General features: G+C 34.8%; 5 protein-coding genes and 1 non-coding gene across 6 annotated transcripts in view; 4 read left to right on the top strand and 2 right to left on the bottom strand.

Moving 5' to 3' along the window:
• Nucleotides 1-27693: 27693 nt before the first annotated feature.
• LOC141717633 (cytochrome P450 71AP13-like) lies at nucleotides 27694-29982 on the top strand. Its single transcript, XM_074519785.1, has 2 exons — nucleotides 27694-28777; nucleotides 29083-29982. The coding sequence occupies exons 1-2, from the start codon at nucleotides 27866-27868 to the stop codon at nucleotides 29692-29694; spliced, it is 1524 nt and encodes a 507-aa protein (XP_074375886.1). The 5' UTR covers nucleotides 27694-27865; the 3' UTR covers nucleotides 29695-29982.
• Nucleotides 29983-31345: 1363 nt separating this feature from the next.
• TRNAM-CAU (transfer RNA methionine (anticodon CAU)) lies at nucleotides 31346-31432 on the top strand. The gene is given in 2 exon segments: nucleotides 31346-31383; nucleotides 31397-31432. It is a non-coding gene; the product is annotated as a tRNA-Met (tRNA).
• A 4210-nt stretch (nucleotides 31433-35642) lies between these two features.
• LOC141717632 (uncharacterized) lies at nucleotides 35643-41020 on the top strand. The gene is made up of 5 exons (XM_074519784.1): nucleotides 35643-36140; nucleotides 37282-37318; nucleotides 37421-37657; nucleotides 37740-37787; nucleotides 40185-41020. Exons 1-5 carry the CDS (start codon nucleotides 35839-35841, stop codon nucleotides 40677-40679), a joined length of 1119 nt encoding a protein of 372 aa, XP_074375885.1. The 5' UTR covers nucleotides 35643-35838; the 3' UTR covers nucleotides 40680-41020.
• Nucleotides 41021-41296: 276 nt separating this feature from the next.
• LOC141717630 (vignain-like) lies at nucleotides 41297-43432 on the top strand. Its single transcript, XM_074519782.1, has 4 exons — nucleotides 41297-42180; nucleotides 42388-42623; nucleotides 42698-42838; nucleotides 42949-43432. The coding sequence occupies exons 1-4, from the start codon at nucleotides 41742-41744 to the stop codon at nucleotides 43210-43212; spliced, it is 1080 nt and encodes a 359-aa protein (XP_074375883.1). The 5' UTR covers nucleotides 41297-41741; the 3' UTR covers nucleotides 43213-43432.
• A 5477-nt stretch (nucleotides 43433-48909) lies between these two features.
• Nucleotides 48910-51341, bottom strand: LOC141717631 (BTB/POZ and TAZ domain-containing protein 1-like). The gene is made up of 5 exons (XM_074519783.1): nucleotides 51074-51341; nucleotides 50743-50876; nucleotides 50035-50338; nucleotides 49568-49884; nucleotides 48910-49415 (listed from the first exon to the last, which is right to left on the bottom strand). The coding sequence occupies exons 1-5, from the start codon at nucleotides 51221-51223 to the stop codon at nucleotides 49247-49249; spliced, it is 1074 nt and encodes a 357-aa protein (XP_074375884.1). The 5' UTR covers nucleotides 51224-51341; the 3' UTR covers nucleotides 48910-49246.
• A 20277-nt stretch (nucleotides 51342-71618) lies between these two features.
• LOC141717629 (putative pectate lyase 18) overlaps nucleotides 71619-72089 on the bottom strand; it is a 2376-nt gene continuing 1905 nt past the window's right edge. Inside the window, exon 4 of the mRNA XM_074519781.1 lies at nucleotides 71619-72089. This exon is cut by the window's right edge and continues 56 nt beyond it. Coding sequence (XP_074375882.1) covers nucleotides 71924-72089 — 166 coding nt within the window. The 3' untranslated portion in view covers nucleotides 71619-71923.

Below are 72089 nucleotides of genomic sequence, written 5' to 3'. Positions count from 1 at the left end.
TAGAATCTACGATTCAATCAATCACAAATAACCTAGAGTTTATTGATTCATTTTGTAATCTTTTTCCGTTGTAATCGTTTCCATTTCTGCAATAAGCCAATCACAATAAAGTAGAGTCTATTATTATTTTATCTTATTTGTTATTTTCAATCAATTAACACTTTTATTATGTTGATTACCACTTTTGTTGATTAATGCTTTTGTTGGTTACTACTTTTGTATGCAGTCATGTCGACTTCACAGTCGGCTCTTAATTCTCGGTCTGCTCATGACGAACAATCTGAACCATCATCAACACCGGAGCTACAATTAGCCCCCATCGGAAATATCAGCACTTTCAGTCAAGAACCTTATGTGGTAACTATTACCAATGATGAACAGGTGGATAAGGAAGTTAGAAAGGGCAAAAGCGATGCTTGTAATCACTTCGATAAAGTGGGAACTGACGGTCTTGTGAAGGTTGTTTGTAAATATTGTCGTGCCAAGCTTAGAGGCGATTCGGCAGCTGGAACATCTCATTTAAATACTCATTCCAAGGCAAAACATCATAACAAGGGTCAAAGTAGTACAAGGCAAAAACGCATAGCGAGCAATTTTAGCAAAGACCATCTGGAATTAGCATATTATAGTTTCAGCCACGATGGAGCAAAGAAAGAGCTTGATGTTAGGCACAAAGCATGCGCTAAATAATTCACGCAAGTATACGTGTTCGCAAGTAATATAGAATGATTTCTAGTTTGTTCCCACAGAGACTCTGATTAATTATATTTAATTAACACTTACTCACCAATGTATGATTATTATTCAATGTCAAGACAATAACAATTAAGATTGGTTAACTAATATTAACTACGGGAATTAAACACTTTAATTAACAATATTAAACACACATGAGATCATAACTTCATAACTACTTCATTCAATAGTCATTGTTATTACCCTTAGCATGTAATGGTGATGAAATTAATCGAACAACACGAAACTGATAAACGCCAACTTTCGTTGTAAGAATATCATTCTACCAAGCATCCATAATTAAGATAGAAGTTGAATAGACATCAATTATGTTGAGACCCTATATGTCTACAGAATTTGACAACATAACGATTTAAGCGCAAGTTATTCATTATGATTACACAGGGCAAGTAAAACGGTTAGAGTTACCCACTAATCATGCATACAATACACGAACCTATGCTAGCATGGCAAGTTCTAAATCTCAAGATTCACTGTCGCTTCACAAGAGATTAACAGGCTATCTTACATATTTGCGACGCACATAAGAAAAATAAGCACAACTTATGCTAGATATCATACAATCACCACATACCAAGGTATTAAACAATTAACTAAAGAAATCCATAGTAAATCCACTAGGATCCCATGATCACGATTAGCCCATAATATAACTCATCGTCACCATGGGTTCATATGAAAGCATGATAATAACATAACGATATAAAATAATAAAAATACTTAATAAATAATGAAGTATGTCACAAGAGTATTAAGGTTCAAAGCATAAAGAAAACTAGCATCCACTGTTACAACGACTTAAAAGAATCACAAGATAAACATATGTTTCCTCTTCTTCGTTGTTGCGTGCTAAAACGGTCTTCTCGATCTTCTTGCATTCGCTCTCGATAAAGAAAACGTCTTCACATAAGGTTTATATAATAACCTAAAAGAACCAGCATCAACAGAAGCCCAATCGTACTCGAATTATAAAATCCAGATTCTAATTTTCCGCACACAGGCAGCGGCCTGCAACCTTCACGCGGGCGCCTGCTAGCAGGCGGTCGCCTGCTCCCATCAGGCGGGCGCCTGTAACCTTTCTGGAAAAATCCTTGGTTTACTTCTGTTTTTGCTGATTTCTTCATTCATCATCCCTAGACTGATCCCAAGCACTTCCTTAAGCTTATATTGATGAAATCCACCTATCTAAGCAAGTTATATCCTGAAATGTAAAAACACTCGAAAACGCGTCAAATACACAAAATACTCGAGTTCAAGACATTAATTCAAGTCGTTATGAGACGCTCTGAGTGGTATAAAATGCCACTTATCACTTGCTAAGATGATAATTATGCACGAATATCCTCTTTCTATTGTGGATCATATTGGATTCGAGAGGTATTCGTCATATCTTCAACCATTGTTCAAAGTTCCATGCAAAAACACCATAAAGAATGAGATATTTCATATTTATGAATTTGAGAAGGCCAAAACTTTGAGTTTGTTGCAGAGTAATTCGAGTCGAGTAGCCATTACCACCGATATGTGGGCTGTTAGCAACCAAAAGAAGGGTTACATGGCTGTCACATCGCATTATATTGATGCTTCTTGGATTTTGCAAAGTCGCATTATGAGGTATATTTTTAATTGATGCTTCTAGTTGATTTCTATTCCTTTATGTTAGCTGCTTGCATTATAATATGTCTATTTAACTTTTAGGTTCATTTATGTTCCTTGTCCACACACAAAAGAAGTCCTATGTGATCATTTGTTTGAATGTTTGATGGATTGGAATTTGGATAGAAAGATATCATGTCTCACTGTTGATAATTGCACAACTAATGATGCCATGGTTCAGAGTTTATTAGAAAAGTTATATACTTCTTCACTTGTTGTTGGTGGCACTTTATTTCATATGAGGTTTTCTGCACATATATTGAATTTAACTATGAAAGATGGATTAGAAGAGATAAGAGTCGGAGTTGAAAAAATTCGTAGTTCTGTTTTTTATTGGACAGCAACACCTAAAAGGGAAGAAAAATTCGAAGAAACAGCTCAACAGTTGCGAATCCAAATACTACAAAACTGGGACTTGATTGTACAACTAGGTGGAATTCCACTAATTTGATGCTTGAAACGGTTTTGTTATACAAAGATGTTTTCAATCGATTCGAACAAAGAGAAACTCAATATAATTGTCTTCCTTTGAAAGAGGAGTGGGATTTTGCTCAAAAAGTGTGTTGTAGTTTGAAATTTTTTTACAAGGCGATTAAAATCTTTTCTAGGACGAAATACCATACTGTTAATCAGTGCTTTACGAATATATGTGAGATTCGGCTAGCAATTACAGAATGGCGTGAAACTTCAGATTTTATGATTCAAAAGATGGCTGAGAAAATGTTGATTAAATTTGAAAAGTATTGGGAAGTAATGCATGGTATTGTTTGGGTTGCTGCAGTGTTAGATCCTAGGTACAAGATGGAGGTACCGGAGTTCTACTTCGAGAAGATTTTTGGGGAGTATTCATCGTTTCAAGTTAATAGTGTTCGAGATCTTTGTTATTCTTTCCTGAGAGAGTACCATGATAAGCTTGTTAAGAGTGATGAGGGCATTGGGGATTCATCATTTATACGCTCTTCTTCTAATTCTGAAAATGTTTCACAATATGACCTGTTCATAAGTACTAAAAAGAGAAAAAGGGTTGACTCTTTAAAGTCAGAGTTGGAGCATTATCTGGACGAGGATGTTGTGCGAGAAGCTGATGGATTTGATATATTAAATTGGTGGAAGGTCAATGAACTTAAATATCCTAATTTATAACTCATGGCTCGAGATTTCCTAGCAATTTCGGCATCAACAGTTGCGTTTGAATCTACATTTAGTTTCAGCGGCAAGTTGATAAGTCCACATCATAATAGGCTTCATCCAAAAACGATAGAAACTTTAATGTACGCACAAAGTTGGTTATGGGCTGCTGAAATGAAAGGTAACTGAATGAGAATTCGAATATTAAGCAATTGTAATTGATGTGCTGGTTATAATTACTTTAACTTTCAGGTGAGGCAACCACGGGATATGCAACTATATATAACGAATTCGAAGAAGAAGATTCATGTATCACCCGCGAAGTTTAAAGTTTGTTTCAAGTCGTCTCTTCTGGGATTCACCAAATGTTTCATGGTTTGTCTACTGTTTTTTCAGTGTAAACTTTCATATTTCTTGGATTGATTTTTCTTTTTTGAATTTCAGTTTAACTTTCTTGATTATATGTGTTAGTGAGAAGTGAGTGCACGTATTAATTTGTTTTAAGCAGCTGAGTTATCACATTCAGATTATATGATGTATTAATCTGAATTGACAAGAAATTTCACTTCTTCGATGCTATTTCTATTATTGGAGTCTGGGGACTCTTGGCTGATCTATTGCTTGCTTATTATGCTTATAATATTAATATGTGCAAAGGTGCATTGTTATTAACTCTAATTATTATTCTCATTTGCTTATTTGATTAGTTAAACTCGAATGTTGTTGCTGCCTTGAGCTAAGTGAGTTGTGATGGTTTGTTTTGGTTATTGTTAATGCTCTGCAGCCTTGTTGTTTTTATTGGATTAATTTTGGTGATTAAGTATTGTGCTTACTAGTCTTGTGGTATTAGAACTCTTGGTTGTTGATAGCTTAGATTGGTTTTGGATCTTTAACTGTAAGTCTCTGTACATTAGCATTAGTCTGGTAGATACCATTGATTGTTGTAAAGACCCTTAAAATATCTAAGATCCCCTGTGTTATTTTGTTAGTTGTCTTCTTGGTCTATATGTATTCTTGGTTGAGTCTAGTAGAGTTTTAGAACTCTGTCAATTCTTGCAGGCCCTATATAAGAGTTTAGTTTTCGAATCAAAGTTGTGGACTTATGCGTTATTTGATATGGCTCGTCTTGAATCATGTCTTTTTCCGTTGTTTGTATTTAAGAGTTTATAAACTCTTTTGGTTTCTTATAATCCATCTATAAGAAATATTAAATTTAGTTAGTATTTGAGTCATGAAAATGTGCATTATTGTGCATGTATTAATCTTTAGATTTGTAAGGTTTGTCTCTATCCTAGTACTTTCTGACTCTAGCATAATCTGTCTATCAATAATCATAGGAAGTAGATTATGCATTTATATAATCCTTACATATTCCTATTATTATTTTCAGGATTGACTATAAAGAGACGAATGGTTGTGTGATGTGATTTTGTAAGGCTGAAGATTCGCTTAATCCGTTTTGCTGTTGAACGATTTTGTGGACTATTTATAAGATTTTAGATTCGTGTTTATTTGGTCTTTTGAATTGTAAAGCCTGTAAACTGCTTTTGCTTCTTTATTTGTAAACCAGCCTGTTCTGTAAACCATCATGTTCTGTTTGATTATGAGATATATGTGTGGCGCCCTCCAAACCCGGGTCAGAAGTTTGGGGTCCACACACACACCTTATTTATAACCTGCTTATAACAATAATAAAGATAATAATAATATATGCAGTGACCCTACTTACCAACTACCACAGACCGCAACAGGTTAAAGTATGCACACAAGCCAAACACACTAATATATTACAAACCGTTCAAATCCCAATCATTCAAACTCAAACTGAGTATTAAACTTTATTACAACTTTTACAAACTTAAATTATCCCAAAAGAAGTCTACTAGCTTAGCTCGAATAACCTGAACCCCTAGCTCTTGCGCTGGACTGGGGATCCGCGGTACCAACTGGTTCCTTCTTAACTGGAAAAGAACAGAAACAATATCGCACAAATGAGCTAACTAGCTCAGCAAGTCACAATGACAAAACTGAGAATAATGATCATCAGGTGAACATGATTATGATATCAAGTGAACAATGAATTATGATTTAGAATTGGATACTATACTTTTAATTTAAAAACCAAGGTTAGGCTGCTGATCAGTCACGCACTAACCCCGAGCAAGGCACACAACATTGCTCTAACTACTGGATCCAAGACATACATTGGCCTAACTTGACCATTATATGGTCTGACCACGAATCAGGGTCCACAATTTTATAAAAACAATCCAATTCTAACATAATAACAAAATAAGAAATAATAAACAATAAACAATAACCAGAATCATTAACAACAATAAGTGTTTAATAATGAAAGGGTTTCAATCCTTTTAAGGATCAATAAGATAATTTCAAAGCTTGGATGCTGGGTAATGAAAGAATTGGATAACAAAGGAATCAACGTTTCAGGGTTTCAAAGATTTGGGCTTTCAAAGCATAAAATACAATGGTTTGAAGGTATAAGCAATCTGGTTCCGTGTTTAATATTTAATGTGTATGTATTTGTGGAGTAGTATTGTATATTTGAGGTTCGTGTTTGGGTATACAACAATCAATGGTATAGAAAGAATAAGGTTCATAGCTCTGTTGGGAACCACGGACTTAGGGTGTTACTACGTTTTACGATAAAGATTACGAAAAGAGGATTACCTTGTTAATGGTTGATTCCACGCTCTTCTATTGTATTCCCAAATTCCCTTGAGCGAAGTGTGGCCTCCGTCTTCTCAAGTTATCCTCTCTTCTTGCTCCTTGGTGGCTACAATATGTTTTCACACAATCCCAAGCAAGAAGAGAATAAGAATATATATAGGCTACAATAGAGACCATGGATAATTAGGTTGGGCCTTCTAATTACATCTTGAGCCTAGCCCAATGTAATTAAATATTAATTCAATCCACTAAAGAATTAATATTTGCACTACCTTTCCTAATACCGTAATTTAATTAATTCGGTTCCAATATTATTTTCTTATTAAATTCCCCATGTTTAAAATATCATATGTCCATTAATTAAATAAATTACTGATAATTTATTTAATTAATATCTTTTATCCTTGATCATCCACTCAACCTTTATTTAATTATGCCAGAATAAATTCCACCTGCAGGGTTTCACATAATTAAATCTTTTTGAGCTTTCAAGGGGACATCATTAACCTGAATATTATCAGGACATGGATTCCTTCAATAAATAATATCCACCATGTATATAATTCCATCACCCAAAATATAATGATATAATTCAAAAGAATTATTTCATATATAAATCAAAGCATGTAAATAATATACACGTGTCAATTACTATTTCCGGATTAAGAACCTAAGCATTAATAATAACATAGAATCTTAGTTCTCCTTCTTAATCAGTATTAAGGGAACAATTCTAAATTTAATCATGTTCAATATACACAAAGTATACTAGTATTATTTATTAGTCAATATAAACTAATCTAAATAATACTACAGCCATACCAGTGGATTGTCCAACACCACCTGTGCTGTGAACCTTATTATATTATATAACCGTATTTAACAATCTAATATTTTGTATCCCATTTGATACTAGATTGTTCATAATATATAATATTAGACAACATGTAAACATTCAAATGATTCTCAAATAAACTGACCAGAAATAAATGTACATACTTCAAATAAATATTTCCAGTATACACTAACAATCTCCCACTTATACTCAAAATATTCTATGTGTACATCAGTGTTTATTTAATCCACTATTACATAAAAATTTATGTGTCCATCCATCTGACTCCTATCGCTTCCACATGCTTGTCAAAAACCTTGGTTGGCAAGCTCTTTGTGAAAGGATCTGCTCGGTTGTCTTCTGATGATATGTGAGCCACAACTATATCCCCTCGCTTTACGATTCCTCGTATGAGATGATACTTACGTTCAATATGTTTAGCTGCTTTGTGGTCTCGCGGTTCCTTTGAATTTGCCACAGCACCAGTGTTATCACAATACACCGTCAAGCTCCTGGGCAAATTAGGTACCACATCTAAATCCAAAAGGAAGTTCCTGAACCATACAGCCTCCTTGGCAGCCTCAGAGGCCGCCACGTACTCGGCCTTCATGGTGGAGTCTGTAATGCATTTCTGCTTTACACTCCTCCATATAACGGCTCCACCTCCCAAAGTAAAAACATATCCCGAGGTTGATTTCCTCTTATCCCTATCTGATTGGAAATCTGAATCAGTATATCCCAAAGGAAATAGATTTGAGGCCTTATAAATTAACATATACTCCTTAGTCCTTCTCAGGTACTTGAGTATAGTTTTTACTGCACTCCAATGTTCCTGACCTGGGTTCGACTGATATCTACTAACCATGCCTACAGCAAAGCAGATGTCAGGCCTCGTACATAACATAGCATACATTAAGCTTCCACATGCTGAAGCATAAGAAACTGCTTTCATGCTCTCTATATCCTTAGGTGTCGAAGGACACTGCTTCTTAGAAAGAGCAACTCCATGCTTAAAAGGTGAAAAACCTTTCTTGGAGTTCTGCATGTTAAAACGAGCTAATACTTCATCAATGTAGGGCTCTTGAGATAAAGCCAACATCCTTTTCTTGCGATCCCTTATAACTTTGATCCCAAGGATGTATGCCGCTTCACCTAAGTCCTTCATGTCAAATTGTTTGAACAACCATGCCTTTACTGATGACAACATTTCAACATTGTTTCCAATGAGTAAAATATCATCTACACATAGTACTAGAAAAACCACTGCATTACCTTCACTTCTCTTATACACGCACGATTCGCTTGGACTTTGATCAAATCCATATGACTGGACTGCCTGATCAAAATGAATATTCCAGTCTCTAGAAGCTTGTTTAAGTCCATAAATAGACCTCTTAAGCTTACATACCAGATGCTCTTGGCCTTCCTTAATGAATCCTTTTGGTTGTTGCATATAGATGATTTCATCAAGACTTCCATTAAGAAAAGCTGTCTTGACATCCATTTGCCAAATCTCATAATCGAGATGAGCTGCTATAGATAAAAGAATACGGATTGACTTAAGCATGACTACCGGTGAAAAGGTTTCCTCATAATCGATACCTTCTTTCTGAGTATACCCTTTCGCAACAAGTCTTGCTTTCCAGGCTTTCACCTTTTTATCTAATCCCCTCTTTTTCTTGTAGATCCCCTTACATCCAATAGGTTTTATACCTTTGGGTGGTTCCACGAGCTCCCAGACCTGATTAGAATACATTGATTCTATCTCAGATTCCATCGCCTTTTGCCAAAGATCTGCATCTTTGTCTTGTACTGCCTCTTCGTATGTACGGGGATCATCATCATGTTCACCAGGGACCAAGTCTGAAGACTCTCCCAAAAATATGAATCTATCAGGCTGTTGAACAACCCTCCCACTACGACGAGGCACTGGTGCGGTATTAGTGACAGGTTGTACATTATGTTGTGGTTGTTCTACTTGTACTACAGCTTCATGGGTATTATTTGTCCCTCCCACTAGTTCCTCTAAAACGACACTACTCATGGGTTTGTGATTCATTATATAGTCCTCCTCCAAGAATCTTGCATTGGTGCTAACAATGACATCCCGATTCTTCGGACTATAAAATAAATTTCCTTTCATTCCTATGGGGTAGCCTACAAACAACTTTACTTCTGTACGAGATTCTAACTTAGTCGCGTTCTTGTTCAGCACATGTGCTGGACAACCCCATATTTGAATATGTCTTAGACTCGGTTTATCCCCGGTCCACAATTCTAAGGGGGTTTTAGGAACCGACTTAGAAGGTACTAAGTTCAGAAGATAATCTGTTGTCTCTAAGGCATATCCCCAAAATGACTTGGGTAAATCCGAATAAGTCATCATCGATCTAACACTCTCTAAAAGAGTCTGGTTCCTTCTCTCTGCTACACCATTCTGCTGGGGTGTGCCTGGTGCAGTTAACTGGGATTCTATCCCATTTTCTGATAAATATTCCCTAAATTCTCCAAGCAAGTATTCGCCACCACGATCTGATTGTAGTGACTTGATACTTTTATTAAGTCGCTTCTCCGTTTTAGCTTTGTACTCTTTGAACTTATCAAAGCACTCAGACTTAGGGCACAACAAATAAACGTACCCATATCTAGAATAATCATCAATGAAAGTGATGAAATATTTATAACCACCTCTTGCTTGGATATTCATGGGTCCACATAAATCAGAGTGAAACAATTCTAATACTTGTTTGGCTCTATTCACCTTTGCCTTGAAAGGCCTATTAGTCGTTTTACCTTCCAAGCAGGATTCACAAACTGGAAATGGCTCCACTGCCAATGAGCTTAAAGGCCCGTCTACTACAAGTCTTTGAATCCTCCTCAAGTTAATATGACCTAATCTCAAGTGCCAAAGATATGTTTGGTTCAAACTAGAAGGTTCCTTTCTTTTAGTAGAGTTAGAAGATGTGTTGTTCAATTCCCTAAATTGCAGTTGCAGTGCAGGTTGACTAGGATTAATTATATACAAATTATCTTGCAATGTACCAGAACATATAATTCGTTTATTCATCATAATAGAAATATTACGATCCAAACAAACATTATAACCATCCAAAGCAAGTTTAGAAACCAAAATTAAATTCCTTCTAAAAGAAGGTACATAAAGACAATTGTTCAAAACCAAAATCCTATCGAAACCAAAAGATAAATGAATAACTCCTACTGCAACTACTGCTACTTTCGTAGCATCTCCCATGAACACATATATCTCACCATCTCTAAGCATTCTGGATAGTTGGAACCCCTGCATAGAATTACAAACATGATCAGTGGCTCCTGTATCTACACACCAAGTGCTCGTAGATATAGCCGCTATAAATGTTTCTGTAACTAGAGAAAGAGACATACCAGTATTGTTTGTCTTCTTAGGAAGAGGACAATCCTGTTTCCAGTGACCTGACTGTTTGCATCTGAAGCACTTTCCCTTAGGCTTTTTCACACCACCCTGAACTCCCACTGCCTTCACAGCTTTCTGTGTCTGAGCCTTTTTCTTATTTTTAATACCTTTCGGCTTAGAGGAAGAACCTTTCTCAGCCACATTCACTTGAACACTCTGCCGAAATAATCCTTTAGCTGCCTGAAGTTCTGTCAGCAGTTCCGCGAGACTATACTGCCTCTTGTTCATGTTGTAATTCAAGCAGAACTGCTCAAAACTCTTGGACAAGCTCATAAGGATAATGTCAATCTGGGTTTCCCCGTCAAGTTCAGCACCAAGGATCTCTATCTCATTCAGATGCGACATCATCTTGAGAACATGATCCCTTACAGGTGTGCCTTCAGCCATCTGAGTGTTCATTAAAGCCTTCATGGCTACTTGCCTAGCAGCCCTATTCTGATCTCCAAAAAGTTCCTTGAGATTAAAGAGCATATCCGAAGCAGTGGCCATAGACTGATGCTGATGCTGCAAAACACCCGACATTGCTGCCAGAATGTAACATCACGATATCTCATCAGCCTTAATCCACCGTTTATAATACTCTTTCTCATCTTCAGGAGCATCAACAGCAGGCTGTTCAGGCTTGGGTTCATAAGTGCAAAACTTGTACTCCTCAGCAGTCAACACAATGTCCAAATTTCGTTTCCATTCAATATAGTTAGGTTCGGTAAGTTTGTTATCCTTAAGTATGGTGAATAGTGGATTAAAGCCCATTTTATCCTGAGAATCATGCATAAGAACATCACATAAATAAGGGTGCATTAATTATTAAGATCTATTGATTCCTCTAACAATTATTAAAATTTAATGCACTAACATCTAAACACCATAAGCTTCTGGTACGCCACGATGTGTGACATGTATACCACCTAATTTTGTTTAAATGTTACTTCGGTCCTATTACTAAATAATATGCCACGTTGGGGTGGACTATATTATTTTTCATAGCTAAGTGTATACCATCATCAAATCTTAAATTATTCGAAATCTATGGAACTTGGTACGCCACGATGGGTGGCGTGTATACCTTCCAATATTCGTAATTTTGCCTTGAATAGAATACTTTAATTCAATATTCATCAATGGTTTGATTTCCAGGTAGTGGAGGAGTCACATCGGTCTCGCTTAAAACCCACAGCCTTACAAGTTCGATGAACCCGTTTTTGACAAAATCGCCCCAAATCAGAAATAAAGAAAATCCGTATTTATTCCTTTCAAAATTTATTAATTTAAGAAGTTTGTTCTAGTAATTTCTATAACATTCTAGACACCATAAATTACATGCCACGATGGGTGACGTATATATAATTTATATTCGTCTTTGTGTTAAATTACCTACAACCAATAATGGAGACCATGGGATTTAATTTCATATTAATTCCCTCTCCCACTTAGATTTTTTTTTATTAAAATTGAGGAATTTTAAAATTAAATGGGGCCCTATGTTGTTATAATTATGTCTAATCATGCATTCAAAATACACACATAATTTTAGCAACATATAACATTTAATTAAAGCAATTAATAAATTTTATGTCCATGTCGTCCTAATTAAGTTAAACATGCAATTTTAAAAGAATTACACACATAATTAACGACACACATAATCAATAAATTAAAGCAATAATTAAAATTTAATGGAAAAAATTAAAATAAATTTTCCACTATTATGGCCCTTGAAAAAAAATCCAGCTCTCAAAAAAAATTTGCCCCAAGCGCGCCCCGACGCCCCCAGCAGCCCCAGCAGTCCCAGCTGCCGCAGCGGCCCCAGCAGCCGCAGCACGCGTGCGCCTGTTGCTTTTCTGTGAGTTTTGTTTTGATTTTGTTCGATCCAAACATCAACAGCAGCCCCTTGTAATCGCACAGCGGAACAAAAAACTACCGGAATTGATTTCCGATCGCACATAACTTGTTACAAAATACCCGGAACAATTGCAAAAAAAATAGATCTAATACAAAACTAATTTTGTAAAATCTATTCTAACACGATCAACCCTCATGTAAATTACAACCACGATTAAACCACGTGGAAACCAAAACAAAAATTAACCACGATTAAATCACGTGGGATCCAAACACATAATTAAAATATACATGACCATAATAGTGGATTAACAACCTGCATCAAAAATAATACAAGCAAAACACTATATACACGCATATATAATTACGACATGGACATTATATCATAAAAGTAGAACCCATTACCAGGCTCTTGATACCAATTGTTGGGAACCACGGACTTAGGGTGTTACTACGTTTTACGATAAAGATTACGAAAAGAGGATTACCTTGTTAATGGTTGATTCCACGCTCTTCTATTGTATTCCCAAATTCCCTTGAGCGAAGTGTGGCCTCCGTCTTCTCAAGTTATCCTCTCTTCTTGCTCCTTGGTGGCTATAATATGTTTTCACACAATCCCAAGCAAGAAGAGAATAAGAATATATATAGGCTACAATAGGGACCATGGATACTTAGGTTGGGCCTTCTAATTACATCTTGAGCCTAGCCCAATGTAATTAAATATTAATTCAATCCACTAAAAAATTAATATTTGCACTACCTTTCCTAATACCGTAATTTAATTAATTCGGTTCCAATATTATTTACTTATTAAATTCCCCATGTTTAAAATATCATATGTCCATTAATTAAATAAATTACTGATAATTTATTTAATTAATATCTTTTATCCTTGATCATCCACTCAACCTTTATTTAATTATGCCGGAATAAATTCCACCTGCAGGGTTTCACATAATTAAATCTTTTTGAGCTTTCAAGGGGACATCATTAACCCGAATATTATCAGGACATGGATTCCTTCAATAAATAATATCCACCATGTATATAATTTCATCACCCAAAATATAATGATATAATTCAAAAGAATTATTTCATATATAAATCAAAGCATGTAAATAATATACACGTGTCAATTACTATTTCCGGATTAAGAACCTAAGCATTAATAATAACATAGAATCTTAGTTCTCCTTCTTAATCAGTATTAAGGGAACAATTCTAAATTTGATCCTGTTCAATATACACAAAGTATACTAGTATTATTTATTAGTCAATATAAACTAATCTAAATAATACTACAGCCATACCAGTGGATTATCCAACACCATATGTGCTGTGAACCTTATTATATTATATAACCGTATTTAACAATCTAATATTTTGTATCCCATTTGATACTAGATTGTTCACAATATATAATATTAGACAACATGTAAACATTCAAATGATTCTCAAATAAACTGGCCAGAAATAAATGTACATACTTCAAATAAATATTTTGAGTATACACTAACAAGCTCAAGAACAATAACTGGAATTAGAGTTTGGGTTTCAGTGCTTCAAAGCATTTGCAATATCAACAAGACTATCAAGTACTACAATATCTCGAGAAAATTCAGAACACTTGCCTGGTATTAGCTTACTACACTGCACTCGTTTCCAATCACAACCGTTTTACTCCTCAACTACCTGTTTTTCTTTCCTACGCCTTACCTCTTCTGCTCACATATCATAAGCATCTATCAATAATCGACTCATAGACTTCTATTCAACACATACTTCTATCTACCCTTCGTTTTACCCAAATCCGATTAACGGATTAAAAGTTATGCAATAATCAAGTAAACACCGAATATATAGACCGATAGTCAATCAATAAGTCACGTATAGCACATAATACATCACGTAATCAATGATATATCGTTTATAAAGAAGTCTCGGGTCATAAATAGGCTTTCGGGTATTTAAAATGATTTTTAAAACATTTTTCATAATTAAAACGGGTCGTTTAATCAATTTCGGAATAATAAACAGTGTTCGGTTGGCCAGTTCTGGCTCCGAAACAATTTTATAATAATTATCGAGCCTTGGAAATAATTTAGAATAATATTTTAAAGCTCGAACCTATTTTTCGGAATTTTTTTAAATCATTTTTAAATAATTAAATCTAATTAAATAATTAATTAAAATCAATTAATAATTAATTAAATCAATTAATCAATTAATTTTCGAATTAATTGACCAATTAATCAATTAGAAATTAACTGAAAAAGAATAGTTTTGCAAAATAGAACTATCTCTTTTTGTATCATCTTGGTTGTTATTGTTGTTGGTTTCTTCATTCTGGGTGTTGGTGCAGGTATTTCTTCCGGGAGACATTTTCTGTAAAGAATCAATCAACTTATTTAGCTTTTGAATCAATCTTTTGCATAAAAGAATAGTTTTGCAAAATAGAACTATCTCTTTTTGAAAACAGTTGTAACTAAGTAAATTGCATGCTTCTTTACAGAATATAAACAGTTATGGAAAACAGGGTACATGGTATCACAGGGTATAACTGGTGCAATAAAGTAAATGACAGTAATGGGAAGGAAAAAGGTGCTGATATATATAGATCAAAAGTTTTAGGTAGTACAAGCGTAAAGACGCTTCGAAAGTAAAAACAAAAAGGGTACAACAACCTACTCACTAGTCAGCATAGCTAGTCTGTAAAGACAACTCAAAAGTCTAATGGTACATACTACACACCACTGTACATACTACATAACCATAACAACACTGCTCAACATCTCCATCTCTGAATCTCTGGCTCATGGCAAATCTGGACCTCCTATCTCCTCAAGCTCCTCTAGAACCCACTTAGCCCACTCCACTAGGAAATCAGGGGTGATGTCCTCATGTGTAGCCTCAACAATCCTCACAGCAGCTGCTCTACGAAACGCCTGGAGCCTCTCCCTAAGTCGCCTCTCACCACTCCCCATCTCTCTGGTACGCATGATATGCAATAACTCCTGGATCTGACCCTGTAGGAATCGCTGCTCCATAAGGCAAGCCTCAAACTGATGATATGGGACAGGATAGGAAGAGAACTGGAAAGGTAATCATGTGACTGAATGACTAGTAAAGCCTGAATCAGCAGGTGGGGGTCTGACAGGTGACCTCATGCCTGGAGGTAGAATAGCCTGCAATGGTACGGGCTGCAACACGGGTGGAGGTAGTATAGCCAACACTGGTGGAACAACAGGACGTGGATCCGAAGACGGCACTCCAACTGAAGGCTCTGAGTGATCAGCTGATACAGGAATAAAAGAGTCGGCCATCGCTACTATCTGAAATCATATCGCAATATCAGAATCTCGAACCATAACGCGAATTATACTAATACCTGATATACTGAAGCACTCAACCTCTCGACGTTCTATCTTTCTATTCCTTACTTCTAATCCTAACCCTCTACCCATTCCCGTCAACCTAGGCTTGTGTCAGTGACTTATAACCTGTAGCTCTGATACCAAACCTGTGGCGCCCTCCAAACCCGGGTAAGAAGTTTGGGGTCCATACACACACCTTATTTATAACCTGCTTATAACAATAATAAAGATAATAATAATATATGCAGTGACCCTACTTACCAACTACCACGGACCGCAACAGGTTAAAGTATGCACACAAGCCAAACACACTAATATATTACAAACCGTTCAAATCCCAATCATTCAAACTCAAACTGAGTATTAAACTTTATTACAACTTTTACAAACTTAAATTATCTCAAAAGAAGCCTACTAGCTTAGCTCGAACAACCTGAACCCCTAGCTCTCGAGCTGGACTGGGGATCCGCGGTACCAACTGGTTCCTTCTTAACTGGAAAAGAACAGAAACAATATCGCACAAATGAGCTAACTAGCTCAGCAAGTCACAATGACAAAACTGAGAATAATGATCATCAGGTGAACATGATTATGATATCAAGTGAACAATGGATTATGATTTAGAATTGGATACTATACTTTTCATTTAAAAACCAAGGTTAGGCCGCTGATCAGTCACGCACTAACCCCGAGCAAGGCACACATCATTGCTCTAACTACTGGATCCAAGGCACACATTGGCCTAACTTGACTATTATATGGTCTGACCACGAATCTGGTCCACAATTTTATAAAAACAATCCAATTCTAACATAATAACAGAATAAGAAATAATAAACAATAACCAGAATCTGTTGGATTTTAATTACAGCGGGGGCATGGTAAAACACTTTTTACACATACAAAATCCAAATAAAAGCATATAAATCGTGGTAAAAACATAGGGATCGAATCTAACCTTTAAAATAATTTGGAGACAACGATCAGAGATCCTTAGCAGTTGCTCCTCAAGTGTGAAGCACTCCACCGGTATCCACCAAGAAAACGATGTTAAGGAGGAGGAAGGAGGTGGAGAGAATTGGGTTTTCCAAACTTTTTGGGTTTTTGGGTTCGAGAATCAAAAACAGGGTTTATAATAGTATATTTATAGGCAAAATTTTCAGCTGAAATTTTCCCATAAATATTATTATTATTATCCCATTTATTATTCTCATTAATAATTAAAACACCTTTTAATTATTAATCTTTTTTCTAAACACTTTAGAAATAATTCTCTCTCTTTATTTAATTTCCAAAAATTAAATCCTTTAATTAATAATATTAAGAACTTTTCATAATTAATTTATAATCAATTAAATCTCATTTAATTAATTATTAAATTTGCCAATTAATTATTTATTTCACAAATAAATAATTATTAGCCATTATTAATTAATTCCTCCACCATTAAATCATTCTCTTTTTATGGTGTGACCCTGTAGGTTCAATATTAAGCCGGTAGTAGAAATAAATAATAATAAAACTATTTTATCATTATTTATATAAATTCTTTAATTTATTAAATATGATTAATTAATTAATCACATTTATTCTACATCGTGAGGGATACTTCTCAGCATATCGCGACTATCCGGATAATATGAATTCACTGCTTAGAATACCAAGAACCTATTCAGTGAATAGTTACCGTACAATAAACTCCTTCTACCCTACAATGTCCCGATTAAATACAAGACATGGATCTCGTGTCAAGCCTATCTAATTCAATCACTTGCTTACCATTTACTATGCTTAGTTCTATGCAAATTAGAAACTCATTTCTAATTTCATTCACTCTGGCCAGAGATTCCTGAACTAGCATAAGTGGATCAGCCTTGAACATTCGCTTCCTTCACTGGAAGGGGTAGATCCTTTATTGATCATACACTATCTTCGTGTACAAATTCCTATACCCAGTAGAGCCCTAATAATTGTCCCTGGAGACTAAGAACTAAATCAAAGCATAGTTCAGTGTACACGAGATGACTGTGATGACCTCAAGTCTAAGGATACTTGTACAACTATCACTATGTGAACAACTGCTGACACGTGAGTGAACTCCATCAGTTGTTCAGCTGGGCGAGTCATGTTCAGTGAACTTATTCTATAATAAGCACCTACATACTAGCTATAGTATCACCACACAAATGTCTATGAGAACAGACATCCTTCATAATGAAGCAAGCATAGTATGTACCGATCTTTGCGGATTATTAATTATCAATTAGTAATCCTACGACCAGGAACTATTTAAGTTTAGAGTTATCATCTTTTAGGTCTCACTATTATGATCTCATCATAATCCATAAAAGCTTTACTCTAAACTATGGTATATCTTATTTAAACACTTAAATAGATAGAGCCCGTAATAAAAATAAAACAAGTCTTTTATTAAAATCAATGAAATTAAAACAGATTACATAAAGAGTTATTCCTAAATCCTAATACATGATTGGACTTAGGACATATTCCTTTCAGAATCATTAACAACAATAATTGTTTAACAATGAAAGGGTTTCAATCCTTGTAAGGATCAATAAGATAATTTCAAAGCTTGGATGTTGGGTAATGAAAGAATTGGATAACAAAGGAATCAACGTTTCAGGGTTTCAAAGATTTGGGCTTTCAAAGCATAAAATACAATGGTTTGAAGGTATAAGCAATCTGGTTCCGTGTTTAATATTTAATATGTATGTATTTGTGGAGTAGTATTGTATATTTGAGGTTCGTGTTTGGGTATACAACAATCAATGGTATAGAAAGAATAAGGTTCATAGCTCAAGAACAATAACTGGAATCAGGGTTTGGGTTTCAGTGCTTCAAAGCATTTGCAATATCAACAAGACTATCAAGTACCACAATATCTCAAGAAAATTCAGAATACTTGCCTGGTATTAGCTTACTACGCTGCACTCGTTTCCAATCACAACCGTTTTACTCCTCAACTACCTGTTTCCATTTCCTACGCCTTGCCTCTTCTGCTCACATATCATAAGCATCTATCAATAATCGACTCATAGAGTTCTATTCAACACATACTTCTATCTACCCTTCGTTTTACCCAAATCCGATTAACGGATTGAAAGTTATGCAATAATCAAGTAAACACCGAATATATAGACCGATAGTCAATCAATAAGTCACGTATAGCACATAATACATCACGTAATCAATGATATGTCGTTTATAAAGAAGTCTCGGGTCATAAATAAGCTTTCGGGTATTTAAAATGATTTTTAAAACATTTTTCGTAATTAAAACGGGTCGTTGGATCAATTTCGGAATAATAAACAGTGTTCGGTTGGCCAATTCTGGCTCCAAAACAATTTTATAATAATTATCGAGCCTTGGAAATAATTTAGAATAATATTTTAAAGCTCGAACCTATTTTTCGGAATTTTTTTAAATCATTTTTAAATAATTAACTCTAATTAAATAATTAATTAAAATCAATTAATAATTAATTAAATCAATTAATCAATTAATTTTCGAATTAATTGATCAATTAATCAATTAGAAATTAACTAACTAATTAATTTAGATTTATTTTGGAATTAAAAATAATTTTCGGAATTAAAATACTAATTTTTAAAATTTTCAGAAATTAAAAATGAATTTTTATAATAAAAATAAATAGGAAATATGATTTTTAAACATTTTTAAAACATGAATCCAATTTTTGCAAAGTCTGGAAACCTGGGGGATCAAATTTCATCGTTTTCAAAAGTACAGGGACCAAACTGCAATTTTGCAGTTCCAGTCGCCGCAAAAGTCGGGGGTGGCCGGAGAACTCACCTCCGGCATCCTCCCACCACCATCACCTCCAGAATTAAACTACAGATTACCAGGAACATATCCATGCAAATAAATCATTCTAATCATCCCTGTTCTGGCCGGAAATTGGCCAAGAACATTGCTGGTTTCCGGCGAACATCGGGAATTTTAAAAAACACAACTCCATATGATTCAAGCATCCTCTGTTAACGAGCTATATATCAATCGATTGCAAATTTCATAAGGAACACAACCCGCTATAAATCAACAGTTAATAACCCCTGAATCAAAAACCCCCAAATTTCAATTGAAAACATTCATACGGGTTATAAACCCTAATTTTGAAATTCGAAAATTAAACCCACTTTTGAGCATGTTATTGAACTCCAAATCAGACGTATGACATATGAAAATCATCAGGAAAACAAGCTCTACAACATGCAATCATCAAATCATACAAACAATCATCCGAACAAAAATTCATATTTTTAATAAAATAAATTCAAAAATAAATAAATTTCCAGAAAATAAACCTTTGATTCTGCAGGTATATGGATTACAGATTCTGATAGAGCTTTTCAAGACCTTCAAATCCAGTACTCGAGCTTTTCAAACAAAGATCAATAACACCTTCAAAAGTTGATTTGATTCTTGGAACAGTTTATGAATATATGATTTTTCTCTGTAAAATTATATAATTATCTGTCTGCAAATGATTTTGATACGAAATAAAATATGGGAAAAGGCTATTTATAATTACGGAAAATTAGTATCCCGTTGGATCATTCCGGATATAAAACGGTACATTTATTTATAAAAACTGATTCAAACGATATCGGTTTTCAGGATAATTATCCAAACCAGTACAATTTGTACTGCGGTCTTGGTCTCAGCGCCTGGTTACACGTACTACTAGGTGATAATTGAGATAGTTTAATAAAAAGCTCCCGTTTATCGAAAATACGGGTTTTATTGATTTACCGAAACGAATATTGTATCGAAAATGTTGCGCCGGGACCCGCGCAGAACAAACCGTACGTCGGATCGAAAAAGTCGAAACATGAAATATGCTCGGAATATTACAATTAGGTTAGGAAGGAGTTCTCGGAAGAGTTTCAGGTTCCAAAAACGTAACAACGGGTGACGTCGGTTGGTTCCCGTTTTTATAAAATAGATTTTAATTACCCGGAAAAAGATTTTAGAAATTTCACATGATTCTTATAAATCCATAAATCAACATCAAAATAATTAGGAAGATATGACAATTATCTATATTTTATTTTGGACATATAAAAATTAAAATACTCAATTAATATTATTTTTGAATATCCAAGTACGGATAACACTTAACAATTATCTCACAGAATAGATACTGAACACACATAATAATTATTTAATAGCAAAAATAATTACACGATATATCCCGGATATTACAACATGTGAACTGTTCTGTTGATTTGTATTTACCAGGATTGATTTATTTGATCATTTTTTTAATTTTTATTGGGCTGCTGATTTATTGTGCATCAATGCATGTGGGATACTGGCATGTGCTTATGTTCAACATGTTTTTCAAAACTGAATTATAATATTGCGAGAAATCCAAGAATTTATGCGGGAGAAATTGTTGGAATTCTATGAAAGAGTCTCGGTTTGCTTGGGGAAGAACCCGGTGTAGATGAATTAATTATCGAAAAACTTTCAATCTCGGGTATATTCAAATCTAATATAGAAAAATCGGGTTTCAGATATATCCGATCTGAAATCCGTTGGATCGGATTTGGATATAAATTTTCGGGTAATTTTCGGGTTTGGATCGGGTTCGGGTTTGCAAAATTTCGGGTATGGATTTGGATATAACCATATCCGATCCGATCTGACCCGATTGGCATCCCTAAGCACCACATACATTTCTGTGACATCACCTCAGATGTTACTTGTTGTAGTCAGCTGAAAAATGTACCAGATTCGCGCTATATGTGTCTTGGCATAAAAACAGTTTGACATCACAATATTGTAAAATATATATTATGATATGAAGGAAATTGTAACATTTCATTATTCTGACTTTACTCCTTGCTGTTGTTCCGGTAATTGAAAAGTAGTATATCAAATAGTATGATCAATAACAGCTGATAGGACATTCGAACCATTTTCAAATAGTAAAATGGACTTTGGGAATAAAGATTAATATATTCTAATCCTTAAGTTCTGATTTACCAGGAATAGAATGACTAGGATTTTAATAAATGCTTAATTAGTTATGTCATTTGACACAGTCCTTATGGCTGAGAAATCATCTACAACACTGCATTTTGATTTACCAAATGCTTAATAATTAGAACAATGTTTTATTTTGTAATTTTATATATTGTAATTTGAAGTGTGCGTATGAATATAGTATAACTGGCTTATTTATTGCAGAAATCTAACAAAAAATGGCAGAGCCGGAACTTGCTGATGCAACGGCCAAGTTAACCACACGTGATGAACCCGGATTTTAAAGTAGCATACAGATATACAGAGAAGCAAAATGTAGTGCTAGTACTAATATATAACTGTTAATTATTAAGAGAAATATACTTACACTTATAGTGCAAGGTCCATCATTCCATCATTTAATATAAGTGAATATGTCTTCCTCCTGAAAACATTAAAAAAATAAGTCAGATTTGTCAAAAAAAGTATGCGAGGCTGGAAAATATGCAAAATTGCTTGTTAAATTAATACATGTTTGGCTTTTTTCAGTTCATTGAGTTCACGCACCCAATCAGCTCTGCACAACAACACTTCAACCGTCTCAGGTTTTAAACAAGATCGGTGAGGCTCAATAACTCTACTCCCAATGCTAAAAGTTGACTCGGAAGCCACAGTGCTAATAGGAATACTTAACACATCAGATGACATTTTAAACAAAACATGGAATTTTGTAGAATTTCCTTTCCACCGGGCTAGAACATCAAATTTTGAACTTGGAGGCAAAATTTTCTCACTCAAATACTCTTTTAATTATGATTTGTGGGCTCAAGAATACCACCAGTCTCTCGAATGCAGCTCTCAAAATCATTAATTTCATATGGCGTCTCACGTGGTGTACTAAAAAACTAGCATTAGATGAAGATACACTTGATTCATTTCTCTCTTTACTAGCATCTTTCGCTTCCCGACAATATTATAAGTACAACTCAGTCAAGACAGTTGTCAAATAGCTCAAACTCGTTTCAGAATCAGCCGCAAATGTATAAAGGGCGGGAAAAAAAAATGTTGGAAGCTTCATCTTAAACCTTGGATCCATGACAACGTCAATTGACATTATCAAATTTGTTTCCCCCCAATATTTCTCAATTTTTAATTCCATAGTCCGAGCCATTGATCGAATATGCACATTAGGGTGAACAAATTTTTGATCTGTTACTTGCTTAACTCTCCTAATTTCTGATAAAAATAAGTTTAAAGTGGAATATCCCATCCCCAAAATTACTTTTGTTACATCAGCAAACACCTCAAGGAAATAACATACATATTCAACCTTTTCTCAATCCTCAATAGTTGGTACATACTCTTTGAACCCCAAATCGGATGTGGAACATATTATAAAAGCATTGTTGAACTCAATAGCACACGAAAGCATATTATATGTCGAATTCCAACATGTTGAAACATTCATAATTAACAATTACATTTCAAGCCTAATGACATGGAAATTTCAGAAACTTAATCCTACGAGATTTGGAGGATGCCACGTATTTCACCCCATCCCGAATTTTATCAACTATTTCCGTAGTCGGTACTAGCCCATGTTACACGTATAAATTTAATATATGTGCACAAATCGTGCATGGAACATTCTCCCATCAATTGGTAATTTTTTTTAACACTAAAAGTTCTTTTCAAATATCGTAAGGCAACATCATTTGCGGCAGCATTATCCACAGTCAAAGTTCCAATTTTATCAATAATTTATCAATCGAATAAACACTTAAATAAAGTGTCTGAAATTATTAGATCACTATGTGGGTGTGACATTATAAAAATTGAGGACTCTCAGGTTAAACTTCCAATTGGAATCAATCCAATGACCCTTGACAACCATATACCCAAGTTTTTTATGCGACGAAGTCCACATATCAGTTGTAACATTAATCTTTCTAACTCATTTGAGAGTTTCTCTTAATTTATTTCTTTTAAATTCAAAAGTACTGATACAATCCTTTTTCACCATTTGCCTCCTATTTTTTTGCCAAAACGGAGTAGCAGTTTTCATTACCAAATTAAACATATAACTTTCTACGTGCCTAAATAGTAACTTATTTACCAAAACATAATGAGAAATAATTTCTCTAATCTCAACATGATCATAATTAAAATTACCTATTGCTACCTCTGAAGATTTTGAACCGCTCGGTTGAAGCTGAAGGACTGATTGATTTGTTCGTCCGTGCAAAGCCAAACATTTATACACGTGCCTTTTCAATGTCGTTCTGCATCCTGTGCTACTCTTTATCATATATTTTTTTCCAAAATTTATATTTCGCAAACTCCTGGTTATTCTTTACAATAATATCCAAGTGCGACCAACAATGAGATTTCTTCCTTATTTGTTGCTTCTGATAAAGTTTCCCTTGATTAGATTCTTGACTATCAAGGGCTGCACTTTTTTTTTTCTTGAAACTTCCTCTTGTTCAGGCTGTTGAGGTTTCTCCTTATTAGATTCATGACCAAGACTTTCAGATTCATCACTAAGACTTTCTTCACATAGACTTCTTAATGGTTCAAATTCAGCATTTTCAGGGATTATTTCAATAAGGCTCTTATTTCTGTAAGGATCCATTACTAGATTGTAAATACGATTTCATGTTTTGACAGGAATAGAAATTTAGATTGATGTTTAAAGAGATGAAAAGATAAGGCGGGATCGAGCATTTAGTTTCAGGGATTTAGAATTTAAAAATTTAGGATTAGTCACTTGGATTATGGTTTGGGTTGGGCCAAGAAAGTGGGTTAATATTTGTTAGGCTAAACAAGAAAGGGGTTTAGTTATTTAAATAATTTAGTTTGATTTTTTCGGTCAAATGGTATGATTTTTTCTAAAAAAATCTGACTTCACTGTATTTTTTTCATCTTTCAACGATCATTTTGCATACCATATGCGCTATATTGTGACATGATTTAGAGATTTTTTATTTTAATTTTTAATTTTAAAATTCGACTTCATAATTATATTTTAATTACGAATTTTTTAAATATATTTTCCATCGATCCAAATGTATGGATGCCATAAAATATATATTTTAATAAAATAACCAAAATTTTAAATCAAAACAATTTTATCCGATTTTCTATTTTAATAATCAAGTATTAGTTTGACTAGTACCGCTAATTAATGTTTTATTCCTAATTTATTGTTTCATTTTCTTTAAAAATACTTTCTATGGATTCAGATACAGTCAAACATTAGTTTGATTAGTACTAGTAACTAGTGTTTACTCCTGGGTTGGTCTCAACTTATTTAAAAATATTTCTCATCGATCCAACCATATGTATGTCATAAAATATATATTGTATTGCTATAATCAAAACTTCATATCGAAATAATTATATTCGTTTGTTATTTTAACAGTCAAGTATTAGTTTGACTAGTACCGCTAACTAGTGTTTAGTCCAAAATTGTTGTTTCAAATTTTTTTAAAATATTTTCGATCGATCCAACCGTATGGATATCATAAAATATATATTTTATTCATATAACCAAAGTTTCAAAAGCTATTTTAACCGTCAAACATTAGGTTGAGTAGCACCAATAACTAGTATTTAGTCCTGTATTGGTGTCTCGACTTATTTAAAAATATTTCTCATCGATCCAACCATATGAATGTCATGAAATATATATATTTTAGTGATATAACCAAAGTTTCAGATCAAAATAATTTTACGTGGTTTACTATTTTAATAGTTAATCATCAGTTTGACTAGTACTGCTAACTAGTGTTTAGTCATGAATTGGTTTTTTAAATTTTTTAAACATATTTTTTATCGATCCAGCCGTATATATTTAGTTATATAACCAAAGTTTTAATTTTTTTATTTGATATGCTAATTTCACAGTCAAATAGCGGTTGATCTGATTTTTTTGGCTCGGTTCGGCTCATTTTTGTTCGCGAACAAACTCGTGTTCGGCTCGTTAGTTAACGAGTTCGAGCTCAAACACGATTTTTGTTCGATAAGAAAGCTTGGCTCTGCTTGATTTAAAAAAAAATCTGTTCGGTCAAAATTTCGCTTGACTCTATTAGTAAACAACCCTGGTAAACTTTGGGTGATGGCCGTTAGTATCACAATTTGAAGAGAGAAGGCCCAAAATCTCACAGAAGCAGGAAATTGGCCCTTTCTATTACTCAGAAACGCAACTTTTTCTTGCGTTTTTTTCCTGAATTACCCACACAAGTTTCTATTGCGTTTACGGGGGTGATATAAGCAGGTGAAACCGCATCATTTATATTCGTTTCTGCAGGTAACGCAAGTATTAAATGCGTATTTTGCAAGTATTAAATGTGTTTTTATAAAATAAAATGGGGCAAGGAGATTCGATCCCCCGTCTCCACACTTGCGCAAACTTCAAACCAGCCGAGCTGAGAAACACTTGTATAGAAATCATAAACGAATTTATTTATTGCGTTAATCTGTGATACTTAAGGCCATCTTCTCCAACTTGTGAGTATTTGGGCCATTCACCACAAAATTGTGAGATTAAGGGTCATTATTGGTAAACTTTCACGCTTTATAAAACTGATGATACGTTCATATCAATGCCTTTCACAATCTTTATTTCTATTGACATTTTCCAAATAGATTTGTACTAGTTGCCTTGCCACTGTCCTGAACGTTAACACAAAAGTGACAATAGATTCGGGGCTAAACGCCTCAACAATGCACACTATACATGGCACGAATGTCGTCTCCTGTTGGACGAACTCTCTAATTTTCTAAACTCTGCAACTATCACCTTTTTATACTTCCACTTCAAAATTTGTAATTTTGATCGACATGCCGAAATAAAACATTTGGACTTAGCCTAACTTCTTTCTATTGTTCGGGCATAAAAATTTGAACAGTATGCCAACATAATTCTTGTTTCTTGATATTGAACCAAACATTAAATTTTAAGGCCAAGACTTGTGTTCAGATTCCATTTGGAGCTGGAAGGAAAAACTTTTGGCATGTCCAGTGATGCGTTTGTGTCAAGGAACCAGTCACTCTAACACCTTAAGGTCTACACCTTCAAGCAACTGGTTACTCGAGAGCTTGTGTTAGCAAATATTCTGCACAAGTTTACAGGAAACTTCCCGAGTCCTGATGGAATGAAGTGGTGAATTTACAATCTTCGAGAGCTTGTGTTAGCAAATATTCTGCACAACTTTACAGGAAACTTCCCGAGTCCTGATGGAATGAAGTGGTGAATTTACAATCTTCGAGAGCTTGTGTTAGCAAATATTCTGCACAACTTTACAGGAAACTTCCCGAGTCCTGATGGAATGAAGTGGTGAATTTACAATCTTCGAGAGCTTGTGTTAGCAAATATTCTGCACAACTTTACAGGAAACTTCCCGAGTCCTGATGGAATGAAGTGGTGAATTTACAATCTCGAGTATATTAGTACTATTTGTTAGAGCAAATAAAGATATAGGTTTAAGCTAATATATTGTATACTCCATGCTCACATTACTATGAGTGTAGGTAAAGAAACAAAGAACACCAAGGATATATGTCACATGTTCCATATCAAAGAGATCTCGCCAGAGAGAGTGAGAGAGAGAGAGATCTCACAACTTGGAAAAAAAATAAGAGAGAAAGATCTGCCAAAGGAACACGATAAGGTGAAAGCAACCTCCATGACTTCACCCGAGAGATAAGAAAGAAAAACATGACAAACAACCAAATATGTGGCACAAACTTCAACCACAGAATCACAGTCCAACAAATAAATTGTAGATCTTTGGTCGGTAATGAGTTAAATAATTTTTTTTTCTGCTTTAATAATATGGTATAGGACAGAGTTTAGTTGCGTAATATTGTAGCTGAACTTATAATAAACTTAATAAATTGCGTACATCTTACCTTGCTCAAAAGCTAACGCTACTTCCAGACATACCAAGTATGTTTCCGAATCCAAAAATAGCAGTCTAGATGATTTGCCTCGCATGTTATAATGAGATCACAGATCAGATAAGTACTAGACGAATCATGTAACAGGCAAGCTATTCAACCAAATTTAAAGGACTTGGGCCGGAGAGTAGACTTCTAACCTTAGGAGTGAGTTCAATGGCTCCCCTTCAATGGCTAAGTGGACACTTCCTTCCCTCCTTGTTTGTTGCACTGCTGGTTTTTATAACCTTACGATACTTTCTTTCGAAGGAGAAGAGAAGAAAAAGAAGTCTCAATCTCCCACCAAGCCCTCCTAAGCTGCCTATAATAGGTAACCTCCATCAACTTGGAACAATGCCTCACTTATCTCTTCTGCAGCTAGCCAAGAAGTATGGTCCAATCATTTATTTGCAGCTCGGGGAGGTTCCGACGGTGGTGGTATCATCAGCTAGGTTGGCCAGAGAAGTGTTGAAAACCCATGATCTTGCACTTTCAAGCCGGCCTCAAATATACTCAGCAAAACACCTTTTCTATGACTGCACTAATGTTGTTTTCTCTCCTTATGGTGCCTACTGGAGACACATAAGGAAGATTTGCATACTTGAGTTACTAAGTGTAAAACGAGTTCAGTCTTATAGTTTTGTAAGACAAGAAGAGGTTGCTCGACTTGTGAGTAGAGTTGCGGAATCATATCCCAACACTACAAATTTAACCAAGATGCTTGGACTTTATGCAAATGATGTACTCTGCAGAATTGTGTTAGGAAGGGACTACTCGAGAGGAGGGGATTATGATCGACTTGGGTTCCAGAAGATGCTGGAGGATTATCAAGTTTTGCTTGGAGGATTTAACTTGGGAGATTTCTTCCCTTCAATGGAGTTTATTTACACTCTTAATGGCATGAAGTCAAAACTTCAAAATACCTTCAAGCGCTTTGACCAATTTTTTGATGAGGTCCTGAAGGAACATCTGAATCCTAATGAAGATAAAGGAGAGTTCAAAGACCTGATTGATATCTTACTGGAAATACAGAAGAACCAGGACACCGAGTTGCCTCTCACCACGGATAATCTAAAAGCCATTATGTTGGTTAGTAGCATTTCCCTTGCCTCTGGTTTTCTAATTCTATACATCACATATTTTTCAATGCATTAGAATTTTAGAATTTCGTGGAGACGATTTTGAGAGGAGAACTCAAACTCACGATAGTTTAGGAGCCTTCCCATTATAGCATCAATAGATCATCTACAAGCACTTTTCAGTTCTTATTATATTACATTAAGGAAAAAAAGAGAGTTTTCAAGCAACAAGTATTTTTACACTTTTACAAATATATCAAGTACAAAATCTGCATCAGTTCTTCAAAAAGACCCATGTACATGTTGTCATTGCAGGATATGTTTGCAGCAGGAACCGATACAACATTCATAACCTTAGATTGGGGAATGACAGAGCTAATAATTAACCCTCAAATCATGGAGAAAGCACAAGCTGAAGTACGACAAGTTGTTGGAGAAAGAAGAGTCGTGTTAGAGAGCGATTTACCTGAGTTGCACTACATGAGAGCTATTATTAAGGAGATATTTCGACTCCATGCTCCAGTGCCTGTATTAGTCCCAAGAGAGTCCATGGAAGATGTTACAATTGATGGATATGATATCCCTGCAAAAACACGTTTTTATGTTAATGCTTGGGCTATAGGAAGGGATCCAATATCTTGGGAAAATCCAGAGAGCTTTAATCCAGAGAGATTTATGAATAGCAGTATTGATTTTAAGGGGCAAGATTTTGAGTTACTGCCTTTTGGTGCTGGTAGAAGAGGTTGTCCAGCTATTGGTTTCGGAACGTCAGTTGTTGAACTTGCACTGGCTCAACTTCTTCACAGTTTTGATTGGGAACTTCCCTCTGGGATCCAAGCTAGTGATCTTGATATGACGGAACTTTTTGGCATCTCAATGCACAGAATAGCTCATCTGATTGTGGTTGCCAAACCGCATTTCTCATGAGTTCTTGCAGTATTACTAGTCCTTTTATGTTGATACTTGGTGACAACTTTGGTTTTCAGACAACAAGTGATCTGAAATACCAAGCAAATAAATTTGTAATAACTATTCAACAAAATGCAGTTGATTGTTTACTGATGCAATAAATTGATGAAACAAGAGCTAGTATTATAGCTGCTTTCGCGGCTGCTTCATCAAACTTGAAACAGAATAATGTTGCTTTGCAACATTTGTGTTCTCAGTTGCTTTGCCAACATTTTTGGCAGTTACCCGGAAATTAAAAAGTTGCTCGGAAAATATCATTTCCCTAAAATTAACTTGTACTAGAGTACTAGTTGCGCTGTCAAGTACAGGTCCAAGAGTTTGGTCCAAATTTGGACCGAACGGAACCCCTCTCCAACTCTAACACTTTGGTCTAAATTTCGGTCCAAATTTCAAAATGTTTATTTAATTATTTTAAGGTCTTATAATAATAAATATATTATTTTTGTATGATGTAAGATATTATCTTTATATTTTTTTTATTATTAATTACTTGTTTTATTTTAAAATTGTTAATAAATGAATAATAGAATTCTAATTAAATTTCAAATATATATGAAAAATAGTAAACACATTTAGTTATAATTTTTATAATAAAACCATTAATAAAACATTACATTCAAATAAGAAAAGTACAAATATTAATTAAATCTTAAAACATCGTTAACTAAGAATTAGTATTTCTTCCCACAAATGCTCAATTAGTGTATTTCGAAGCGCAATATGAGCCTCCTTATTTCTAATTTTCATTTATGTTGTGTTTTAAATTAAGTTTTATGTGTTGTAATCTTTATTTTAATGTTTGAATGTATTCGTAATTTGAATTCAAGAAATGCAATGATATTTATTTAATTACGTTTAAATATTTTTAATTTAAATTATTATTTAAATGAATGATAATAAAATCCTAATATCGGTTAATTGCATTTATAAATACCCGAAATCAAAACTTTATAAAATAAACTGAAAGAAATATATTAAAAACTATTATTTTAATCTCGGTCCAAATTTGGACCGAGATTTAGGCCACTATTGGGTGAATAATCGGTCCAAATTTGGACCTTTAGGCCACTCTTGGAGTTGGCCTAAGCACAATTAGAAAAAAAAATGATGTGATTCCAAGCAAGCTCGGCTCAACTTGGATTCGTCTAAAAGGAAGATTATTGTTCAATAAGTAAACTCGACCGATTTGAGTTTTGGCAGCTAGACTCGTTTATGAATAAAATTCGGCTTGAGCTCGACTCGAATATAGTAACAAAATGAAGCATGCATTTGAAAAGGTAAAAGCAACTGGACCTAACGTTAAAAAAATGGTGTCCAGGGATGCTGCAGATGCTCCTGAAAGAAATGTAGGCATGTGGCATGCATTTGAGGTCATTATACCCTAAAATGATGGCAAATTGGTGTCCACCATTGTCATTTGCCTATTGTTCTTTATCATCATAAAGAGAAAAAGGAAACTGTTAGCACTTCATTGTCCATCAGTCTATCTTAACAAAGATAAGTTGCTCAATAGCATCTTGGCAACTCACAAGATTCTAGTTCCTGCTTTTATTTGCTTCAGTTTGATTTGATTTGTTTATATAATGAAAACTAGAGATTTAAACAACAGGGGGTGGTGGCGCAGTTGGCTAGCGCGTAGGTCTCATAGCATATGCGAGTAATCCTGAGGTCGAGAGTTCGAGCCTCTCTCACCCCATTCTTTTTTTCCCTTTTGTTTCTTTCCGATTCTCGTTTATAAAACTTGACCGCATATATTTTTAATTATTTTTAAATTTTTGTTTATAAAATAAAATTTAAACTTTAAAATTTTATTTAAGAAAGATGATTTGAGAAATGATTAACCAACATATGCGATCAATGCATCTTAAATGACGTGTAAAAATTAAACTAAAAGATAATTTGATTAATGACGTGTAGATTGGCCTCAAGGGGACCTAAAAGGATAAGGAATCTACCCCTTCTAGTGTATGATCAATAAAGGATCTACCCCTTCTAGTGTAGGAAGAGAATGTCCAATGCTGATCCACTTATGTTAGTTCAGGAATCTCTGACCAGAGTGAATGAAATTAGAAAGGAGTTTCTAATTTACATTAAATAGAACTAAGCATAGTGAATGTGAAAGCAAGTGATTAAATAAGATAGGCTTGATACAAGTTCTATGCCTTGTATTTAATCGTGACATTGCAGGGTAGAAGGAATTAATTGTACAATAACTACTCACTGAATAGGTTCTTGGTATTCTAAGCAGTGAATTCGTATTATCCGGATTGTCGCGATATGCTGAGAAGTATCCCACACGATGTAGAATAAATATGATTAATTAATTAATCATATTTAATGAATTAGAGAATTTATATAAATAATGATAAAATAGTTTTATTATTATTTATTTCTACTACCGGCTTAATATTGATAATAAAACTATTTTATCATTATTTATATAAATTCTCTAATTCATTAAATATGATTAATTAATTAATCATATTTATTCTACATCGTGTGGGATACTTCTCAGCATATCGCGACAATCCGGATAATACGAATTCACTGCTTAGAATACCAAGAACCTATTCAGTGAGTAGTTACTGTACAATTAATTCCTTCTACCCTGCAATGTCACGATTAAATACAAGGCATAGAACTTGTATCAAGCCTATCTTATTTAATCACTTGCTTTCACATTCACTATGCTTAGTTCTATTTAATGTAAATTAGAAACTCCTTTCTAATTTCATTCACTCTGGCCAGAGATTCCTGAACTAACATAAGTGGATCAACATTGAACATTCTCTTCCTACACTAGAAGGGGTAGATCCTTTATAGACTGTAACTATATCCGATGGATAATGTTCAGTATTTTTAACAGCTAAGATATAGACAATTCGACGAATGAGGATAAAATAGTTATCCGTCGGGTATAAAATAATCCAAAAAAGTAATTGATTTTTATTAAAATATTCTATTCCGACAGATGATCAAACTCGATGGATAATGAGCATCCGTCGAGATGTAAATTTTGACTTGGCCAAAATTTCATCTAAAATAGAAAAATCAATTAAGTTTCTGGCTGCACCATAGCTTACAAAATTATCAGAAAGGATTCAAGAATAATTAAGCATACCTAACTCATTTACCAACCTAGAAAAGGTGGATTCATCAAGTGGCTTGGTAAATATATCTGCAAGCTGCTTTTCACTTGGAACAAAATGAAGTTCCACAGTACCATTCATCACATATTCCTTAATGATGTGGTACTTGATGTCTATGTGCTTTGTTCTTGAATGTTGTACTGGATTTTCAGTGATGGCAATTGCACTTGTGTTATCACATAAAATAGGAATTCTGTCCACTTACAGACCACAGTCCAACAATTGGTTCTTCATCCATAAAATCTATACACAGCAACTGCCAGCAGCAATATATTCAGCTTCAGCTGTAGATTTAGAAACTGAATTTTGTTTTTTACTGAACCAGGACACAAGCTTATTTCCTAGAAATTGACAGGTTCCTGTTGTAATTTTCTATCAATTTTACAACCTGCATAATTTACATCTAAATAACCAGTTAGATCAAAACCAGAATCTCTAGGGTACCAAATGCCAAGTTTTGGTGTTCTTTTGAGGTATCTGAAAATTCTCTTAATAGCTACTAAGTGAGATTCTCTAGGATCAGCCTGAAATCTAGCATAAAGACAAGTAGCGAACATTATATCTGGCCTACTAGATGTTAAGTACAAAAGTGAGCCAACCGTGCCTCTATAGCTTGAAATATCCACAGACTTTTCAGTAGTGTTTAATTCAAGTTTAGTTGCAGTGGCCATGGGAGTTTTTGCAGATGTGCAATCCATTTGATCAAACTTCTTTAGAAGATCATAAATGTATTTGGTTTGACTAATGAATATTCCATCACTAACTTGCTTAACTTGTAAACAAAGAAAGTAAGTTAGTTCTCCCATCATGCTCAATTTATACTTACTTTGCATCAATTTGACAAACTTTTTGCAAAGTTTTTCATCTGTAGAGACAAATATAATGTCATCTACATAAATTTGAACAAGTATACTAGAGCCATTAATATTTCTAAAGAATAAAGTTTTATCAACAGTACGTATTGTGAAGTGATTTTCTAAGAGAAACTTTGACAAAGTATCATACCAGGCTCTAGGTGCTTGTTTCAACCCATAAAGTGCTTTCAAAAGGTAGTAGACATATTCTGGAAAATCTGAATTTTTAATTATTTTTAAATTTTTGTTTATAAAATAAAATTTAAAACTTGACCGCATATATTTTTAATTATTTTTAAATTTTTGTTTATAAAATAAAATTTAAACTTTAAAATTTTATTTAAGAAAGATGATTTGAGAAATGATTAACCAACATATGCGATCAATGCATTTTAAATGATTAGTAAAAATTAAACGGGCATTTTTTTCCCTTTTATTTCTTCTAATTCCCGTTTATAAAACTTGACCGCATATATTGTTTGATTATTTTAAAATTTTGTTAATATAAAAAAATTTAAAATTTAAAATTTAAAATTTTTACTTAAAAAAAATAATTTGAAAAATAATTAGTGAATATGCGATCAATACATCTTAAATGACGTGTAAAAATTAAAGTGAACAACTAAATTAGAACGGAAACTCACTGCATAAATAAGTAGGAAGGACATTCCGGATCATGGGAGAGGATTGTCGGCGAGTAAACCAACATAACCCCCTTCTATTTTCCGGGGCTTCACGTGGGAGGGGTATGCGTATGCCCCCACTGTTAATTTAAAATTGCCAAATCATGTTCCCATTTTGTTCCTTTGAAATTACCGACTATAACCTGTCATTAACACTATTTGTTTCCTTGTAATTTTCATTACTAACCTTAAAAACTAAAAACAACCAAAAGATGCAGATTTTTCTTGCTATGTATTGCACTCATTATTATCATCAAGTTTCCGATTATGGCGATGTCTAAACATTGGTTAATTTCTTGGGTACTTATGCCATTCTTCATGTTTTGGTAACGTAAAGTCGTAAATAGATGGGAATTAAGAAAATTTAAAACCAACAATAACGTTAATTTCAAATGTAATTTAATTTATTGAATAAAGTTTAAAACTAAAAGCCAATTCGAACATGTTAAACACAATTTGAAGTGATCCAAAATAACGTGTTATTAAAAAAATCATATAATTTTAAATAATATTGACTCAGAACCCGAAGTGATTCAAAATTGTGACTTTTTAACCCCAACCTAACTTATAAAAGTTAATTATTGAGTATTAGCAGAAAAATAAAATTAGTTTTGAATTGTTATCCAAGAAAATGAGTAAAATTAAATAGCAATTTTGAATAAAAGAATTTTAAATAATTTTACTTATTCTGACTTTCGATTTCATATATTTGGATTTATAGGTAGGTCTATTTACAGTTTACAAAATAGCATAAAAAATTTAAAAATTATTAAGTACTTCAAATTAATTATCAAAATAATTACGTGTAACATAAATATGGGGTAATTTTACTACTAACAAGATAAGATGAAACTGGACATGTATACATATTGATTTACTAATTAAATGTGTCAAATAATATGATTTTGCATTTGAACAAATTCGAGAACTAATTCGGATACCTAAGAGAGTATAATAATGGAAATAAATATTTAAGTGAATATAATTTTCTATTAAGATCAGTTTTGATTTTAATTTAATCACATGATTTTCGAGTTTAATCTTTATAAATTGTTTCGGATCATATTCGATATTATCTATTTTTATAAATTTTCGGAATAAACGGGAATCGTCCCGGACTTTTAAAAGTTAAATAACCGGTAACCTGGAGAAGCAGTACAACGTAAAGTAAAGTAAGGCAAACACACCCCATTTATTAATCTGTGTCCACACACATATCTCAAAGTAGTGTGTGTTTTACTCTTCTCAAAACATTGCGCTGTCCACACACGCACACACACGAACTCATCTCTCTCCTCTCCTCTCTCTCTCTCTGCGGTGGGGGTGTGATAACTACAGCCAAACTTATATCCACAATCAATACATACACACATACATATATTCATAGAGTGGGAAGACTTGTGTTGGTGAAGAGTGATGGGTGGGGTGACGTCATCAATGGCTGCAAAGTTTGCATTTTTTCCACCAACCCCGCCTTCATACAAAGTGGTGAAAGATGAGTTTACTGGGTTGTTATTGTTGGACCCTTTTCCTCACCGTGAAAATGTGGATGTTTTGAAGCTGCCTACACGGAGAGGTAATGAGATTGTGGCAATGTATGTGAGGTATCCTATGGCTACTTCTACTTTGCTCTATTCTCATGGGAATGCTGCTGATATTGGCCAAATGTATGAGCTTTTTATTGAATTGAGTATTCATTTGAGGGTTAATCTTATGGGGTCAGTCTCTCTCTCTCTCTCTCTCTCTCTCTCCCCCTCTCCCCCTCTCTCTCTCTGTCCCTCTCCCTGCCTCTCTCTCTCTCTCTCTGTCCCTCTCCCTGCCTCTCTCTCTCTCTCTCTCTCTCTCCCGCTTTCGCCCTCCCTCCCTCACTCTCTCTCTCCCTCTCTCTCTCTCTCTCTCTCTCTCTCTCTCTCTCTCTCTCTCTCTCCTTTTATCTGTATATGTATAAGCCTGTAATTGTAGTGAATTGTTGGTTCTTGGTTTTTTAGATAAAAAAAGGAGGTTACTTTCTTGCTGATTGCTTGATAATATTAATATGTGAATTTTGATAAAATGAGATTAAATGTTGTAAGTTCTGTTTTTAGTTTGTTTGATTGGTAAGTGTGTAGTGCAAGAGTGGTAGTGACATTTTGTACAAGGGAGTTTGTGAATGTAATAAATTATGATCCGATTAATCACGTTTAGCTCGGGTTTAGGAGAAGTCTGGAGTTTGAATCCTCATGCATTTACTACCTAAGAGAAGGAAAATACTTTAGATAATATGATCAATGTTGTTCAAAGAATGGGTTCCTGATGATATTCTTTTTAATGCCGTGGGCTTTGGATTGAGTGGGAGTAATAAAGATATATGATCTGATTGACCTCTTCTCTTTTAGAAGTAAAATTTGTATTATTTCTTTTACTGTGAAACCAAACTTTGCATCTTTTTTCACATGAAGATTGTATGGTGATCCACAAATACGTGACCTTACAGATGATATGAATGTTGGAGAAATTGTTTAAAATGTGTCTTGGCAAATCGTACGTCACTTTTAAAATCCAACCAACACTATGTGCGCTACCTAATAAGATCTTGGAGGAGGGCAATAGAATTGCATTCAAGTTTCACATTGAGACGTTATCCGAGATGAACATGTAGAGGGCAATAGAATTGCATTCAAGTTTCACATTGAGGGCAATAGGTGCATTGACTGACCTGACTTCTTTAGGGATTCACTTGATTTTAATTTTATATGCACCCCAGGATTAGAATTTGTTTGATCAAGTGTTTTTTTACCTTGCAACATTATATGGTTTCTCGATGTACTCTTTTAACCAGCATCTGCAGATGGGGTCTTAATCTCGTTTTAAATGATGCAGGTACGACTATTGTGGCTATGGGCGATCAACTGGGAAGGTGATAGATAATTATCAGTAATCAGTACTATTATTAGCAAGACATGTGTTTGAATTACCCAAGACCAGATCATAGAAATCTTAACATGTGTTGCTGTTGCAGCCAAGCGAACAAAACACTTATGCAGACATTGAAGCTGCTTATAAGTGTCTCAAGGAGAACTATGGCGCTAAGCAGGAAGACATAATACTCTACGGCCAATCTGTTGGAAGTGGACCTACTTTGGATCTGGCAGCTCGTTTACCTCAGCTGAGAGCAGTCGTTCTGCACAGTGCTATATTATCAGGTTTACGGGTCATGTATCCTGTCAAACGAACATACTGGTTTGACATCTATAAGGTGATTTTTTAGGCTAAAATTTTGACTTGTATATTAGCTGTGTTTATTTCACATCTGAATGTCATCTCACATTTTGTTGCAGAACATCGACAAAATCCCTTTGGTGACCTGTGCTATTCTAGTCGTTCATGTAAGTTCAGATTATATTATCTTGCATCGTGCAACTGAATAAGGACTGTCAATTTGTTTTTTAGTTTTTTATTTTCTAGTAGTCTCAACAAAAATAGCCTCTCTGATAGACCTGCTACATAAATTCCTTCCAGTTATTTTAAATTATTTGGATACTTTATTAGATTGGTTATAAACTATTTTTTTAACATACCGAGTACAAGTATATATTAAATTATAAAAGGAAGATGATTACACCAATTGAAGGAAAGCCAGTGTCAAGCTGTTTTGCTAGCCGTTTCAGGATGACAAATTCAATCCCCTCAAAGACTGCATAGACCTAGGAGTCATAAAATCACTATGCATGACTTTTGGACTCTTTTGAGAGGCTCCATAACTTCTGGTACAATGAAACCAAAAGTGTCAAACAGAAACTGTTTAAAAATGTGGGATGTGTTACATACATGATCAATTTTGTCAAAAAAATACTCCCTCCGTCTCTTTCAATTGTTTACATTTTTTAGAGAGTGTTCGACACACATTTTAAGGTGCATATTACGTATAGTTCTGTAATTTTTTTTACAATTTTTTTTTCTGAATAAAAATTAAAACATTTAACTTTTATTCAGAAAAAGAAAATTGTAAAAATAAGTTACATAAATATACTTTTTATGCACCTTAAAATGCGTGTCAGACACTTCACACTTCCTGAGAAATGTAAACAATTGGAAGGGACTGAGGGAGTAGTTTAAATTCCTTAGGCATTCTTATATTTTTTGGGCTGTAAATGGAGTCTGTTTCAGGAATTTCCAAAGTTAACATCTGCAATATTTTCTAGCTGTAGATCTTGCTTTGGTGAACTTGGCTATCTTGTTGATATCTATCAAAACTAGTTATCATTATTTCCTACCATGTGGCTTACTAGTTAGTTCTGTCAAGGAAGATTTTAATTTCCTTGGGCTAATGCTAGATTTTTTAGGTTCCTGGTTTATTTCAGGAGTGGTCATGACTTGGGCTAGTCATCAATTCATGAAATGGAAACACAAAAACAAAGAAATAATAATAAAAACAGATTGAATAGTAATTGTAAAAAAAACAGATTGAATACTAATATGTGTGATGCATAAGCGGTTTGATATCAAAATAAGCAGCGCTTAGCTATAAACAGAATATAGTGAAGGGAAACAGTATAGCATGTTACACACCAAATAAGCTGGTGGTATACTATATGGTTCACAACTCTGTAACTAATCTTTCATACTACTATACTAAAAGGTTTCGGGCTAGGGTAGGAACTAGGAAATTAAGAAGTTTATTGCCCGCAAAGGACTTAAAGTTTTCAACTTATTTTACCAAAATTTTGGAATGGAAAGAACTGTAGAATCGAACGGAGTATCACGTATCTCACGTGGTAGTGTTCAAATTTTCCAGACTTGGTAGAGACCCCTGTTTCCGCGTTGCGTAACCATCATTGTTGTTACTTCGCCCGACTAGTCGTGTCGAAACTTCGACTGGTGTTTTGTAACTCTTTCGGGAGACTTGGCTTCGACTGGTTGACTGGGTCGACTAGTCAGGTCGACTAGAAGACCCAGTCGAACGACTGGTTTATAAATCCAAAAAAACAAACAGCCCAGTTACAAAAATATCCCTTTAAGTAACCTAATATCTTTAAAACAAAAGCCCAGTCGACTCTATCATTCTCTAGCTGCCTCTATTCGTCTACATCGTTTTCCAGTCGAAGCATGCATGTGTATATATAGTTATATATACACAAACATGTACACTTACATTTAAACTCTGTTTACACAATAGGTCAGTAGCACACACTTAGGTCAGTAGCACAAACTTACACTCTGTTCTTGTGAATTGTGGTGTGGCAGATGGCTGATCAAACTAATGATCCTGCCCATGACCCGTTTAACGACCCTAAATGGAAATGATCCTCAATGGAAATATGGATTTTTGCCTGATTTGAATATTAAGATTGTGGTACAATGCAATCTTTGCAAGAAAAATACTTGTTTGGGGTTAGAAGATTAAAACATACATATATCATATATTTATATATCTGGATATATTTATAATTTTATACCTTGCCGACTAGTCTACGACTAGTCTCGACTAGTCACGCCTTGACTTGTCGGACACCCCGGTCGACTCGACTCGACTTACCGATGTAACAACCATGGTATCCATTAGGTTCTTTATCTCCATGTAGAACCATAGGCGTGTTTTGAGCTTGGCTTTATGCCTCCAATCAACATTTGATCTATTTTTTATCCTTTGTGGATGATTCAAATTTATTGCATTGCTGTATTCCATTAATTAATAATCTGTTCCAAGCAAAATACAGTAGAAAACGAATGGGAAGATAATTAACTTATTTAAAGTTGAACATATTTTATGCGCTTATTTGCAGGGGACTTCAGATGAAGTTGTTGATTGCTCTCATGGTAGACAACTTTGGGCACTGTGTCAAGAGAAATATGAACCATTATGGCTCAAAGGAGGGAGTCATTGCAACTTGGAATTATATCCAGAGTATCTCAAGCATTTAAAGAAGTTTATCTCTCATGTTGAAAAATCTCAGTCCAGGCGAAACAGTTCAAGGAATAGTGTAGATGGGCGGCTTGAACATGCCAGGAGTATAGATTGTGTTGAAGCTCCAAGAAAAAGCACTGATAGAAGAGATAAACGTAGACAGAGCACTAGTAAAAATGAAAAACTGAAATTTTACGAATACAAGTTTGATAATAATGATAAGTTCGCCGCTAAGTTAAAAATACCTTCTGAACCAATGGAAAAATCTCGTAGGAGTGTTGAATACCATGAGAAATCCCGGAAAAGTATTGACAAACAGTTTGAAAGAGCACGGCGGAGTGTGGATTGGGTGGATAGAATTCAAGCAGCTTGAATTGTTGGAAGTTCAAACCTGTCCTCCTGTGTTGAGCTGAGAAAGTACCGAAAGGAGGTTCAAAAGATAGGTGAATGCAATTGATGATTAACTTATATCGCGTGGGGGTGTGATTTTTACTCTTCTAATGTTTTTAGTTTTTCTGAAATGTTATGTAATGTTTGTAACCTCTGTGCATTCGCAACTTCTCATACGAGGTGTGATAGAACTACCATTACTCACTAATTGAACAATCCTCCTGTTATTTTAGACTTGGAGATCAGCATTTAGTTTTATAACCTGTACAGTTTCTCCTTTCTCCAAAGTGATAGTATTCTCAATAATATGCATTATTTATTATACTCATATCTTTACAGAGTATTTTCTCCATTCTCCTTTATTAAGCGGCAGGTAAATAATCTAGGGTAACTTGTACATGTATGGGTGACAATTTGGAGTTTCGGATCGAGCAGGCTACCGAGTCAGGTCACATATCCTAACACCCCTACTTTACCAAGATATGGGACATGGATTAGTTGCAGAGGATCTGAATGCATCTTTTTATGCAACTATGAGACACTTGACAATTCTAGTACTGTATGGTACAAGAATGAGGTACAGCTGATCTAATTTCATCTCTTTGTGCAACTGCCTACTTTTAGCAACTGTAAAGTTGGAATCTAGCCCATTTTAGCAGATTTAAGATCTATTGTATGTTTGTAAGCAATAGTGGGAAGTTTTCCAACTGCCCCACTCTTCCCATAGTCCCATTTCTTCCTCAAAAAACGTAAACCAAAATCTTATTTGAATCATTGGTGATGCAGTACATGCCTGATTGTTCCACTTTAAAAACGAACTTGGACAAAATGAGCTCACTAGCAGCAAAAGCCTTGACCAAAGGTCTAACAATATAACAAATGTTCATCAACTTTATGATCTCACTTCATTTCTTGCCCATAAGGTTCCTCTAGTCCATTTCTGTTATATATATGATCACACTTGTACCATTGTAGTACATAAGGTCCTTCAAAGCTCTCGACTTTCTCATCTTGTTATTTACCAGAAACGAAAGCCCACATTGAAATGAAGCTTATTCTAGTTTCTCTTGCTCTGGCACTGGTTCTTGGTCTTGCTCAAAGTTTCGATTATCATGAAAAGGAGTTGGAGACAGAAGAAGGATTCTGGGGTTTATACGAGAGGTGGACGAGCCACCACTCTGTATCCAGGAGTCTGAATGAAAAGCACAAGCGATTTAATGTGTTTAAAGCGAATGCTAAACATGTTCACAACACTAACAAGTTGGATAAGCCTTATAAGCTCACATTAAACAAGTTTGCAGATATGACTAACTATGAGTTCCGAAGCTATTATGCTGGCTCCAAGATTAGTCATCACCGTATGTTCCAAGGGGAGCGACTTGGCAATTCAAACTTCATGTATGAGAACTTTCACGACGTTCCTCCATCTGTTGATTGGAGGGCGAAAGGAGCTGTCACTGATGTCAAGGATCAAGGCCAATGTGGTAAGTTAACTTTTGTTCACTCTATATACTTGCTAGTAATGCTTCCTGTTTCATTTGGTACACAAATTTACCATTTAAATGCAGGCTTATATTAAGTGGCAGAATGAATAATCTAGCATCTGATTCAAAATTCAATCGACACATTAGAAATAAACCAGGCTTTGCTTCTTTGATCATGCTTAATATGTAAAAAAATTCATGTTACAGGAAGTTGCTGGGCATTTTCAGCAGTTGTAGGGGTTGAAGGAATAAACTTCATTAGAACAAATAAATTAGTATCTTTGTCCGAGCAAGAACTTGTCGACTGTGACACTGAAGTAAATCAAGGATGCAATGGAGGTATGATGGACGGTGCATTTGACTTTATAAAGAAGAAAGGAGGTATTATAACAGAGATTCAGTATCCTTACCAAGCTATTGACAGACCATGTGATCTTTCAAAGGTACTAAATGAAATAATCATGTATCGCTAATTTACCAGGTTTAGTTTTTGATATTAAGACAGACTATTTTCCAGGTGAATTTTCCAGCAGTTTCAATTGATGGGCATGAAAGCGTGCCTGCTAATGATGAGAATGCACTGATGAAGGCAGCAGCTAACCAGCCTGTATCTGTCGCTATTGATGCTAGTGGCATTGATTTCCAATTATACTCAAAGGTAGTTATGAATTATGATGACTTAACTAAAATCTTGTTTACTCATTTTTGCTTTACTGGAATGGTAAAGAAAATAATGCCAAAGTTTGACATACAATGACTTGATTGCAGGGAGTGTTTAACGGGGTGTGTGGACATGATCTCGATCATGGAGTAGCTGTTGTAGGATACGGAACAGACCCTGATGGAACCAACTACTGGATAGTAAAGAACTCATGGGGATCTGCATGGGGAGAGAACGGATACTTAAGGATGCAACGTGGCGTATCTGCTAAAGAAGGAATCTGTGGCATAGCAATGGAGGCCTCTTATCCCATCAAAACCTCCTCGACGAATCCTAATGTTCATACATCCCCTCATGCTGATGAACTCTGAACAGAATACACAGATTGTTTTACTAAGTTTTCTTTAATTTGCATTTCTTGTCTGTGGAAATGCAGTCATTTCCCTAAAATGAAGTCCAAATTTATAGGACAAGCTTCATGAACCTGTGTGATCTAGTGTTCTTTTATTGTCCTTTTGGAGTCTGATTGTAAAATAGAAATTTATTTACTCTGTTTGTATTAAAGTTTCCCAATTGTAATGATTGATATTGCTCTGGACTCTGGTATTGTAGTCACTCCTTTGCAAGAGTTTGAGATACTGAATTTAAGAAACACATAAAAATGAAGTGCAGTAATAAAAGTTAACAAATAATTAAATTGACCTGAATATAAGAGGTCACGTCTCTCTACTCGCCAACTATTTTTAAGATATGCTACAGGAATATGATTTGTCAACCATCGCATGTTATGAACCGGTAAGCGTATTAAATAAACAGTCACTATTCATCAGTCTAAAGTTTAAAGCATCCCTTTCCTGGCTACAGGACAGGCCCAAGGCCATGGTCATTGGATCATAAAAGAAATCCAAAGGAAGCCCATAGTTTTCTTTTTAAAAAAACTTATTCTTCAAAACTTAGTTACAATTATATTACTCCTTCCCATAATTTGCAACCAAATACATCAAAATCACCCTTTTTCTTTATCTTTCCTTATAATTGAATTGCAGTTGAATTTGACCATGATGATTATAATAATTCCAGGGTTTTTATATATAATTGTTAAATTTTGTTATAAAATCGTATTTCACAACAAATAAATGGGTATCTCGCAATAAATTCTTTCATAAAGAGTACTTGTACAAATATTTCACTATTTTTTCAAATAAATAATCCAAAATACTTTTATTAATTAAAAAAAGCTTATATTTTATTTTTTCAGGAATAAAAAATTAATTACTCAATTTAGTAATATCTCATTCGTTATTTTTACGGGACATCAGAATTCTATTATCGTCAAAACAAGACCGGTGCGGGTGTTTAATTAAAGGATGAAATACAAATTTAACTTATTTTTATATAAAATTAGCAAAAATGACAAATTTCATAAAAATTGGTCAAGTTTAGCGGACATCGGAGTATTTACTTTATATTAGATATTCAACTGTCATTGGAGTATGAAATACCCAACTATCTATGGATTATATTATACAAATTGAGATATTCAACTAACGGTAGAGTTTTCAATCGAATAAAATGCCACTATTATGCTTAAAATTTTTGACTATTTTTCTCATTTTTTTTAAATAAACAATAGAGGAGACCAAGGCTAAACAAATAAGTCCCGAGGATGATAATTGTCATGTAAATGGCCATCTTAATGGCAGTTAGTGGCCTTAATTATTGAATTAACCGGCGTGGCCACTTGGTTTGGTTTGCAGTGACTATCTTTTTAGGAGGCAACAAAAGAGCACTGGGCCGGTTATGCTGCGATCTGTTTTTATCTTTTGAGGATCAAAAGAAGATTCCCTCGTCAACTTTTTATTCAGGTACCGCATGTGTTGATTCCACTATTCGTGGCGTGGCTCAGAATCTCATATCATCAATTCAGCCTGCCTCTCTAATACACCTAATTTATGTCGTTTGATTCGTTGACACACATATTTTTAGAATGGTTGACTATATATAGCTAGAATTAATATTTTTTAAAAGAAAAATTGAAAAAAATATGAGATCAAGACTTTTATTCAAAAAAAATTTGAATTTTTTTATATTAACTATATGATCAAACCTCCAAAACATGTGTGTCAGAAAGTTAACCGTCATATATTAAAAAAAAGAGGCAGTATTAATATAGCCACTCTTCTAGTAAAAAAGTTTATTAGGTTTTTTCCTAAACTCAAAACTTCTGGTCAGTGTTATAAAATTCGGGAATCGAGGAAGATCGGTCGAGCTACCGATTTAGGATTAATTGCAAATCGGGGATTAATCGGAGAAAAAATCGGATGTATTATAATATTAAATTATATTTAATATATTATTATGATTATATTAGTTATTTATTAACAAATATATATTTTTTATATCATAATTTCTATAATTATTCATTTTTAAATTAATATCATATTTTAATTTTAATAAATAATTATATATACTGCAATAAAGAAAAATTCGTCAAAATAAATCGGATTTCAAAAATCGAATCGGTCAGATACTTTGTAGGGGATTAATCGGGGATTTTTTTTAAAAATCGGAGATTTTTAGAACACTGCTTCTAGTCAAAAATTAAAAATAGTTTTAGGCTAATGCTGTGCTCCGGATTACAATAATGGAAGAGAAATTTTAAAATATTCTTTCGAGATTGTGCTCTCAATTTTTGAAAAAATGATAAAAATAGTCGATTTTTGAAAAAATTTAATAAAAATAGCCATTCTGAAAAAAGTAGCCAATTTTGGCCGATTGAATACTCCACTGTTAGTTGGGTATCCCATCGGCCAAAATTGGCCAACTTTTCAGAAATTGGTTATTTTTGTCAATTTTGTGTAAAAATAGGCCAACATTGAGAAAAAAAATTAAAAAAAAAATCGAATAATTTCTTCCAGAATAATTGATAGATAAGCTCTCCTCACATTTATTTTTAAAATATTTTTCTTTCATGTCACTTTTTCAAAATTTTCTCATAAAAAAAAACTAGGAAGTCATGTTTTTTTCTGTTTCTTCACCGAGTTTATAAGTAACATTTTTAATTGATGATAAATTTGCTTCCGGCTAGTTTATGATTTAATTTGTAGATGAAATATGTAGGATAAGTCGGGGAACATGTATGATTAATGATTCTAACTAACTACAGTTAAAAAGGTGCAGCTGAACGCACATCGGTGAATCAGGCGTGAAGATACTGCTCAACACTATAATTTCGTGTCACACTATTTCTCACATTTTCACCACTATTAATTTAGACATAATGATATCACCGTATCAAAATTCTAGCATGTGTAGCTACATCATCATCTCCATGACTCCGTCACAAAAAGTAAAAAAAAATTACTCCCTTCGTCCCAACCAATTCTTTAAGTTTGGTTTGAACACGGATGTTAAGAAATATATATAAAATAATAAAAAAGAGAAAGAAAAGTGGATGAAGTGGTGAGATCCATTGATTTTTAATGTATAAAAGAGAGATAATTGAATAAAAGTAGTGTGAAAAACGAGGAAAAGTGAGAAAGTGGTGTAACCTATTAACTATTTTTGGTAAATTTTGAAATGTACAGAATTTAATAAGAAATCTCAAAAACGAAAATGTAAAAAAATGGTTGGGGCAGAAAGAGTATAATTTATATTATTTTTTTACCGTGTGCAACCCAAAATTATCACAAACTTTTTGATTTATTTTGATTTACCTACATTTGTTAATCTTGTTTTGATTGACCTACATTTATTATTTTATAACAATCAAAACATTCAAAATTATAAATTTATAAATTTATAACATTCACGACAATTATATCAATCAAAACACTCTAAATTTATAATTTTTTTATAAATTTTAGTGATGTGTTATATGCACACACTAACCAACATCGCAAATTATTTATCTATTTTTAACAAATTATTTATCTATTTTTACATGTCTAATTAATAACCTTTATTAATAAGCGAAACCTCCTTTCAAGTGATACTTGGTTTCACTTATTTTTTGGTACCACCACCTTTTGGTTTCACTTTTCATGATTCATGTTATAACTCTAACTCTAATTGTATTATTATTATTCTTTTTTATTCATATATGACTTATAAATATATATATATATATATATTATTTTTATATGTTTTTCTTTATTAATAATTTTTTAAGTGATAATTTGTTTTCACTTATTTTTTTGTTGTATCACCTTTTATTTTTTTTATTTTTATGATTCATGGTGTAACTCTAGGTGTAATATTTTTATCATTTTTTATTCCTATATGACTTATAATTCTATTTGTATTATTTTTACCCGTTTTTCTTTATTAATAAACGAAACATCTTCACTTATTTTTTAGTTCCACCATATTTTGGTTTCACCTTTTATAACTCCAAGTGTATTATTTTTATCCCTTTTTATTCCTTTATGACTTATAATTGTATATGTATTATTTTTACTCATTTTAAATTTTTTTATAAGCCATAATTTTTTATTATTTTTATAGGTTTGAATCCTATTTTTAATTATATTTTAAAATAAATAAGTTCATAAATTGGCTCAACTAAATAGGTTCCGAGAAATATAAACCACGACCAAGTAAATAGGCCGTGTGTTTAAATTGAAATTTTTTTAATTTAGAATTTTTTAATTTGTTGGTAGAATTCCATTTTAATAAAATGGTATGAATATTATAAAAAATTGTATTTTGGTTTCACCCCTAGAAAATAATAAAATTGTTCAAACTGTAATATGATTATAATTCTATTTTCGTAGAACTCCAAATTATTTCTTGATAGGGTACTTGGTTTCATCTTAGTACGGTTACGCCGTATTTTGGTTTCACCCTATAGTTCTTTTTCATGTAAAGTTTTATGTTGTTTTTTAACAAAATATAGATTGGAATCATATTTTAATTACGATATTTCTATTTTTCATAGAATTCTTTTTTAGTTTTTATTAAAATAATAAAATGGAATATTTTAAACAGTGTTATTATTAATTAGTGTTATTATTAATTAATAAGGAAATCATCTTTTAAGGGATACTTTGGTTTCACCTCTTTTCAGTTTTACGAACTTTTGGTTTCACCCTTTTTTAAATCTTGATATAGCTCTAAATATACTATTTTTATTCCTTTTTATTCATATATGACTTAAAATTCTATAGCTCTAAATATACCATTTTTATTCCTTTTTATTCATATATGACTTAAAATTCTATAGCTCTAAATATACCATTTTTATTCCTTTTTATTCATATATGACTTAAAATTCTATATGTAATACTTTACCTGTTTTTTGATTCTTATATACCACATATTTATATTGTTTTATATAAACAAAATCGTATATACATTCTATTTTATAGATTCATACCTACGGAATACTATTTTAGCACCAATTGCAAATTTATACATACATAACAAATATTTTATCTTAATTTTTCGGTCATACTAAATAACAACTTGGCCAAGTTTATAAAATGCAGAAATACTACTTGGAGTATGCATTATACAAGTTTCTTTGCAGCAGCTAAAGTAGATTAACAAATCTCATCTCAAGAAAGAGTGGAGACATATAGGAAGATCACTAATTCAGTTACAAGGAAGTTTATGGGACAGACCAGCTCGTGCCCAGCCGGCCCAGCTCTCACGTAGTGGAAGTAGCGCGCTGGTATTAGGCTTACTAAGATTAGAAATCCAAAATTATATTTATGGCAAATTATCCCCAACCAACTTGATTAAAATACACCATTCGCAATATTTTATTACGGCAGGTGAGTTCTATCGCAATGAAGCATTGCGACAGCTTTATTCCATCCAACGATGGCGGGGGAACGGCTCCCTATATTTATTTATATATATATCTCTGTATATATTTACTTATATATCGTATCAAATAATTCGATTTTGATTATAGAAAAAAATACGTTGAAAATTAGTGATATTGAGCATGTACATGATTATCTTGCCTTAAAAAATGCAATAAGAAGTCATTTCGAATGAGACTTGTGTTTACAGGCACTACTTCTGTTTTGACATGTTTTTCTAAAATTAATAAAGTCATGGCTCTATGAAAATATACACGTATTCACATTGAATTTGCACATAAATTAAAACAACCCACTCCTTTCTTACAAGATAGTGTAAAGGTGAACAACTCAAATTTTGTTAAAATCACACTTCCCTACCACACTATACTTTGTCTATGACCAAAAAAAAGTTGTTACAAAAAAATGACCACTTGGAGAAGTGGGGAAAAAAGAACTTCATCAAAAAAACAGACTCAGAGCCCAAACAGAATTCAAAACTTTGTTGATACTCTGTAATCCAAATTCCAACACAAGAACACAGCTAGTTCTACTCCTACTTATTTGTACTTCATATTGTGAAGCTTGCAGTTTTTCAAATGATCATGCTAATGCTGTTTGTTCCCTTGGCTTCCCCTTCTCTTTTCTTCCTGGAAACAGACAGTGAAGATATGACTTTCGCGGACATTACTTTCTTGGCTAACAGATTCCATCTTGTTACATCCTTTCGCTTCTTCTCTGATCGACTTTTCGCCTTAAATTGTCTGTTTCACATAACATAGATCACTAATATCAACTCAGATAGTCCATAAAGAAGTGCTGTGCTAAAAATTACAAGGACTTATAACTTGACAATGTCTAGGCACAGGAAAACTTAAATTTGCTAACAAATGAAAGGGATGTTAGCTTATTTTACCTGCACATAGGAACTTTGCAGATATCAGAGTGCTCGCAGATGGAAGAGTGAAGCTTAAGAAGTTGCCAAAGTCTCTTGCACCTTAAGCACCCTCCATTAACCTTTTTCTTGCATTCAGCAAAATGTTTGATCGAATGCTGGAGTCCTTCACAGGTCGAAAACTTGCTACATGGACCTTTCGTCTTGGTTGGCTCTATGTCACGAGGTCCGACACTAGTACAACCTTCTGTACATATATGTTCCAAACTTTCCATGGCTTCACTTAGCTGTAAATACAAGCTCTGTTCTTCTTTGAGCTTCTTCGCATTCTTTTTCCTCTACATTATAATCAATGACCAAGATTAGCCACAAATCACCCAAAAACTTTGATATACTGTCTGAGATCATCACACTATGTTGTCAACAAGTATGCAATTATTAGAACAACGGAAGCATGAACCTATATATGTTCTGTTGAGGTTGCATACCAGTTCAGCCTCATCAATGAACTGTAGAATCTCAAGCTCGAGAAATGGATCGTTATTTTGCAGAAACTGCCATCCTTCTGTATGTTCAACAACCTTGAAGTTGTCGTTGATCAGCTTCACGGATTTGAAGTAAAGATCGGGTGCATCACAAAGTCTAGCGAGTTGAAGAACATCCACCACATTATCAACTGTCAAACGTTCAGCCAATGCCCTAATGCACCTTCGCTTCAGCTTTGGTACCAAATATACGTGAGACAAAGCTAGTAAATGGAACCCAAACTTCTCCATTTCTTCCTCAGAACACCTGAAATCTCAAATGCATTCTAGTAATTTATAAACTTACTATTCCCAAACTTTACTCATTTCATAGAATCTGAATTCTTGGACAAAAAACGACTACTAAAGTAACACTAAAGGTTTCATAACATTGACCGAATACAGTATCAAAGGCGATCTGTCTCATGCACAATTTGATTCATGGCATTAATAGTCATACATTGTTTAAGATCATGTTGGGGTCTTCTTATAATACGTTAAGGTTTTAGATGAGCTGGTTACCTAGGAACATTCTGGTCGCTATACCAATTCATAAAAATCTCGAAACATCTAGTTTTTTTTCGTAAAATATAAGGGTACCTTAGTACAATAATATACAATGTACATAAAAACCTACTAACATAAATGTACTAAGAAGCAGGAAGAACTAACACTGAAGCACGGAGGAAGCCAACAAACACAGAAACAGCATCGCAAGGCACGCCAAGAATCTGAATAGTGCCCTCAAAGCTCTGGTTCTTTCTTAGGTTACATATGATGCTTCCCAGCACTGGTGAAGCGGCAGCCTGAGGATCAAAATATATTATACATTTAATTTCTTTTACTTACATGATAAATGAATGAAATCGTTAAATTTGTCGGTCTCGTCTTAATAGGCACAGTTTATATGTGTTCGACCTTAATAAATGAATAATCTCGATAAAAGAATAAAATAATTCGATCTCAAAGATATTCAGCAAAATCAGTGAAAGTAACTATGTACCAATAAGCTAGCGTGAGCCGGAATGTGCTGTCCACCAGAGGTGAGGATTTGAATGTCGGGTTCGAGATTTTCAGCGGTGATCATGTCGGAATCAATAGCCGGAAATGCTGGATGAAGTTTCAAGTCATCTGAAAGTTTAGTTGGAGACATATGTAGTAGAGATGTATGTGAAAATATTTATTGACGCGTGACTTTGTATTTTGGTTGTTTAACTTGTTATTGAGAGAAGCAGAGAGTCTTTTTTGTTTGCTGACTGAGTTTTGTTTTTGTGTTTCTCTTGGTATTTATGGACAACACATCTACATTCTTTGAGATTCATGTAGTTTGAAAAAGGAAAATACGTAAGTAGTGACTCTCCGTGTATAATTTGAGTAGTCAGACTTTTCTAGAAATACAAGTCTGATGTGGCTTCAATTTTTCGACCACCATTTCTCGATCAAAATTTGGAATTTCGTATCGTTTCGTCTAAATTTTCTATTAAATATTTGTTGGAAAATATGGGTATAAGTCCCATATTGGTAAGTCATATTTTGAGCATTATAACTAAAAGATGTGTGAGATATGATGATATTCTCTTAATAATGAAAATTATTATTTTCCATTAGAATTTGGCGCAAATATTATGGCATAAATTAATTTGATTTTGTTTCAGATTAATTGATATGGTGTATGTCTTGATATATTTAATCTGATTCTGTTTCATATTATTTATGGAATAGAGTAGCTTGCAAGTATTACACTGATTCCATAATTAATGATATTTAATTATGAAAAAGAGTAGCACACAAGTCTATCTACACCTATATAAACACCTCTAAGGCGTTAGGGTTAGACACACCAAAAACATATTCGCCTTTAAACACAAAACTCTCTCTCTCTCTCTCTCGATGATAGTTTCGTACCCGTTCAAGCTCGCTGAAGGTGCTCGTTATCCGTAACGCCGCCGCTACCTCGTTTTATCCTGGGAGGCTATCGACTCGCACATACGGTGAGAGGCGAAATAGCTTTAAGGAGACAGTTTCAACTGGACTCGAGGATCTCTCTTCTGTTTATATCTTTTCTTCCTCCGTTTGATTTCGTTTACTCACGCACACATTTGTTTGATTATATGTATTAATCGCAGATTGTATTCACAATCTTAAAGCTATTTATTTTATACATCTGTGACTGATACATCTGTATCTGCTTGTTTTGATTGAGTAACAGATCGATGGAGAACCAAACTGTAAACGATCCGATGAACATGACGGCTGATCCCAACGCACAGATCACTGGATCTGATGGGGTTCACCAGCAGCCGATTAACCCTAACGCACGGATCGTACGATCTGATGGGGGTCAAACGCCTGTTGGACATGTGCCTTCGGGACATGTGCCTGTGGGACACACTGTCATTGGACAGTTTAGTCTTCCTCTTGGACAGATATCAGCAGGATTCACTACTCCGATCATACCTGCGGTGCCTACTGGTGTGCATACACCTGTAGTACAGACGCACGTACCATCTGTTCCACCTGTGGTGCCTGCTGCACCTGTTATGCAAACTGTGCCTGCTGCACATGCTGAAAAACCTGAGAAGTTCAACGGAACGAACTTCAAACATTGGCAACAAAAGATGTACTTTTATCTGACCACGTTGCATATGGATCGCTTCCTTAAGGAAGAACCACCGTTGCTCACTGCTGAGAGTAACATGCAGACTGTGTATGCTGCTGATGCTTGGAAGCACTCCGACTACATCTGTCAGAACTATGTGTTAAATTGTTTGTCTGACTCGTTGTATAACGTATACAGCGCTAAGCCAACAGCTAAGGTCTTATGGGAGTCACTTGACCATAAGTATAAAACCGAGGACGCTGGGGCAAAGAAGTGGATTGTTGGCCGCTTTCTTGATTATAAGATGGCATACTCTAAGACTGTGGTTAGTCAGGTGCATGAACTGCAGGTGATCATTCATGACATTCATGTTGAGGGAATGGTCATAAGTGAGTCTTTCCAAGTTGCTGCTGTTATTGAAAAGCTTCCACCTGGATGGAAAGATTTCAAGAACTACCTTAAGTACAAGCGAAAGGAGATGTCTATGGAGGATCTTATTGTTAGACTTCGTATTGAAGAAGACAACAGAGGGTCCGAGAAGAAAGTTAATATTGCCACTGAGAAGGCAAACATGGTGGAGCATGCTCAAAGCTCCAACCCAAGAAGACTAATTCTAGTAAAGGGGCAAAGCTGACACCCAAAGGAGGGATTTCGAAGTCAAAATTTCAGGGGAAGTGCTACAACTGTGATAAAGTTGGTCATAGGTCTTCTGACTGCAAGAAGCCCAAGAAGCCCAACAAGAAGAAAGAAGCAAACATGGTACAGAATATCTCCAAGGATATGGGTGATATAGACCTCTGTGCTACGGTCTCTGAAGTGAACCTGGTCTGTTCTAATCCACGTGAATGGTGGATTGATACTGGTGCTACTAGACATGTTTACTCAGACAAGGCGATTTTCTCTAGCCTCAAAGCTTCTGATGCTGGTGAGAAGCTCTACATGGGGAATTCAGCAACTTCTACCATTGAGGGTGAAGGCACGGTGATCCTGAAGATGACCTCTGGGAAGAATCTGACTTTGAAGAATGTACTTTATGTGCCTGATATTCGCAAGAACCTTGTGTCTGGTTCTCTGTTGAGTAAGCATGGCTTTCGCATTGTAATAGAGTCAGATAAAGTAATTTTGTCTAAGAGTGGTATGTTTGTAGGCAAGGGTTATTTAACCGATGGGCTTTTTAAGCTCAATGTAATGTCCGTTAAGGACGATAATGAAATGAAGAATTCTTCTGCTTACTTGCTTGAGTCTCCTAATTTATGGCATGCTAGATTAGGACATGTAAATTATGACACTTTACGACGTTTAAGTGCAAAAGAATACATACCTAAACTTACTATCGATTCAAAACATAAGTGTGAGACTTGTGTTGAGGCAAAATTAACGAGATCATCATTTAAACGTGTGGAAAGGAACACCAAAGTGCTAGACCTAATACATAGCGACATATGTGATTTAAAATTCACTCCAACAAGAGGAGGAAACAAGTATTTTATTACATTCATTGATGATTGTACAAAATACTGCTATGTATATTTGTTGAAAAGCAAAGACGAAGCTATAGATAAATTTAAAATCTATAAGGAAGAAGTTGAGACACAACAGACTGAGAAAATCAAAGCGATACGAAGTGATCGTGGAGGTGAATATGTTGAACCATTTGGAGAATTCTGTTCACAGCATGGTATAATCCATGAGGTCACTGCACCATACTCCCCTCAGTCAAATGGTGTGGCTGAAAGGAAGAATCGCACTCTGAAAGAAATGATGAATGCGATGTTGTTAAGCTCGGGGCTTCCACTATCGATGTGGGGAGAAGCCATCCTAAGCGCAAATAATATTTTAAATATTACGATGCGCAAGAATAAGGATGTAAGTCCTTATGAAATGTGGAAGAAAAAGAAACCAAGTTACCAACACCTGAAAGTGTAGGGGTGCCTTGCAAAGGTACTGATCCCTACACCGAAGAAGGTGAAGATAAGTCCTAAGACTGTGGATTGTATCTTCATCGGATATCCTCCACACAGCACTGCATATCGGTTTCTTGTTCATGAATCCAAGATTCCTGATATTCAAAAGAATACCATTATGGAATCAAGGAATGCCTCATTCTTTGAGACGATGTTTCCCTGTAATCCAGGAAACCAACAACCTACGACGTCTAAACGATCTCATGAGTCTGTAGATGACGATAATGAGAGTGACGAAAGTGAAGACGAAAATGTGGGGGTAGTGAGAAGGAGCAAAAGACAACGAACGGAGAAATCCTATGGGTCTGATTTTATGACCTATTTGCTCGAAGAAGGTGACCCAAAAACTTATAAGGAGGCGGTTACCTCACCTGATGGGCCTATGTGGAAAGAGGCCATCAAGAATGAAGTTGATTCAATTATGCAAAATCATACTTGGGAATTAGTGGACTTGCCAACTGGTTGCAAACCATTAGGTAGCAAGTGGGTTTTCAAGAAGAAGTTGAAAACTGATGGCACTATTGATAAGTATAAGGCTAGACTTGTGATTAAAGGATAAAAGCAACAAAAAGGCCTTGATTATTTTGATACATATTCTCCTGTAACGAGAATAACGTCCATAAGGATGATGTTTGCTATTACTGCAATGCGTAATCTAACTATACATCAAATGGATGTGAAAACAGCCTTCCTAAATGGGGACATAGATGAGAAAATCTATATGGAACAACCTGAAGGGTTTGTTGTCCCAGGACAAGAAAGGAAAGTTTGTAGATTGGTGAAATCATTGTATGGTTTGAAACAAGCGCCTATGAAATGGCATGAAAAATTTGATGAGGTCGTGCTGGCCAATGGCTTCAAAATCAATGAATGTGATAGCTCTGCCTATTATAAGGATAACGAGAACAGCTATGTCAAGGAGAATGACAATGGCTATGTCATGATGACGCTATATGTAGATGATCTACTTATTGCCGGAAGCAATGATAAAATGATCAAATCTACCAAGGACGTTGAAATCAAGATTCGACATGAAAGACATGGGACTAGCAAATGTAATTCTGGGAATTCAAATTTCTAGAACATTAGAGGGTCTCGCATTAAGTCAACCACATTATGTTGACAAGATCCTTGAGAAGTTTCTTAAGGATGACTTTGAGAAAGCTAGGACACCTGTGGATATGACTTTGCACCTATCCAAGAACAAAGGTGTAGCTGTTTCCCAATTGGAATACTCGAGGATAATTGGTAGTCTGATGTACCTCATGAGTTGTACAAGACCAGACATTGCATACTCAATTAGCAAGTTGAGTAGGTTTACGAGTAATCCGGGAGCTGATCACTGGAAAGCGATCATAAGGGTACTAAGGTACTTGAGGGGAACTCGAGACTATGGACTGCACTATGGCAGATACCCAGCAGTATTAGAAGGATATACTGACGCAAATTGGATATCTAGCAAGAAAGCACTTAAGTCTACGAGCGGCTATGTGTTTACATTAGCTGGAACGGCAATATCATGGAAATCCTCAAAACAAACGGTGATAACTCATTCCACGATGGAAGCTGAGTTTGTGGCACTAGATAAATGCGCCGAAGAGGCTGAATATCTACGTCAGTTTCTGGAGGATATTCCAAGATGGCCAAAGCCTGTAACTGCAATAGGGATTCATTGTGATAGTCCATCCGCTATTGGCAGAGCGCAGAGCATGATGTATAATGGAAAGTCTTGTCATATACGACGACGACACAGTTCCATTAGACAATTGATCTCAACCGGAATTATCACTATTGACTATATACCGTCAAAAGATAATATCGCGGATCCACTAACCAAAGGGTTATCAAGAGAAGTGGTTGAGAAATCATCGAGAGGGATGGGCCTTAAGCCTATTGCTTAACGACATCATGGTGGGCACCCAACCATTGCTGACTGGAGATCCCAAGAACTTGGTTCAATGGGACAACTAAATCATGATGACCAAATCACTGTGGGGGTAACCCCTGGCCTGTTCCTATGATGAGGAAACAGTGAGACCCGTAAGGTACGAGGTTAAGTTTTGAGCTTTTAATGATCTTTGATGAATACATGGAGCTCAGGAGTGAACGCATGGAATTCAGTTGAGTAAACACGGGTTACTCTATAAGATAAAGATCACCTATGTGGGAGAGAAGTGGGGCCGCTTCAAAGGAGAATTGCGAGGCACAATTCTTTAGAAACTTCTGCAGAACCAGGACGATGTTCCATGGCCAAAATGGACATACTCATGAGATCTGAACGAGTCAGAAATGATATAGTGATAAGTATATCATCGTTTACATAAACGGTCGAACAGTTCAAGGACAAGCACGTCTACTGTCTACCAGTAAAGTCGGTATGCTTACTCGAGCGAAGGTTCAAGGAGCATTCTCTACCTATCGTATGCTATATCTGATCGAAGAAACTATCACCAAGTCAAACTCCGTGTCTGTCTGTCTGTCTGGTGTGTGCTACTAAGATCACCAATCTCACCCATGTGGGGGATTGTTGGAAAATATGGGTATAAGTCCCATATTGGTAAGTCATATTTTGAGCATTATGACTAAAAGATGTGTGAGATATGATGATATTCTCTTAATAATGGAAATTATTATTTTCCATTAGAATTTGGCTCAAATATTATGGCATAAATTAATTTGATTTTGTTTCAGATTAATTGATATGGTGTATGTCTTGATATATTTAATCTGATTCTGTTTCAGATTATTTATGGAATAGAGTAGCTTGCAAGTATTACACCGATTCCATAATTAATGATATTTAATTATGGAAAAGAGTAGCGCACAAGTCTATCTACACCTATATAAACACCTCTAAGGCGTTAGGGTTAGACACACCAAAAACATATTCGCCTTTAAACACAAAACTCTCTCTCTCTCTCTCTCTCTCTCTCTCTCTCTGTCTCTCTCTCTCTTGCTCTCTCTCTCTCTCTCTCTCTCTCTCTCTCTCTCTCTCTCTCTCTCTCTCTCTCTCTCTCTCTCTCTCTCTCTCTCTCTCTCTCTCTCTCTCTCTCTCTCTCTCTCTCTCTCTCTCTCTCTCGGTGATAGTTTCGTACCCGTTCAAGCTCGCTGAAGGTGCTCGTTATCCGTAACGCCGCCGCTACCTCGTTTTATCCTGGGAGGCTATCGACTCGCACATACGGTGAGAGGCGAAATAGCTTTAAGGAGACAGTTTCAACTGGACTCGAGGATCTCTCTTCTGTTTATATATTTTCTTCCTCTGTTTGATTTCGTTTACTCACGCACACATTTGTTTGATTATATGTATTAATCGCAGATTGTATTCACAATATTTGCATACTGTTGTGCCTAAAATCAGCCGTGGGCCGGATTTATGGTCCATAGGGAGATTTGGGCTTTGTGGATGGCAGAACGGGGAGTATTGGACCCAAATATATTACTGTTGTGGGGGTATACGCAAGATGTGGATTGCCTTCCTGAAAGGGTATTAGCAAAGGAAGGCTAGAAGCACACTTAGAGGATGCCTAATACCCTAGAGTCTTGGGGTATGCCAAGACACCAGGGTCTTCAGGGTATGCCACTTAGCTGGGCTATGCAGATGATGGTAAGAGGCCTGCAGTGGCATTGTTGTAGTCAAAAACGGACTCCACAATGAAATAGCAGTCTTGATACGACTCCTAGCAGCTTACAACTACCTATAAACGGATTAACTTAATGCATGTATGGAATATACATATATATGGTTGATAAATACAATAATTACTTGGATAAGTAAGGGTTAGTGGTGTATTAGAAGTAGGACTCTCTTGTCCTAGCCTAAACCTAGCTGGATAAGGATCAAAAACAGCCCTAGGCTTGGGCAAAAACGTGGTTGGCTAATCTAATGAGGAGTCCTACAACAACTAGAACTACATGCGGACTTGATTCCTATAAATATAGGATATGTAGGCCATTTGCGGGGTTAGACACGCGTTTTCTCTACTAATCATCGAGTAGAAGCATTCTGTGAAATCATCCGAGCATGTTTATGACTGAGTAGGAATTATTCAGTCATCATACCTCGGAAACCTTGCAAATCCAGTCTAAGCACAGCCTTACTCGCCACCGGATTCCGGCGAGTTGGGCGTATACAGCTATCACGAATAGGCCAACGATCCGGCCTAAATCTAGACATACTTCCCGTTATTTCAGCAATTTCCTCTAAAAAGTGTTGTACCATTTCCCTCTCACAACACATACAAATATGTCTAACCTTAATTGGAGAACATCAGAGAACATTCATTTTTCTTATATTTTTTGTATCTCTTATTCAAAATATATATGTTATGTTAATTAAAACAAAAATTTGTATATAGATAAAAAAAATATGAGAAAATTTTCACGGAACATATTATACTTCTATATATTTAGTGTTCTATAGTAATCATGATGATATTTATTAAAATTTTGACGTGTTATGTAAAACTAAAATATATTTATGAGAATTTTTGATGCAACTCAAGAAAAAAAGTGTTAAAAATTTTGTTGAACACATAAATCATAATTACAGAACATAATAATTTTCCACGAACTAGTTCTCATTTGAGTCTTACCCTATAAGATCATTTCAACATTATTCAGTATCATAAACACTCTGTGCTAGAGTAAACCTCAGCCATATTTTTATTTTATATTCTATTATTTCTTTCATCTAAAATTATGCTCATTTTTTGGTCGAAAAGTGAATTACGAATGCAGGAGGAATCTTCAGCTCTATGACTCTATCTTTATATTATGTTCTAACTTATATTGGTGAACTGTGTTTTAACTTTGATTTATTAAAACTTGGGTTAGTACAAGAAGTTCTAAAAAAATATGAAAATTTGTTTCATAAATTGTGTCGTGCTAATGAAAAGAGGTGTTTAGTCACAATAATCTCCTATTGTTAGATTTTCATTTTGCTGCATGTTATAACACACAAGCAATCTATCTAATGGGAAAGAATGAATATCTCTTTTTGATATTAAGCATTTCATATGTCATAACTGTTATGGATATTCTAGTATTATGTTTACATCTGTAGGGATATCATTGAACTTTTGCACAAGGTTGTTACCTTGTCAGACTGCCGTTTGTTTGATAGTTCTACTGGTCCTAGTATGCCAACTATAGTCCTGCTAGTAGTGTTAAAATAGAGGCCGATAGTCTGATCATTTTTGCAACAGAATTGAATATGAAATCTAGAGAGTTTTGCCTCTCCATTCTTGTGGTTTCTCACACTCTGCTTTGTGCAAAAGTAACATGGTATTAGAGCTGCAAGTGTGATTATCTCTTTTTAAACAAATCAATTTGTTATCTTGATCTTCACTAAGTTGTTCATACAACAAAAGCATGACAACTGGTAGCAGCTTTTCTTTTATAGACCTTCAAAACCCATTATTCTTACATCCCTCAAATGGTCATCTTCCATTAGTGTGACAAAACTTCAAGGAGCAGCCGATTATCGAACTTGGAAATGTTCAATGGAGATCCAGTTGCCTTCGAAGCGTAAACTGAGATTTGTAGAAGGGACTGAAATAAAGAGCACCACTGATGCAACAGATGCTCTTCAATGGGAAACCTGCAACAACATGGTCTTGTCATGGTTTCATAACAATATCAGTGATGCAATCAAAGCTTCGGTGAAATAAAGAGCACCACTGATGCACCAGATGCTCTTCAATGGGAAACCTGCAATAACATGGTCTTGTCATGGTTTCATAACAATATCAGTGATGCAATCAAAGCTTCAGTGTTATTTATAAACTCATCCGCAGAAGTATGGAAGCAGTTGGAGAAAAGGTTCCAGCTAAGCAATGGGTCAAGAACGTACAAACTCAACAAAGATTTGTATAGTCTGAAGCAGAATGGGAAGTCCTTGATTAAATACTATATCATCTTGAGTGCTATCTGGGAAGAACTGGAAGCTATGAGCAATTTACTAGTTGTTAATAACATCTGATGAGATTAAAGCACTGTTGAAAGCAATACAAGTGCAGAAAGATGAATCAAGACTTTTCCAATTCTTGAATGGGTTAGATGAAAATTTTGGACCACAAAGAAGCCAACTGCTAATTTTGCCTCAATTGCCAAGTGTAGAGATGACATGTGCAACCATTCAACAAGAGGAGTCACAAAGGGATGTTGTTCATAATCAAGATGAAGACATTTCGGCCATGTTTAGCAGAAGCTTGAATGTAAATCCAGACAAACAGTTGGTGTGCACTGCTTGTAAAAGAAAAGGGCACTCTGCAGATAAATGTTGGACCGTGATTGGGTATCCGAAATGGTTCTATAAACCTACTAAACCAATTGGAAGGGGAGGAGGCAATTCTGGTAGATGGAATGACCAACGAAATATGTATTCTAGAGCTGCAAATAATGCACTAGCTGAAAGTGGTGTTTGTAATGGAATGAAAGGTGAAGCAAGTAATGTAGTAATGACTCAACAACAATTCGAACAAATTTTGAAGCTCATACCAGGAAACGTGAACATCCAATCTTCTCACTATGAAGAAGAACATGAAACACCATTCTCAGGTATGATTTCATTTCGATCTGCTGAATCTACAATTCACGAATGGATTGTAGATTCAGGAGCATCTGATCATATGACATGCTCACTACATTTACTTCACAACATCAAACCTGCACCATCAAACCTCACCATTAAATTACCAACCGGTGCCACTGCTAGCATAACACATATAGGTGACGTTGTTTTAAATTGTGGACTTGTCATGCTGAATGTTTTATATATTCCTCAATTTGCCCTCAATCTCTTGTCTGTTACTAAACTGAGTAAAGATAAAAAGTGTGAGGTGTTGTTTAGGGAAAAAAATTGTCTTGTGGTAGATAATAACCCCAGAACTATATGTGTTGGACACCTCAGGAACAATTTGTACTACTTAAGCAACAGTGTTGTGTCTGCTAATGAGAGTCAATTACATGATAATTCTTTGTTGATTTATGCTGGTATGTCAAAAGATATGTACACCATCTGGCATAATCGGACGGGACATCCATCTGATCTTGTACTTAAACACATTACTTGTGTCAAACCTTTTGTAACACCTCAACCAAAACCTTGCTTGATTTGGCCAATGTCCAAGTTCACCAAACTACCATACACATTAAGCAATTCATATGCCTCAAAACCTTTTGAACTCGTACATATAGACACTTGGGGCCCTTACAAAATCTGCACTAAACACAAGTATATATACTTTTTGACGTTGGTAGACGATCACTCGGGAATGATTTGGCTGTACTTATTGGAAAGAAAGACTGATTACAGTGCTACTTTTCAAGCTTTTCATAAGTATGTTGTTAATCATTTTGAATGTACCATCAAAATTGTTCAAAGTGATAATGCACCAGAATTTAGTGATGTTACCAACAAGAAATTCATGGATGACAATGACATTCTGCATCAAACATCATGTGCTCATCGGCCACAATAGAATGCTAGAGCAGAACGTAAACATAGACACGTGTTGGAGGTTGCAAGAGCCTTAGAATTCCAGTCATGTCTTCATAAATCCTACTGGGGGGATTATGTGCTAGCTGCAGCCTATATAATCAACATAACATCATCTTCAGTTCTACAATATGCTAGTACTTATCAAGTTATGTTAAAAAATGTTCCAGATTACAATAAAATGAAAACCTTCGGTTGTCTAGCTTTGCTGCTCCTCCGGGTGCAAATTCAGACAAATTTGAACCCAGGGTTGTTCCTTGTATATTTGTTGGTTACCCGGCCTGAAAGAAAGGATACAAGCTTCTTACCTTGGACTCCATATTGCCATTCGTTTCTATGGATGTTAGATTCTATGAGAGCATATTTCCCTTAAAAAATCCTTCATCATATCCAACTGAAAACGCCATACTCAATGACTCACAGAGAATTGCAAGTGCCTATGAGTGTGATGACTTTCTACCTGTCACCGAAACTCAATTAAACTCCGAAGTTACTGATGCACAACCTGAAACTGACCATATCTTTGAAAGGAATATGTTCTAAGTCCAATCATGTATGGGGATTTAGGAATAACTTTTATGTAATCTGTTTTGATTTCATTGATATTAATAAAAGACTTGTTTTGTTTTTATTACGGGCTTTATCTATTTAAGTGTTTAAATATGATATACCATAGTTTAGAGTAAAGCTTTTTATGGATTATGATGAGATCATAATAGTGAGACCTAAAAGATGATAACTCTAAACTTAAATAGTTCCTGGTCGTAGGATTACTAACTGGTAATTAATAATCCACAAAGATCGGTATATACTATGCTTGCTTCATTATGAAGGATGTTTGTTCTCATAGACATTTGTGTGGTGACACTATAGCTAGTATGTAGGTGCTTATTATAGAATAAGTTCACTGAACATGACTCGCCCAGCTGAACAACTGATGGAGTTCACTCACGTGTCAGCAGTTGTTCATATAGTGATAGTTGTACAAGTATCCTTAGACTTGAGGTCATCATAGTCATCTTGTGTACACTGAACTATGCTTTGGTTTAGTTCTTAGTCTCCAGGGACAATTATTAGGGCTCTACTGGGTATAGGAATTTGTACACGAAGATAGTGTATGATCAATATAGGATCTACCCCTTCCAGTGAAGGAAGCGAATGTTCAAGGCTGATCCACTTATGCTAGTTCAAGAATCTCTGGCCAGAGTGAATGAAATTAGAAAGGAGTTTCTAATTTGCATAGAACTACGCATAGTAAATGGTAAGCAAATGATTAAATTAGATAGACTTGACACGAGATCCATGCCTTGTATTTAATCGGGACATTGTAGGGTAGAAAGAGTTTATTGTACGGTAACTATTCACTGAATAGGTTCTTGGTATTCTAAGCAGTGAATTCATATTATCCGGATAGTCGCGATATGCTGAGAAGTATCCTTCACGATGTAGAATAAATGTGATTAATTAATTAATCATATTTAATAAATTAGAGAATTTATATAAATAATGATAAAATAGTTTTATTATTATTTATTTCTACTACCGGCTTAATATTGAACCTACAGGGTCACACCATAAAAAGAGAATGATTTAATGGTGGAAGAATTAATTAATAATGGCTAATAATTATTTATTTGTGAAATAAATAATTAATTGGCAAATTTAATAATTGATTAAATGAGATTTAATTGATTATAAATTAATTAAGAAAAGTTCTTAATATTATTAATTAAGGATTTAATTTTTGGAAATTAAATCAAGAGAGAGAATTATTTCTAAAGTGTTTAGAAAAATGATTAATAATTAAAAGGTGTTTTAATTATTAATGAGAATAATAAATGGGATAATAATAATAATATTTATGGGAAAATTTCAGCTGAAAATTTTGCCTATAAATATACTATTATAGACCCTATTTTTATTCGAACCCCAAAACCCAAAAAGTTTGGAAAACCCAATTCTCTCCACCTCCTTCCTCCTCCTTAACATCGTTTTCTTGGTGGATACCGGTGGAGTGCTTCACACTTGAGGAGCAACTGCTAAGGATCTCTGATCGTTGTCTCCGAATTATTTTAAAGGTTAGATTCGATCCCTATATTTTTACCACGATTTATATGCTTTTATTTGGATTTTATATGTGCGAAAGTGTTTTGCCATGCCCCGCTGCGATTAAAATCCAACAACCTTGGATGAGTCATCAAGTGACAATCAAACTCAATCTCCAGTTCAGGTTAGAAGGTCTACAAGGCAAACAAAACCACATGTATGGATGTATTCTTATGTTTCAAAACATTTCCCTTATTCTACAACTTTATGTGTCACATTTGTTGATCAGTATGTGCAATCCAACTTCCAATGCTTCCTCTCATCTGTAACTGGTGTTGAAGACCCGATGTCATTTCATCAAGCTGTGAAGCAACAGAAATGGGTGGATGTTATGAACGTTGAATTGGAGGCTCTAAAAAATAATGAAACTTGGGACATTACAACATTGCCACCCAATAAGAAAGTAATTGGGTGTAAATGGTTGTTCAAGACGAAATTAAGGGTAGATGGCACAATGGGCAGGTTCAAGGCACGTCTGGTTGTTCTAGGTTGCAAGCAAGTTTATGGAGTAGACTATGAGCATGCGTTCGCTCCCGTGGCTAAAATGGAAACCATACGAGCTCTATTGGTAGTTGTTGTTGTTAATGATTGGATGGTGGTTCAAATGGACGTCATAAACGCATTTCTACATAGAGACTTGGAAGAAATTGTCTACATAAAACTGCCATTGGGTTACTCACATGCAGGCTGCAGAATTTCTGTATAAACCGGAGAGTTTAAAGTCACCACGAACTTATCTTTCGTATGCCGACTCAAAAAGTCTTTGTACGGGCTGAAACAAGCACCCCGGAGATGGTTCTCCAAATTGTCTACTACTTTGATTGACATAGGCTTCACACAATCGAAGTCAGACTATAGTTTGTTTAATCTATCAGGTTCATAATTTATTACTCTTATCTTGGCAAATGTAGATGACTTGTTGATTGCTGGAAATTATATCTATGACATTGACATACTTAAGAAAATGTTTTCTACAAAGTTCCATATGAAAGATTTAGGGGAACTGCGTTACTTTCTGGGGTTGGAAGTGGAACGCACTTTTGCCGGCTTCTTTGTATCTCAACACAAGTACCTGGTGGACATTCTCAGAGAATTCAATATGCAGTCCTCCACACCTCTAAAAATTCATGTTGACATTCACCTCAGACTTATAAAAGAAATGGGAAATCCTTTAACGGACCCTCACCCATACCAACGCCTCTTGGGAAAACTTATCTATCTAGCGGTCACCAGGCCTGATATTGTCTTCAGAGTTCATATTCTCACCCAGTTTATGCAGCATCCATGTCAGGCACACATGGAAGCAACTCTGCATTTGCTCTGGTACTTAGTAGGTATACCAAATCAGGGCATTCTGTTGGCCTCAAACTCAGCAGTTCAACTTCATGCCTACAGTGACAGCGACTGGGCCACGTGTCCCTTGACTAGGAGGTCGACTATTGGATTTTGTGTAATACGTGGCAACAATATAATCTCATAGAAGACAAAGAAACAGGCTGTAGTAGCTCGTTCATCTGCTGAACCGGAATACCGAGCAATGACATTGACGTCCTGTGAAGTAACTTGGTTGCAAGCTCTCCTCAAAGACCTGGGAATTCATCATCTTCCACCTGCCATTCTCCATTGTGACAACAAGGCAACCATTGCCATTGCAGCTAATCCGGTATTGCACGAGCGCACCAAACATATCGAAGTTGATTGTCACTTTATTCGTGATAAAATCAACTCAGGGGCCATGACAACAACCCACACTCCAACATACTCTCAACTAGCAGATGTTTTCACAAAAGGTCTGTCAGCTAAGCAACACTTTCACCTGTTGTCCAAGCTTGAAGTTGCCACCAAGCTTGAGGTGGAGTAATGAGAAAGAATGAATATCTCTTTTTATTATTAAGCATTTCATATGTACTAACTGTTATGGATATTCTAGTATTATGTTTACATCTGTAGGGACATCATTGACCTTTTGTACAAGGTTGTTACCTTGTCAGACTGCTGTTTGTTTGATAGTTCTACTGGTCCTAGTATGCCAGCTATAGTCCTGCTAGTAGTGTTAAAATAGAGGCCGAGAGTCTGATCAGTTTTGCAACAGAATTGAATCTGAAATCAAGAGAGTTTTGCCTCTCCATTCTTGTGGTTTCTCACACTCTGCTTTGTGTAAAAGTAACCCTATCTGACTTGCTACTTTCTAATGGTGTAGGAAGGTTCTAATCTATTTTCTCCTGTTATTCAATACCAAGGTTGTAAAACTAGGAAATCGAAATTACTAGGTTATGTCTGCAAAATTCGAGTTATTGACCGAATTTTTGAGTAATCTTTCAGAATTCGGGTATTATGCTGAGTACTCGTTGGAATCCAATTCAGCTCACCTCTGATTTCCGAACACTCACCTGAATACTCATCCGAGTTGAACGGTTTTTAGAATACTGCTCAATACTCACTACTGTCATAACTCGCTATTTTCCTAGCATAGAGTACTGAGTACTGACTTTAGTTTGAAGGCCAATATTCTGTGCTTTATATTTTGTCTACAGAAGTGAATTAAATATCCTAAAAATTAAAACTATAATATACCATTATCCAGTATACAAATGTATGCAACTTCTAGTTAAAGAATCAGTCCAACAACTAAAAAACTGTACTGGACGACTAGTAGTTAGAGTTTTGCAGAAACCTAACACTAAAAGAGCATGTAGTTTTTATTTGCTCTATTCTGCATTCATAACAAACGAATGTGCTGGTTTCGATTGAGTAATTTATTTATTTGGGCTTTAAAGAGAAAGAGTTGGATCAAACTCAAGCGAGCCCAACAATGTGATCTGGTTTAAATCCAGAATCATTACAGGCTTCATCTTTTTCCTTAAGCCCATAAGTCCGTTCCAGGTAGCACAGTGTACAGAACATAACACCTGGTTTAGTTTAAGTTAATTTTGACGGACAAGCACATTTACTTGGCTTCTTGTTCAAGCAATGGACCAGTCAATTGAAAAGTTTTAATATTTTGCTAAAAAAATCTTTGATATTATAATAAACCATACTCCCTCCGTCTGTGGAGATATATATATATATATATATATATATTTGGTGTGTGCACGAATTTTAAGAAAAAGTGGAATATCCTAAGAATAAATAAAAAAAGTGGGTAAGTAGTGAGACTCATCAATATTTTACTCCCTCCGTCCCAATTTATCTGTCATGTTTGACTTTTTGCGGTCAAATTGACCCAATTTTGACTAAAAATTTCACATAGTGGATTATCGAAAATATTTATAAAAATTATATCATTCGAAAGGATATTTAATTTACTTTGATATGTATTTTTCAGTTTTTCAAAATAATGAAAGAATAAATTTTTATTTACATCAAAGTTGAATCAATTTGATAATTAAAACTAAAACAAAACAGATAAATTGAGACAGTGAGAGTAATATATAAAGTTAGTGTAGTGGAGGAAAATAATGGCTGTAAGTGAGCGTAACTAATTTTTATATTATAATTTTTTTTACTATTTTTAATAAAATTTGAAATTGATAAAATTAAATGAGATATAAAAAAAAAGTGTATAGAAATGAAGGGCTCGGAGAAATTAGTTTGGTAAAAAGAATATTTAGATGGTGGATGCAAAATTAATCAGTTTCAGCAGTGGTGGTGAGTGAGGTTTAAGGGTTAGTTAGTCGAGTTGAATTACGTATTCAAGATTCCAAACTGTTGCATTCTTTTTGACTGGTCAAAGTTTGTTTATACATGAAATATGTCATGGCAGGTAGAATCACCCATACTCCTCTGTTTACAAATGGTTAACTCGCGTGTCAAACACTCAACTCCCGCAATGAAGTATTGCGGCTGATGTATTCTCGATCAAGTTGGCCGGGGATAATTTGCCTTTTATCATAGTACAAATTAACCACTTCTGACCAATTTGAAGAATTTCTTGATTTTCAACTTCGATCCTATTTAACCTACCTATGTATGAGTATGATTATACCTTGCCAAATTTATCATTGGTCTTGAGATATTGGGAGAAGAATTTACTTCAATTGTGTATAGTGTTTATATGCTATCAAATCACGCATGATAACCTGGAATGTGCACCCTAAAAACTCTACTGAACACATTCAATGGTATGATATGACATAATAACCGATTGCTCCTTACCGGATTCCATATATAAACGGGTAAGATAAGTTTATAAGAATTTGCGAACTTGTAGGGAAATGAACAAAATTAAACCAAACAAAGTCATGTAGTAGTAAGGTGCAATTCATGCCTTGTGTCTGGTTCTTGACAAAGCTTAATGAACTACCATGAATTGCCTCTCTTGAAAGCAATTGACAGGCGCCGGTACTGATTGTTACATAATGCACATGTCCAGCTTCGCGGGGATCGTTTTCTATATCTGATAACCCTAAAGAGGGAAGACACACAGATATATAATAAATAATTATATTCATGATTAAATCCAAAAATCAACATATTTCATTTAAATTAAATGTCTACAACCTCATAACAATACTCATATTGTGATCTGTTCCATAAACATTCTACTAATATCATAATTTAGCAATCATAAATTCAGAATAATACCTTATAAGTATCCTAGATCACATATGACTGTCAACCTGTCTTGGCTATAATTTACTGTTACATAATGCACATGTCTGTGCGATACTAATTCCCAGGCTTTCATATATCTTTATCTATTTATTATTATGCATAAGATAAGATCATACATTGCAATTAGCAGGAATCCGCAACCGCTATGATTTGCGTGCGCACTGGGTAAATGAGCCGTGATCCTTCGTGTGCGTACTGGGTAAACGGACTCACGGAATAGCCTGCAAAATACGTGAACCAAGGTAAAGCCGCTACCCTTCGTGTACGTACTGGGTAAACGAGGTGAGCCTGCAAAATACGTGAACTAAGGTAAATCGCATTTAAGCGACAGACTTTGACTATAATCATAAATTCTCGTGCACGGCTATAATCATAAATTCTCGTCTCGTGAGATTCGAACCTGTAACCAAAAAGATAGTTTCACCTCTTTAACCAACTGAGCAAACACTTGCGGACTTGCGTTAGCTACTTGTAATCCATATTACTTAATCTGGATTAACAAGCTTATCCAATTATCTCAGTGTGACTGTTCATTGATCAAACATAAGCTAATGCTGCAAAGATTCATTTTCGTTATTTATATATGGAGTAGTTGTACTTGTAACATGTAATGGTTGGTGAAATGAAGCTAATTTCCACACCGATTAGTTATTTTCTCAACTAGCGTGATAATTAGGTTCATCTTTGCTTGGTTAAATCTCTATATTAGCTTCATAATTATGTTCATCAATAGCGTAATGAATGATACTTGTGGAAATGAATCCAAATTAAAGTTGTGTGCTCAAATTTCTTTGTCGGAATTCCTTTTTGCTGCATACTAGTAAGTTGATAACTCTGTTTTTTTTTCATATCCGTGCTACGTTAAATTTGATTTTGAATCAATTTAAACTCGACTCGATAAAATATTGAAATTACTCTAACTCAATTCGATTAATATTGAAACGAACAAAAATATTTGACAAGCTAAACTCAGATGGTTTACGAATAGGTTTACAAACTCACGTAGCCCGCACAGTCGCACACAATCGATTGCGTATTAGATTGAATAACCTACCTGTACAGTCCGAAAAATTAACAATTTGATACATATTAATTGTTAACCTAACCAAACCAAACATACCCGGTATATCTCACTTAATGCAGGGTCTTGGGAGGATATGATGTACGCAACCTTTCTCTCATTCCTAAAAATGAAGAAACTGTTTCCCGAAAGACTCTCGACTTGTGTGTGTGTCAAAATATGTAAAAAGTGAAATTAACAATTTAACGTATACGCAAGAATCAATACAAACTTCAAACAGACACAAAAAATTGATTACTAAATTGAAAAGCGTCAAAACAAAATTTAGCCCATGGTATTATTAACATGGGATTTATCTTCTTATTTGTTATTTGTTGCATGGTTGTCTGCAAGTTGCAGATTTCAGATTTCAATATCGGGAATAGAAATTGAAAAGACCCTGTTATATGATTTCTGGTTCCACACAGATAAAATAAATGTTCCACAGTAAATAACTGCAAATAAACGGTTGAATTTCAAGTACAAGGCCGACTTTGCATAATTGTATGACAACACTCTCGACCCCTACAAACTTCAACTAATTTAACAAATTTAGACATGAAACTCGACTTGTGTTCGCTGCCGTCCAAGCCTTTCTCAGAAAGAGATATTTGCTGTCTAGAATTTGTGAATTTTAAAAAAAAGAAGTTGGTAGTTTTTTTGGCGGTTGTTAACCTGTATATATAAAAAAAACATGAAATACTCGTACATTGATGTAGGATATTACAATGGTAGTAGTACATACATGAACTTGTGCTTGAATTGTGAAGATATAGTTTGACAAAGATAAGCAGTTAGGTGTATTCTTGTAAAACTTTGGTTATCACAAAACAATAATAATTAGAAGTTGGTAACCGAATTGTTATTAGTCCACTAAACACATGACCAGATCATTGAAACGAAGATAAATTCATGTGCTTCTCAACTTTTTTGTCCCTCCATACCTAAGATTAATTTATTCTACCGCCCAGTACATGTGTTTTTCACTTTTCATGTCCTTAATTTACTCCTCTGAGAGACCACATGAAGCTTTTTGTATTCTTAATTTTGAAATGCCAATTCAAACTGTAATGTAGACACATAGAGCCCAATGACATTTAGTCATACACTTACACACAGTCAGGAATAACTTTGAATTGGCGTTTCTCCCAATTTAACTGTTTCGGTTGTCGGTTACTTGAGCCACCCATACCGTTTGAATATGTTAAGAATACTCTCTTCATTTCCCAGGCAGATCAGTTATAGTAAACTATTTTTCTTGTGTTTGTGTATTCACATGACTTAGTCCTGCTAAATTTTGTTTGTTACGATAAATTACGAGAATATTAAAAATGATGGATTATCGAGTTCATACTTTTTGTCAAGATCGAACTCTACAAATGGAAAGCCATCCATGTTAAATTAACGTTTCCCTAAAATCTTAATGTATTGCGGAAAGGTCTTAACAATATCATTAAACTACACGAGTATTGTAGTAGCGAAAATGAGTCGAGTGAAGAATGTTACGGACTAGTTTTAATATATGGAAAAAATGCGATTATAAATAAGATTGCGCTAATTTAAATACAGGGGAGAAATGCGATTATAAATAAGATTGCCCTACTCTGCGATATGTTTATCATGAGTGACAGTATTACGTTTGAAATATGTGATCAATAATTTTGAATTGAAGGAAGAAAAATGCAAAGTTAACTGATGATCTGGTACTAGTTAAAAACATACATCTCGTATATATAATCTTGAAGAATAGATATAACAACACTTCTACACTTGCTACCTCTGAACTTTTAAGAGTCAGACAAAGCTCTTAGAACGGAGTAACAAGCCGAGGTTGTATACGAATAACAATGTCAAATAAAAAAAAGTGAAAAGACTAATGATACAAACAACGAATCTAGAAAAGTAGTAAAATTCTCCAGAATATTGAACTTCAATACCAAATAATTAATCAGTATCATATATTGCTAGAGCTGCTTCGATGTCACCAGATACTTTTTTTCGGAATTTTTGTACTAACAGCGAGAGCCTTTCCTGCAGTTGAGTACCCCAGAACCGCTTGTCAGCGGACCGACGAGCGTCGAGGGCCTGGCTCCCAGGCTCGACGCTCTAGCGTAACTTGATGAAGCTCCTGTCCCGGATGGCGTAAAAAACGCACCGTTTAACAGTAGATCACCTTCT

Source organism: Apium graveolens, chromosome 4, assembly GCF_009905375.1.
Source record: "Apium graveolens cultivar Ventura chromosome 4, ASM990537v1, whole genome shotgun sequence".
Classification (NCBI taxonomy): Eukaryota; Viridiplantae; Streptophyta; class Magnoliopsida; order Apiales; family Apiaceae; genus Apium; species Apium graveolens.
Note: the sequence above shows the minus strand (reverse complement) of the source record. Positions and strands in the feature narration are given on the sequence as shown.

Bases quoted from the DNA above. Each gene is read 5' to 3' on its own strand.
- LOC141717631 (XM_074519783.1), bottom strand. From the start codon at position 51,223: ATGTCTCCAACTAAACTTTCAGATGACTTGAAACTTCATCCAGCATTT. The intron at 50,877-51,073 runs GTACATAGTTAC...TTTGATCCTCAG, and splicing joins CGGCTCACGCTAGCTTATTG to GCTGCCGCTTCACCAGTGCT. The intron at 49,416-49,567 runs GTAAAATAAGCT...TATGTGAAACAG, and splicing joins TGCAAAGTTCCTATGTGCAG to ACAATTTAAGGCGAAAAGTC.
- LOC141717630 (XM_074519782.1), top strand. From the start codon at position 41,742: ATGAAGCTTATTCTAGTTTCTCTTGCTCTGGCACTGGTTCTTGGTCTT. The intron at 42,181-42,387 runs GTAAGTTAACTT...TTCATGTTACAG, and splicing joins CAAGGATCAAGGCCAATGTG to GAAGTTGCTGGGCATTTTCA. The intron at 42,839-42,948 runs GTAGTTATGAAT...ACTTGATTGCAG, and splicing joins ATTTCCAATTATACTCAAAG to GGAGTGTTTAACGGGGTGTG.
- LOC141717632 (XM_074519784.1), top strand. From the start codon at position 35,839: ATGGGTGGGGTGACGTCATCAATGGCTGCAAAGTTTGCATTTTTTCCA. The intron at 36,141-37,281 runs GTCAGTCTCTCT...TAAATGATGCAG, and splicing joins TTGAGGGTTAATCTTATGGG to GTACGACTATTGTGGCTATG. The intron at 37,319-37,420 runs GTGATAGATAAT...TTGCTGTTGCAG, and splicing joins ATGGGCGATCAACTGGGAAG to CCAAGCGAACAAAACACTTA.
- LOC141717633 (XM_074519785.1), top strand. From the start codon at position 27,866: ATGGCTCCCCTTCAATGGCTAAGTGGACACTTCCTTCCCTCCTTGTTT. The intron at 28,778-29,082 runs GTTAGTAGCATT...TTGTCATTGCAG, and splicing joins ATCTAAAAGCCATTATGTTG to GATATGTTTGCAGCAGGAAC.